This window comes from Salminus brasiliensis, chromosome 13, assembly GCF_030463535.1.
Source record: "Salminus brasiliensis chromosome 13, fSalBra1.hap2, whole genome shotgun sequence".
NCBI lineage: Eukaryota > Metazoa > Chordata > Actinopteri > Characiformes > Bryconidae > Salminus > Salminus brasiliensis.
Window position 1 is genome coordinate 34159091 of NC_132890.1, and position 72089 is coordinate 34231179.

Sequence of the window (72089 nt, forward strand, 5' to 3'; positions counted from 1 at the left end):
AAAGTATTGGATGGAGCACCATCCATCATTCTAGCTCAATACTGGGGCTAGAATGCTAGAATACTTTTGGAGGAGCATTGCTGTGAGGATTTGATTGCATTCAGTGACAAGAGTGTTGGTGATTTCAGGATGTTGGATGATCACCACCCCAACTCATCCCAAAAGTACTGGATGGAGCACCACCATCCATCATTCTAGCTCAATACTGGGGGGCCTTATACCCCTCTAGCCCATGCCTGGCATTAGACAGTACTATTCTATTGGCAGTACTTCTCTACAGGCACTAGACAAGCCATGTGTATGTAGCAATGTAGCAGTGGTAATTTGACTTTGTGACTAAACCTAATGTTAAAAAGATGATTTTTACACACACCAATCAGCCATAACATTAGAACCAGGTAAAGTAAAAAAACATTGCTGATCTTCATCAACAGTTGGTTCTGTCAAGGGGTGGATATACTAGATCTGAGCCAGTTGCGATGGCTATTTGAATGGGTCAGAGACTCTCCAACACATCAGGTCTTCAGGTCTTCTGGGGTCTTCCTGGTATGCACTGGTCAGTACCTACCAAAAGTGCCCCAAGAAAGGGTCATGGGCATTGAAGGCTCATTGATGCAATTTTCACAGAGATTTTTGTGTAGTGTACGTTTGGGTCCTGCCATGCCTCATGCACATGCTACCCAGGCTCCACCCATTGCCTGAAACACGCAGAACATTTCCTGTACTGTGATCACGTCTAATCCGCAGCTGTCATCCACATGTGTGTAAGGGAGTTCATATGTAAAAAAAGCTTATTTTAGATTATATGACGTAGTTTGAGCCTCCGATCATTTATGTAAACCGCTGATTTGTCCGCTCTCACTTATTGGCTTTGTTAGCCTCATTGCTCCAAGCTAAAGAAGCTAACACCAGATCAATCATGGTTGATCAAATACACTTGGGCTAAGGGGGAAATAATTTGGGGCTTAATTTGATTCCACTCACAATTTTAAAAAGGCACCAGCTTTCTGAATGAGCTCCGTTGTTTGGGATAGGATGCAGGTGATGAGGCCTATGTGCTAATCATGTTAAGCACAATGCATTGGTACACGTGAGTACGCATTTCTTTTTGTTTATAATTATATTATTTTACCACATATTCTACCTAAATACTACCCAATTTGAAAAGCCGATTACCCAGTCCCTCCTCCTATCACTAGGAGCATTAGGCATTGCCCCCAACACTAGGAGGGTGAAGACTAGCACCCTAGTCCCCTCCTCCGAAACATGTAAAGTCAGCCACTGCCTCTATTTCAGCTGTCGCCGATGCAGCATGCTCAGAGGAAAGTGTGGCTCCCCAGCTCTGATAGTGACTATCATTGCACTAGGAGTGATGTGGAGTGATGTGGAGTCAACTCCCTCCAGAGAGAGCAAGGCCAGTTGTGCTCACCCTGACTCCAGCTGCTGATGGCAGGCAGGATTCAAACCAGCAATCCTTGGATCATAGTGGCAGCGCCACTTGTGCCTTTGTCCTTAATTGTGTTTTCTTAACCATGACACTCTATCTGGATCATATACCCTTGGCATGGTCGTGCGAGCCATTTAGAATAAGCTCAGCCAGGCAGAGACGCCTTCTGTACGAGGGACGTCTGTTAATTGAAACCTCCGCTGTGGTTCCTCGAAGCTCATCACGCACTGGAAAGCCTATGAGCTCAATTCATTCATGTTAAAGTCAACAGTTTGACCTTGTATTAAGATCAGGGCAGGCATAGGAAAGTGCACTGTAGCGCCACAGTAAATCAATAAAGTAGAGTGCAGTTTTGCAGGCAGGTCGTGACACATAAATTAAATACAGTGAGGTTAATGAAGTCAATAAAGTCTTATTATGCTATCAGTCCACTTATATGAGCACTGTGCCTTAATTTCCACTGCGCGATGAGGTCATTCTAAGCGTAATTAGCTTTGCCTTTCAGGGCAGTTTTTGTCCAAGTAGTAACTAGTGTATTCGCCTGCATGACCAGCATGTCTGCCCTGTCCCATGAAACCACAGCTGAAGAGTCTGCAGAGTTAGAGGAGAGCTGGGAGAGCATCCTTTGTCCTTCTTTCCTTCCCTTTCTCTCCCTTCCTTTGTCTGTCTTACAGAATGCAGTGTAGCCTGATAGCACAGCACGCTGTGGACTGCCTTCAGCTTTGCTATGAGACACTATGAGACACAGATGGACTGTGCTGGGAACTGTTGAAGATCAACACTGCCATCTTCTGCCAGAGTATGTACGTAACAGGCAGCAATGGGCAAGGAGGAATTAGGGAATGGCTGAAGCCGATACGCAGAGCAGGCCCAAGCCTTTATGGGACCATACCACCACCTCAGCACCAGATGCTTCATCATCAATGTTATTAAAAGAGCTGAAAGTGTTAGTAAGGTCAGGATGTTGGATGATCACCACTCCAACTCCAACCTCCCAAAAGTATTGGGTGGAGCTCCATTCATCATTCCAGCTCAGTACTGGGGGGGCTTATACCCCTCTAGCCCATGCCTGGCATTAGGCAGCATGGTGCCAATAGGCTCATGTTTATCTGCCCCAGAGAGTCCTATTCTATTGGCAGTACTTCTCTACAGGCACTAGATAAGCCGTGTGAGTGCATTTGCACATCTGTATCAGCAATGGGTGTGGCTTAAAGTAGCTGAATGCATTTATTAGGTAAGGGTGTCCACAAACATTTGGACATATAGTGTATGTGGCAATGTAGTAATGTTAAATCCATAGGCTGTGTAATACTATTAGGTTTTATTATTCAATGGTGTTTAAAAATATATCTTTTTTATCATGATGGCTCTTGGGGCTCTTGGGGGGCCCCTGGGGTTCACCTGACCTGGGGACAACCACTGACCACACTGTGAAGTTTCAATTTTGTAAACTCACGATTTTCACTTTGTCAACCAATCATCACAGCTAGCTACACTATGTGTCCAAATGTTTGTGGACACCCCTTTTAATGAATGCATTCAGCTACTTTAAGTTGCACCTATTCCTACACAGATGTACAAATGCACACACACACCTTGTCTAGTCCCAGTAGAAAAGTACTGCCAATAGAATAGGACTGTCTGGAACAGATGAACATGAACCTATTGGTACCACCTGGTATAAACCCCCCCCCCCCCCCCCCCCAGCATTGTGGAGCAGTGGAACTGCCCTTTCTGGAATGATGGATGGTGGTGCTCTCTCCAATACTTTTGGGATGAGTTGGGGAGTTGGGCATGAGGTGGGGCGGTGATCATCATCCGACATCCTAACCTCACTATTGCTGTTATCGCTCCAGCCTTCTTCCCTGGACAGTAAAGACAGTTCCTCCAACAAAGCAGGATGAGCCTTTTTTTAATATTCTTGATTTCAAAAGAAACAATGAATGAGCAGGTGTCCCAATACTTTTGTCCTTATAGTTAGCTACATGCACCCTGCAGACTTTGTACATGGAACCCAAAGAGGTTCTTCTATGGTACTGCTCAATGACCCATGTTTTTGCCATCATCATGTACTTACCTGAGGGCAGGGATCTGACCTACACAGATCAAGGCCCGACTATAATAAGAAGCCTAACCGTGGTATCGCAGGGCCCAATGCAAAGCAAATGAGAGAATCCCACCATACAACGTATTACTTCCAGTGAAGGCAATGTAATTTCCTTGTTTACTCGCTATTGTTATGCCTCAAGCAAGTTGATGCTCTCGAGGCGTAGCGCTCCACCCACTAGCACCTAACCTAGATGTTTACGTTTGAGACGACCTGTTTGGAGTGTGATAATTATACGCTATACTGGGCTGTCTGACATGCCACGAGAGCCCTTGCTGTGCTGTGTACATTCTGGGATAAATGCATATTTAAAATCATTTGAATTGAATCATTCTGATCTTTTTAGACTCTGATATTTTCCTGCCATAAATAATAAATGTGTGATGTTACAAGCTGTGATCCGTTTGAAGATCCGCTTGAAAGCGGTTACCCTGGATGAGCTGCATTATGAATAAGAGGGAGATAAATAGGCATCAGGGCCGACTGCGTAGTGCTGCTGGAAGCTACCTTCTGAGGGATGTTGTGAACGCATGTATCTCTCTGCCATGAAAGGCAGAAACCCTTCGTCTCCAAACCATCCTAAAACAATGCCTCAGGCTTCAGGCAGCATATTTTGGAACAGGTCTCTGTATTGTAGCTTTTAGGGGTAGTAAAGTTATCAGATTGGGTCATATTGGCAGGGGTGGATTAGAACAGCTCTGACTAACAGGGGCCCTAAAAAACTTAAATTGAGTATTTTGACAGGATTGTCAGAGAGTTGTGGGACCCGGTGTAATATCGTTTCATGGGTCCAAAATTCTCTGGCATTGTCCATGCTGGTTCCCATCAGCCAATCATTGTAAACACCTCCAGGGTTTCTTCTGAATGGAGCATTTGATTCCAAACTTTGAGATTAGGTCTCCTGGACAGGGATTAGGCCTTGTATTATTAGATATTCCATGACTAGGCCTAATACCTTGTCTCTATATGGTTATTATAGACTATATAAGACATAGATAACTATACCCCTTAAAGATATTGATTCTTTCTATGAGTCAGGGGTGTCCAGATGTGCCAGTATCGATATTTAAAGCTCCAGTTCAAGACTTTGAGAAGGTCTACGCACCAAAAAAAGCCCCTTGTGCAAAGGAGGCTAAGTGCCCCCTGCTCCCAGTAGTTACACCACTGGACCACATGTTGAGACAGTAGAAACTCAAGGCACTGCTGGGACCGCCGAAGCAATATTGCATATACTGCTGTAAATATATCAGATTTTAATTTGGTAGAACATCAAAGGATCAATAATGGACGTGTCAAATTAAAAGCAAGTGTAGGAACCCTACACTTACTATATATTTATACATATTTATTACTAACGTTCCAAAAAAATTGCTTAGAATTTGTTACATTTATCCGCTTATACAACTTAGGACCCTGCAGCATTAATAATACGTTGACGATAATACAAATTATAGAAGGCCTTTTTAATCTGGATTTTAGTCTTAGTATTTTGACTAACATTTATATTTGTTTTAGTCACATTTTAGTAATGTAGTTATTGTAAGTTTTAGTCTAATTTTACTTATATTTTAAAAATAAAACATTTTAGTCAATTTAAAGCTCCAGTTCAAGACTTTAAGAAGGTCTATGCACCAAAAAAAGCCCCTTGTGCAAAGGAGGCCAAGTGCCCCCTGCTCCCAGTAGTTACACCACTGGACCACATGTTGAGACAGTAGAAACTCAAGGCACTGCTGGGACCGCTGAAGCGATATTGCAAATACTGCTGTAAATATATCAGATTTTAATTTGGTAGAACATCAAAGGATCAATAATGGACGTGTCAAATTAAAAGCAAGTGTATGGGAAATATCTGGAGATCCTCCATGGCAGTGTTCCAAACACACACTTTGCAGGAGAAGGGGAATATGAACACATCCTGGAGAAGGTCACCTTTTAGCACAAGGTGTAAATGTGTGAGAGGCGGGTGCCGGCCATGCATTCGCCGCCTCAAAGATACGGATATTTATGCGAGACGTCGAGAAGGCCTGACATTCAATCACGTTAAAACGGTGCTCCCCATAAACATGCAGGAGCCAGTTTTGCAGATTGCTTCTTTCCCCTCCACTTTCCACTTTGGCTCTGCTTTTAGAGAGTGAGGTCATCTGTTCTGAGGAACCCTAAAGGCTGCCTAAATGCTTTACAAAGCTGCCCAACGGCGCCATAAAGGAAACCTGTCAGAGGAAAGGACTGAAGGGAGTGACACAGTTTTTCTCATTTGGACAGTGTTAACTTTGGCAGGTGATTGGATTTGACTGGATTTTAGTCGTAGTATTTTGACTAAAACTTATATTAGTTTTAGTCACATTTTAGTAATGTATGTAGTTATTGTCTACTATATATAGCTATTGTCTATATAGTCTAATTTTACTTGTCGAAAACGTGACATTTTAGTCACATTTCTAAAACATTTTGTTTAATTTTAGTCATGCATTTTTATTACTATATATTTATACATATTTATAACTAACTTTCCAAAAAAATAGCTTAGAATTTGTTACATTTATCCGCTTATACAACAAGGACCCTGCAGCATTAATAATACGTTGACGATAATACAAATTATAGAAGGCCTTTTTAATCTGGATTTTAGTCTAAGTATTTTGACTAACATTTATATTAGTTTTAGCCACATTTTAGTAATGTAGTTATTGTAAGTTTTAGTCTAATTTTACTTATATTTTAAAAATAAAACATTTTAGTCAATTTTCTAAGACATATTCTGTTTAATTTTAGTCATGCATTTTTAGTACTATATATTTATACATATTTATTACTAACTTTCTGAAAAAATAGCTTCTTATTTGTTGCATTTATCCCCTTATACAACCTAGGGCCCGGCAGCATTAATAATACGATAACATCCAGAATTATAGAATTATAGAAGACATTTTTAATAGCAAATATATTTAGCATTTATTTAACTTTATCTAATACTTTACTGATATGGTTGTATATATACACTATGGTTTCACTGTGACTGGAAGGGGAGCATACCGTGCTGATAACTCATATGTATCCCCTTAGTTTTTTCTATTAATTCTTTATTGATTCTAGTGATTTTTACTGCACATTTTTTAAACTTGGTAAAGTTAGTCTGATATTAGATATTTAGTGGATATTGGGCGGATATTCGCTCTTCACTGTTTCTAGATGTCAAGACCAGACTCTGGCTGGTCAGTGTCTCTACTTTTAAGACGACCCCTTACCATCTGTGTGATTTCTGGCTATTTTGAGTAAATGTATTTTGTGAAAGCTGGAAATTCTAGTTGTAATACATTTTGTCATAGTTCTTAATTTCCATTAAATTACATTGAAGGCATTTATCAGACGGTCTTCTCCAGAGCGACATACAAAAGAGCTTCACTGTTCACTCAGTAAATACCCTCAGCTAGTTTGTACAGACTAGGATCCAGAAGATCCCTCTAAGCTTAGACTCTACTAAATACAGAGGTCAGTATGGAGACCACAGTACTCTACATACTCTTCACTGTTCACCCAAGTACTCTCAGATGAGGAGGGTCTTCAGTCTGGGTTTGAAGACAGCGAGTGTTGGACTCCCAGGTGGACTCACAGCTGTTCAGACACCCAGGGGAAGTTCATTCCACCACTTCGGTGCAGGACAGAAAAGGTCTGGACGCTCGTCTTCCGTGGATCTTGAGGGATGGCGGGTCGAGCCGAGCCGTACCTGAGGCTCTAAAAGAGTTTAGTTTGGTTCTCGTCTCGTTTTTATCATGTAAAATATGTCGTCAACGAGTCATTTTTTCTCATAGTTTTTGTTTATGAAATAAACACTGCCTTTGGCTTTAAAATGACAAATATGCATGAGCTCATTTTTTACAATGAGGGCTACACAGCTGCTGTTTTAGGCCTTTCAGGAGGGAGCTCATGTTGAACCGCCAATTGGAAATTCCAGAAACTCTCCAGAATGATCAAACTCAAACTGACCACAATATATCACTGGTCACATTGTGACTCGCTCCCAAAACAGTCGTAAAACCATGCCACCTGGTCTGGTCTGTAGGCTTCAGTTTCATCAGCTCTCAATGAGAGTCACTGATAGAAAGTAATGCACATGATCGATTCTCACAACATAAAGAAACAGAGGGGGTCAATTCTTTAGAATGTGAGGACCACCGACAGACATCCCTTTCCGACCATTATACTCGACTGCCAGTCAGCTGTGGTTGTCTTTACTTGGCATCAGAAACAGACTCAACACTCGAAAAAAAAGGGGGCCTAAAGGTTAGAGAAGCAGGCCTGAGACCAAGTCAGAAAGTAACTGGTTCAATCCCCAGGACTGGTAGGAAGTGGGGGAGCAGAAGAACAACAGCTCCTCCTCCCTCAACATTCACAACTGAGGTGCCCTTGAGCACAGCATCCAACCCCCAACTGCCCCCTCAGCATTGGGATGGCTGCCCACCGCTACAGGTGCATGCCCACTGCCACAGAGGGGGATAAATCCAGAGGCTGAATTACACTCTACTGCTGTGCCATGGCTAAAAGTATGTTAAAAAAACCCTCAGTGCCTCTAGTATTGATAGTCACTGTGTTTCCCCGGAGTGTGGCTGAAATATCATTAGGTTTTTTAATTAATCATATTAAAGCAGGAGCCAAGGCCCAAAAGGCAATCTGATTAGAACGGCAGTCACGTCCAGGATTCATCTCCAAGGCTGTTTGGGATTGCCTCGTAGTGAAAGATGCTGTAATCAGCAGTTTGATCTCACTGAGCACCAAAGATGATGACTCAAGTCAGACTCCCAAATTTCAGCCTGAGAGTTGGTTCAGTTAGAACCAACAACCCGTAAATGAATAAAACGGTGTGTGTGTGTGGGTGTGCTAATGTGAGTGACCTTACCTCTCAGACTTGCTGTGGTCAGTAATTACAGTAATGCCATTGTCTCGCAGCTCGTAGCAGCGGCAGGTTTTTATACTGCAGAATTCTGATAGATTTCTGTCTGATAGACAGCTCCAGTACACTAAACTTTTGAGACTCAAGAGTTGGCTTAGACTTGCAGAGACTGGATAATCGACTCAGACTCTTAATCAAGAGACTTGAGAATCAACTCGGAGAATCAACTTGAGAATCAACTTGGACTCACATTCTAGAGACTTGAGAATCGACTCAATCTAGAGACTTAAGAATCGACTCAATCTAGAGACTTGAGAATCGACTCAATCTAGAGACTTAAGAATCGACTCAATCTAGAGACTGGAGAATTGACTCAGACTTGCAATCTAGAGACTAGAGAATTGACTCAGACTCGCAAAGTAGAGACTCAAAAACTGACCTGGACTTTCAATCTAGAGACTTGAGTTGGTTTAGACTTGCAGAGCAGACTTGATAATTGATTCAGGCTCTTAATCAAGAGACTCGAGAATCGACTCTGACTCGCGATCTAGAAACTAAAGAATCGACTCTGATTCGCGATCGAGAGACTCGAGAATCGACTCAGACTCGAGAATCAACTAGGTCTCGCAATCTAGAGAATCAACTCAGACTCTCAAACTAGAGACTCAAGACTCATCTTGGACTCACAACCAAGACTGAAGAGTTGGCTTAGATTTGCAACCCTGCTGTTCGAGAACTGACTCAGGCTCCCACCCCAGAGACTAGGGAATTGACTCTGGCTTCCATTCTAAAGACTTGACTCGAACTTACACCACAGAGACTTAAAACTCTACTCAACTTTGCACCCCAGAGACTAGAGAATCAACTCAGACTTTTAATCCAAAGACTCAAGAATCGATTTAGACTCTTAATCTAGAGACTAGAGAATCGACTTAGACTTTTAATCTAGAGACTAGAGAATCGACTCAGACTCACAATCTAGAGACTAGAGAATCGACTCAGACTTTTAATCTAGAGACTCAAGAATCGAATCAGACTCTTAATCTAGAGACTCAAGAATCGACTCAGACTCTTAATCTAGAGACTCAAGAATCGACTCAGACTCTTAATCTAGAGACTAGAGAATCGACTCAGACTCTTAATCTAGAGACTCAAGAATCGACTCAGACTCTTAATCTAGAGACTCAAGAATCGACTCAGACTCTTAGTCTACAGACTTGAGAATCGACTCCGACTTGCAACCCAGAGACTCTGGCTCTGACCCATTTTATCAGACACTTAAGATTTAGTCTGGACCCCAGAGACTCAGGACACAACTCAGACAAATTCAAGAGGCTTTTAATGTCACGTCATCTGTGTACAAGATCTGGGTTGAAAAAGACAATAAAAGCCTCTTAACTTGACTTGACTTGAGACTCATGGGACAAAAAGCGACTTTTAAACATCTCTCCATATCCGTGGCCCAGGTGCTTCCCTAGAATCTGCCGTATGGCTGTACAAAATCCCCAACAGCATAATGGCACATAGGCAACGTGCAGGTGACCCATTTTCCCTTCTCCTCAGTATACATTTATAATGAGTGTCGGGTTGGATTGACCTAAAATGACCATGACATCTGATAAAACTGAAAATATGATATAGAATTTTAATACTACATATAAATGTGGCCCAAATCACAAGTGAAAATGTCAGATTCTGTGTGAAATCTGACGAATAAGATCGGATTCGGGCCCCTTTTTAATCTGCTGTGTGAACACAGACAGCCTCATAGCCCTGATCTGCTTAGGCCCGGGTCAACATGCGTTTTTGTCCATCGGATCGGTTTTGGATTTGCTCTTGGCCACATGTAAAGCCACCAAGGACTCATTGTGATCGGATTATGACTCTGATGATCACTCAGCGATGCCTTTAGACCGTGGCTTCTTGGCAAACACAACTTCCACATGCTGAATTAACAAATAATAAAAATGTGAGTCTACAAAAATGAATTCTGCAGTTCTAATCAGTCCTAAAAAAGACCTCATCATCCGTACAAAACAATATGTGGTGTGAAAGCGCCGCGGTGTGGCTAGTCTGAGAAGCACATGTGGATAATAGACACACTGCAGCAGCTGAGCACTACAGCAAGCATCGACACACGGCGTTTTACGGCATTGGGCTGCGTCCCAATATGCGTTCTCGCTTAGGCAGTGTGTAGTCCTTCTTCTAATCTTCTAATTTAAACACAAGCAGGCCTGATAGTACACTACCTTCACTTTAAAACTGCTCTAGCTAATTCTACTACGACTAGTTCTATTTCCTACACAAGTACGCACATTGCGCACTAGATAGGCGCCCTAACTAGGACACAAGTCCGCCTATTGGAACGCCCATATAAACATAGCTAACGCCGGGACGTGGATAGATAGACAGCTAGCTAGCTTGTGCTTTCGGCCTGAAACCTTGCCAAAATGGGAATAGCCGACGAAGCAGACCGGACCCTTTTTGTCGGCAACTTGGACCCTCAAGTTACAGAAGAGCTTCTGTTCGAGCTGTTTTTACAGGCAGGTTTCTGGATAATATTGATTTAGCTAGCTAAGTTAGCAAGCTAGCACTAGCTAATTAGCTATTAGCAAGCGTATACCAGTGCAGTGCATGTGTGGAGCTAGCTATAGCTAACTTTAGGCTTTAGTGTGTAAAATATTGAGCTTGTAAAGCTTAGTTTTTAGTATTTGGACACTGTTGTCCAGTGATTTTGATCGATTGTGTATAATTAGATAGCTAGAAAGCTAGCTAGCATAGCTAGCTAACATGCTATGCTAACACTAGTCCACCTCCAGTCAGAGGCAGGTTTGGTGTCGTGCAGGCGGCTCTCTGCTTCCTCCAGCTCGGATTTGGATCATATAAGAGGCATATTTAAACTATTGTAGATCATAACAGCGATTTAAGGCATTTATTATTGTTATTTCTATTATAAATAATGCTAAAATATACCTATAAATGAGGTGTATTGAACAGTTGCACTGGAAACACGACCACTCGACCAGTTCCAGCCCTGCAGTTTGATGGAGAGTCGAGGTGTTTTAATACTGTCAGCAGTTTATTATTTAATATTTAGTATGTGGGATAAAATCACAATCTCTACATGCATATATGTTTGTAATTTGGCTTTATCCAGCTTTTGCCAGCTGCTTTCTGAAGGGACAGAGCTGAAGGAGCCCTGGATCATTCACCACTGGTCCTCTGGCTGTATTAGAGGACCTGGGATTTAGTGGAGCAGACAACCTTTTAGACCTTAGTCTAATGTTGATAACTAAGAAATACTCATTTCCCCAACTCCTACAGCCATATACTAGCTAAATGTACAGCAGTAAAATTGGACACAGACTGACCACCTCCTTGTTTCTACACTCCCTGTCCAGTTGATCAACTCCATTTCCCATAAAGGAGCACTGTGTAGTCCTATAATTCCAGACTGTAGTCCTTCTGTGTCTCAGCCTGCTTTGCATGCCCTTGTTAGTAGCCCCAAACTTCCCTAGAAGAGGTACATTATATGGACAAAAGTATTGGGACACCTGCTCGTTCGTTGTGTCTTCTGAAATCAGGAGTTGATCCTGGTTCTGTTGGAGTAACTGTCTCTAATGTCCGGGGATGAAGGCTTCAGTGACCAGAGCGTTAGTGATGTCTGGATGTTGGAGGAGGATGATGATGATGATGATGGTGATGATGATAATGCTCACCAACCCACCTCATCATCCCCAACTCCTCCCAAAAGTATTGTATGGTTAGATACACAGAGCAATAAAAAGGGAAAACGGATTAATAAATCAAGCTACTGAATGTAGATGTGGATATATTAGAAAATAAATAAGAGATAGATATAAAGAGATAAACAGACAGACAGACAGACAGACAGCAAGCCACAGATGCAATGTGTATGTATATATATATATATATATATATATATATATATATATATATATATATATATATATAGACAAAAGTATTGGGACACCTGCTCATTTAATGTTGCCTCTGCTTCTCCTGACGTCGCAAAGCAGCTTTACAGGAGTCCAGTTCTATTGGCAGCACTTCTCTACAAGGACTAGATGAGCAGTGTGTTTGTCAGACAGGATCAGACACAGGATCAGACACAGCAGTGCTGCTGGAGTGTTTAAACACCGGGTCTGTCCACTCACTGTCCACTCCATTAGACACCCCTTCTACCTAGTTGGTCCGCCTTGTAGATGTAAAGTCAGAGACGGAAGCTCTGTATCTGTTGCTGCACAGTTTGTGTCGGCCGGCCTCGAGTCCTTCTTCATTAGTGGTCGTTGGATGCTTCGCACACTCGACACCGTCAGTGTCACAGCAGTGCTGAGAATGACCCGCCAGTCGAATACTACAGTCTGCTCTGTGGTGGTCAGTCCTGTGGGGTCCTGACCAGTAAAGAACAGGGTGGAAGGAGGCTAACTGACAAAGTGTGCAGAGAAACAGATGGATACAGTCTGGAATTACAGACTTACACAGTGCTCCTATATGGTCAGTGGAGCTGATGGACTGGATAGTGACCCAAACACAGGATTATCTCTTGATTTAGCATCTAAATAAACAACATGAATGGTAGTTAGTGTATTTGTCCTCTTCTGAAATGCTTCTCTTTCATTTTTGCTGTAGGCTGGACCGTTGGTCAAAGTCAAAATCCCGAAGGACGGTGATGGGAAGTCTAAACAGTTTGCCTTCGTGAACTTCAAGCATGAGGTCTCCGTGCCGTATAGCATGAACCTGCTCAACGGAGTCCGTCTTTATGGAAGGCAGCTCAACATACAGTACAGAGCAGGTTGGGTACCGTCCGTCTAGGTTGTGAATACACTGGAACTCTAACCTGGACACCCTAACAGTGTGTGTGTGGCTTGTGTGTGTGTGTGAGACAGGTAGCAGTCATATTAATCAAGAGGGTAAAAGTCCTGCAAACTCCCAGAACTCCAGTCCGACGAACACGCCCAATCCTCGTGGTGGCAGGTATCCCTCACAAATTCTCTAGATATAATGCCTGACCTTCTGCAGAGGCTTTTCACAGTTAGGGCACTAATGCTAGGTGCATGGGCCTTTTCTTCAATTTTCAGGTATGACAGGACGCCAGAACAGACAAGCTCTCCATCGTACTCCCCTCCTCAGAACCTCCAGAGGGGTTTCTCCTCACCTGACACTCTCCAGAGACAAGCAATGGTGAGCGCACCTTAAAGGCTTCTTCACAGCTATGTTGTTAAGTGCATGTGATCGCTCGAATATCCACCAGACTTGATATTTGCGGAAAACAGTTTGCTGATGATGGGCAATGCTAGGATTCTCATCCCGGATGCCAGTTGTTCAGTGATTGGGTATTTCCAGGATTAAATTAAATCCAGGAGCCGTACAGGGAGGGGGGGGGTAGGATGATGAAGTGACCATGACCTAAGCCTTGCAGACTTTTCCACAGTATTCAAATCTGTGTGTCTTTTCTGCAGATGAACAACATGTGGCAGGTCCAGATGCAGCAGTTGCAGCAGCTGAACGGAGCTTTCCAGCTTGGCATGAATCCGCAGCAGCAGCAGCAGCAGCAGCAGCAGCAGTTCAGGGGTGGGAGCAGTAGCCCCTGGCAGCAGGAGAGCCCGCCTTACAGGAGCCACCGCCAATCCCAGCAACAAGACGGCGGTGGTTATCACGGCCGGGACCACCGGCACGGCAACAGCTATCGGCATGACCGGCAGCGAGGTGAGTTCTACGAGCATGACGACCGCGGCGGAGGCCGAAGCAGAGATTACGCCCCAGAGAGACGCAGAGACTCTAGAGACGGGAGTGGGGATGGACGCTGGAAACGATACTGAAACGGCGCGGTTGTCGTTTTAAAACAAGTGAAACGAGAGACTCTGTTAAAGAAATTGTGTTTTTATATTGTTTTTTAAAAGAGAACTTTTTAAATGGAGGATTTTCCAGGTGTTTGCCCAATATGTGATGTTGTGAAACAGTTATGAAATTTGTTTGACTAAAGACCTGAAAATTTGAGAAAATCATCTTGTACAGTAATAGGAGGCATTTTAATGAATGATGTTTTAAACACTTGTCAATCTCAGGGATCAATTCCCAATACATCTGATGTCTTTAATTTTTTTTATTATAAATTTTGTATTTGTGGCCTTCTTTCTGATTCAGACACAATAATCGATCATGTTTCGATTGGCCAGACTTATCAAAGCATTCACCACATGCTACTTTACCATGGCACTGAATGACTAATGCCTCAGCCACAGGCTTCTTTACCAATTGACACCGTTTCTACATCTCTACACTTTTTGAGTGGTGAGTGTTTTAGTAAGTCATGGCCTTTACGTGCTTTGCCAGCAGTTCAGTTTTCACAGCAGGTGTATGTACTGAACCTTTAGTCAAACCGGATGTCAAGTTTTAGATTTCTCAGGAGTTTTTAGAACGGGAAGGGGTTGTCTCTGTTACTTTCTACTTTTCAAAAACTACAGTTTAGAGGTTTTCCAACATGTATTTGCTGAATATGTGTACAGTGTGATTTCTCTCTCTCCTGGCCATGAGAAATGCTGCAAAAAATAACTTTATTGTAAATACAGCCTCATTTTTTTAAGGAAACTATCACCCTGGTGTTGTCTTGTCTGTTTGCTGCACAAACATTATAATTGCCTGGTCTATGTCAAAGTCATGGGCTTCAAGTCTAGTTCTGAATTTTGCAAACTTCTCAAATGCATGTGATGACAGATTTGCAACAATATGATTTAAAAAAAAAAAAAAAAAAAAAAGAGCCCATGCATGCAAACCTATGTCATATCTGATACTGGAATTAAGAAAAAAGAAACGGTGATGTTAAATAACCAATACAAATTATGTTTATTCAGCATTTCACACTCTACTATGTCCAGTTCACCATTACTTTTGTTCTCCTTGTAGTGGAACTCCTGAGGATATCCACAGTCCATTCAGAAACATACACTGACTTCAGCTACTTTAAGTTGCACCTATTACTGACATAGATGTGCAAATACACATTAAGATCCTGTAGAGAAGTACTGCTTACTAGGAATCTAACAGAAAGCTAGCCCTGGACAGTTGAGACCATTACTCAGATAATATTATTTATGTGTTTAATTTATATATGTATATTTTATACACCCCTCACACACTGACAAAATGACACTTTGACACAATGAAAAGTAGTCTGTGTGCAGCTTATATAACAGTGTAAATTTATTCTTATCTCAAAATAACTCAATATACAGCCATTAATGTCTAAACCACCGGCAACAAAAGTGAGTACACCCCTAAGAGACTACACCCCTAATTGTCCAAAATGAGCCCTGCTTGTCATTTTCCCTCCAAAATGTCATGTGACTCGTTTTTGTTACTAGGTCTCAGGTGTAAGTTCAATTTTGTAGTACAGCTCTCACATTCTCTCATACTGGTCACTGAAAGTTCCAACATGGCGCCTCATGGCAAAGAACTCTGAGGATCTTAAAAGACAAATTGTTGTGCTACATGAAGATGGACAACACCCTGAAACTGAGCTGCAGCACAGTGGCCAAGATCATCCAGCGTTTTAAAAGAGCAGGGTCCACTCAGAAAAGACCTCGCGTTGGTCGTCCAAAGAAGCTGAGTGCACGTGCTCAGTGTCACATCCAAATGCTGTCTTTGAAAGACAGGCGCAGCACACAGACTACTTTTTTTATTGTGTCAAAGTGTCATTTTGTCAGTGTTGTCCCATGAAAAGATATACTTAAATATCTGCAGAAATGTGAGGGGTGTACTCACTTTTGTGATACACTGTGTGTGTATATATATATATATATATATATATATATATATATATATATATATATATGTATCTCTTAGGTTTTATCCATGTAATGTATATTGATATGTTTTATGATTTAATTTAATCACAATAATGCTAAATGTTGTTTTGCCCATTCCTACCTCTTATTATCTTAACACTGGTTTAGGAAGTCGGACTGGGCAGATGTATCCAATCCATCTTTAGTGTACAACAGGAGATGCTAGGCTAACATTGCTAACAAACACAGGGCGTAAATTGTCCTCAATCTCGTCTCTGTGAAAGCTCTTCTAAATCTTAATCCTAAATATCTAGTAAAAAGCAACAGAAATGAGTTTCTAATGGTTTATTTAAGCAAATTTAATTTAACCGTTTCTTTTATTCAAGCTACAAGTAATAAAACTGGAAACTGTATCCAGCTCTGAGAGGATGTTGTGGTGTTACCATGTGGTTGTATTTACAGAGATGAGATTGCTGACAGTCGTTAGCGTAGCGTCTCCTGTTCTGCCCTAAAGCAGCAAACGTCTGACGCCAAACATGCCTCGGCTGATCAACTCTATCTGTTATGAATTGGATTTTTCCAATAAACAATTTCCTTTAAAAATCCAGATCTCTGACTCCTACTCATTCAGATTAGCTAGAGAGGCCTGTACGCCAATCAGCCATAACATTAAAACCAACACTTAGACACCTAGTCAGTTGAAGGTGATGTGTTGAAGCAGGAAAAAAGCTTAAGCATAAGATCTAAGCGCTTTTGCCCAGACTAGTCAAACTAGAATGGCTACCCAACTGGGTCAGAACATCTCCAAAACATCAGGCAGGCATTGTGGGATGTTCCTGGTAGTGGTCAGCAAAAGTGGTCCAGGGGGGACAACTGGGGAACTAGTGAGCTGGTCATGGGTGTCCAAGGCTCACGTATTCGATCTGTTGAGGCCCCACCTTCCAACTTCCAGGACTTTAAGGATCTGCTGCTAACGTCCTGGTGGTCCCAGAAACATTATTATTATTATTTTGTTTTTTATTACTCTAATTTTTTGTTCTAATGTTATGGCTGATCAATGTGAGCACCCTACAAGACCTCGGGAGGTGTCCTGCGGTCTTTTAAGCCCTGTAAGCTGTGAGGCAGGACCTCCATGGGTCACATTAATGAGGCTTGGACATAGCAAAAGTGGTCCAGGGGGGGACAACTGGGGAACTAGTGAGCTGGTCATGGGTGTCCAAGGCTCACGTATGCGATCTGTTGAGGCCCCAGCTTCCAACTTCCAGGACTTTAAGGATCTGCTGCTAACGTCCTGGTGGTCCCAGAAACCACCATTATTATTATTATTATTATTTAGTTTTTTATTACTCTAATTTTTTGTTCTAATGTTATGGCTGATCAGTGTGAGCACCCTACAAGACCTCGGGAGGTGTCCTGCGGTCTTTTAAGCCCTGTAAGCTGTGAGGCGGGGCCTTCATGGGTCACATCAATGAGGCTTGGACACCCATGACCCCTGGTTCTAATGTTATGGCTGATCGGTGTGAGCATGTAATCCATTTCGTATGCAATATCCAAGAAGATTATTCAGAGGAAAAGTTCTCAGTTATCATTTCGACAGGTATAAACCAGTCGGTTGGAGTAATGTTCATGTGCTATTTGCCAAATCCGCAAATCTGATCAGGTAAAGAAGGAGCAGGATTTGAGCATTTGACAAGTTAATCGCATGACATCGGTTAAGAGTTTCTAAAGACGGGAACACAATGGAACGGCAGTGGAAATGAAGTTTAATACCTGTTAGTACGGGTCCGACAGCTGCCGTACAGCCCGACAAAGCACGCTAATGCGCGCAGCTTTGCATGGGCCTATTTTTTGCACTTTGTGGAAATCAGAAGGGCGGCTGGTTTTATTGCGACACCATTTAAAACTGGCGCATTCGGCTACTCGAACCGCAGCCTCCGCTAAGTTAATTTTCCCTAAGACTTCAAAGACACCTGGCTCCAAAGGGCCAAAGTCTGAATCGAGGGGCCCCACAGCTCACGTTACACTTAGCTGCCCTGAGTGATACGCCTGTCGCCCGCACTGGCCCCGCTTACAACAACGTGACAGCCGAAATCCTATAATGTCCAGGCTGAGGGTCGTAATCTACCCTTCCGAAAGTGCTTAGCCCTGCTAACAGTGGCTCCCGTTGCGCATCAATTCGTTCATCCCAGCACAGCTTTCGCACTCTAAAAGTGGAGGTGCATTTGCACCCCGCGTACTGAGCTCTTTGTCTTGCCACTAATCTGACAAGGATCGGATTGCGCCCTGAAAAGGCCTGGAAGCGCCTGGAAGCGACCCTCCACCCCACCCTTCCCCGGTACACGGCTGTACTGGGAAGTGCTTTGTCGGAGCGGAGTTGCACTAACTCTGGGCACAGTCGACTGCTTTAATTGATTGAGCTGCTTGGCGTCGATGGGCGCGGAGCGGGTGGAGAATGTACCCCTGGAGCACACCCCCCTACACCTCCTCCCTAAATAAACCCAATACCCAACAAGTGTGCTGTAATGTGCAGGCCTTAAAGCTGTGATCAAAAGCCTCCTCTTGGAGACCAACCTTCTTCGCTTTCCTTTGGAGTTTATTATTAGCATAAAGGGTTCTTCTGTTTGGAACCATCTACAAACCATCTAGCGCTACGGCCTGTTCCACCACTCCCAGGGTCGCGGGGTCAAGGGATATATTAGGCAGCAAGTGAACAGTCAGTTCTTGAGGGTGATGAAGGTGTTAAAAGCAGGAGAAACGGTCAAGCATAAGAATCTGAGACCAAACTGTGATGGCTAGACGACTGGGCCAGAACATCTCCAAAACATCAGGCAGGTCTTATATACATACAGTGGTCAATACCTTCCAAAAGTGGCCCAAGAAAGGACAACAGGTGAACCGGCAACTGGGTCTTGGGCACTGGGAGACCCATGGAGGCCTCATCCACCTCACAACTTACAGGAGTCAAAGCATCTGCTGCTAACGTTAGTCTTGGTGCCAGAAACCACAGCAGGGCACCTTCAGAGGTCTTGTGGAGTCCTCGCATGCCTCAAAACCCTTGTGTCCCTTTGAACCAGCCAAGTTCATCACCTGGCTTATACTGTGTACGTGCCACCAAGGAGGCATGGACCCTACAAGACCTCGGAAGGTGTCCTGCAGTCCTTTAGGCCCTGTAAGCTGTGAGGTGGGGCCTCCATGGGTCACATCAATGAGGCTTGGACACCCATCACCCTGACGCCGCTTCACCAGCACTTTTGGTAGGTACTGACCACTGCATACTGCATACGGACACCCTCCCAGAAGCCCTGCCAGATGTTTTGGAGATGTTCTGACCCAGTCGTCGTCTAGCCATCACAGTTCGAGTCTTGTCAAAGTGTCTGTTCACTTGCTGCCTAATATATCCATGCCTGGGAGCCACCAGGGCACCTTCAGAGGTCTTGTGGAGTCCATGCCTCAAAACCCTTGTATCCCTTTGAACCAGCCAAGGCACGGACCCTACAAGACCTCAGAAGGTGTCCTGCAGTCCTTTAAGCCCTGTAAGCTGTGAGGTGGGGCCTCCATGGGTCACATCAATGAGGCTTGGACACCCATGACCCTGACGCCGCTTCACCAGCACTTTTGGTAGGTACTGACCACTGCATACTGCATACAGAAACCCTCCCAGAAGCCCTGCCAGATGTTTTGGAGATGTTCTGACCCAGTCGTCGTCTAGCCATCACAGTTCGGGTCTTCAAGGTGTCAAAGCTAATATATCCACGCCTGGGAGCCACAGGAGCCACCATACCCACCAACAGGCCGCACATTTACCTGAGCCCTGACTTTGACCACCTGGGCCACCTCCAGCCTGATCTTGCAGGGTTTCATCCATGCAACATTCAACCAGCTCATTTCCACCCCCAGCTTTCCGGGTTCACTGGTGCCACTTCGCCTGCAGACCCCCAGACCCCTCCCCACCCACCCATACATCCCTAACACTCGCTCATATGTCTCCCTGCTCCTAATCCAGCGGCAGTCCCGCACAGTTGTTCCCATCTCCGTCCCTTTGATCAAGCACCGAATCCCCTGAAAGCAGCCAGAGCTTCTCCAGCGCAGATCTTCACATTTCCTGCATCCTAATCCCTCATAATCTCAGCTCTCCTGGCACTTCTATTTACTCTGCATGGGAAAATCATAATCATTTCGGCGGGCAGTGAGAACCGGACCCCTGACCCCCTCAGTCACAGGGCATCCAGTGTAGCTGCAACATCAAAGCCAGGGTCCATCTGAGAAAAGCATCATCCTCAGTGGCTGAATCCAACAGGACAGGCGCACTTTTCATAACCCACCCGTTTTGCGGCAAGCCCCGCCCTCTGAATAGTATTGGCTGGGTAGGGTCCCGCCTCTCGCGCTAGGATTGGCGGGCTGCTCGTGAGGACGAACTTCTAGTCGTTCCTAGCGCGGCTGGCAGGGCAGACCTGGCCAATCACATCGCGTGGGGGCGGGGCTTGTATGAATACGGGTGGGATTTGGGACTCCACATGTTTTGAGCGACAGAGCGGCAAACACGTAAAGCACCTGGAGCTCCGTCTGAGGCTCCGTCTGAGGCTCCGTCTGAGGCTCCGTCTGAGGCTCCGTCTGAGGCTCCTTCAGACACAACCTGCGTCTCGTTTTCATCACAGGCAGAACATGAAAGAGATTTCTAGACCAAAAATTAATACAAAACCAGACGAACTGCGGGTCCCCCAACCTCCCCCTCATTCAGGCAGAGAGGTGCTCCTCATTTCAGACTCGAACAGGAGCGACGGACCTGATCACTGCTGGTCCACTTTTCTGGGCTGAATTTTATTTTATTGATTAATCTGCTTTATTTGGTTTGGTTAAAGCAAATGTTGTGTAGGTGTCAATGTGTGAGCTGTAAGATATTTAATTTAATCAAATTATCTGACATATAGAAACGGAATCAGCCGGAATATCAATAAATAAATACATACAATTACTTATTTACTTATTATTATTATTATTATTATCCTTATTATTATTACTATTATTATTATTATTATTATTATTATTATTATTATTATTATTATCCTTATTATTATTACTATTATTATTATTATTATCATTATTATTATTATTATTATCATTATTATTATCATTATCCTTATTATTACTATTATCATTATTATTATTATTATTACTATTATTATTATCCTTATTATTATTATTATCCTTATTATTATTATTATTATCATTATTATTATTATCATTATCATTATTATTATTATTATTATTATTATTATTATTATCATTATTATTATTATCATTATCCTTATTATTACTATTATCATTATTATTATTATTACTGTTATTATCATCATTATTATTATTATTATTACTGTTATCATTATTATTATTATTATTATTATTATTATTATTATTGTTATTGTTACTGTTATTATCATTATCCTTATTATTATTATTATTATTATTATTATCCTTATTATTATTATTATTACTATTTTTATTATTATTATCATTATTATTATTATTGTTACTGTTATTATCATTATCCTTATTATTATTATTATTATTATTATTATTATTATAGTAACCCCGCATAAATGCACACGCACTATCAATTCGTTTCACACAGAATAAATTTCGATATTTAAATAATTACGCGATCGCGATATAATGCAGCTTTAACCAATAATAAAATAATAAAATGAGGATTTTGCTACAGTTTTTTCCTGTAATAACAGTAACAGTAACTCTACAACAGCTCTGCGAGACTCTCCCACAAATCTAAACCTTATTAACACCAAACGTCCTGTATTAATAAGAGTAAAAAGAATAATAATTATATTATTTTATAATATTTACATTATACAAACAATAATCTACTAAAATACACATAAATATTATTATTATTAATATACTACTAGTAGTACTACTAATAATATTAATCTCAGTAATATTAAGAACAATAATTATAATTATTATTATTATTTGCTTCTAAATTAATTCCACAGCAATACAATAGTTACGTAGTTAACTTCCTTTGAAAACAACAACAACAAATAAATAGAAATATATGCTGTAAATCGGTGTGTTAATACTTCTGTACCCTTACTTCATAAATAGGTTTAACCTTGAGCACATGTCTATTCTAATTGTTTCTTTGTAGTTAAAATGTATATATATATATATATATATATTTCTTTATTATTATTATTATTATTATTATTGAATCATCTAGCGAGATCGACAGAGAGAAAGCACGCGCGCGCGCCCGAGAGAGAGAGATCAAACATGAGAGATAAAGAGAGATGTGTGCGTGCGTGCGCCCGTGCGTGTGCGCGTGCATGTGTGGACTGGCATGCAGTGTGTGTTGTATTGGGGAGGTGCAGGTGGTGTATATAGCGGCACGCAGCTCGCGCTCACAGATAGAGAGAGCCTGCACTGCTGCAGAGTGAGGGGCCTCGCGCGAGACGCAGACGGAGGTGGTCAGTCGGTCGGTCAGTCAGTCAGTCAGGGTGTGGGACAGCCCAAAAAAAACTCTACAAGCGGGAGACTGTGAGGGACGTCCTGCAGTCCTGCACAGACAGCCCTGTAACCCCGGAGTGACCCGCAGAGGAGCCTGGAGTCAGCCAGCATGCCTCTGTGAAGCAGCTCCACCTCCCGCATTACACACAGAGCCAGCCTGCGGGAGAAGCCCGTCAGTAGCCCAGAGGAGCGGAGCGGAGCGGAGCGGGACACAGCGCAGGACCAGGACCACAGCAGGAACAGCGAGGCGACATGCAGTGCCAAGCCGAGCTACGAGGCTCGAACCCCGGGCATCTGGCCGCGGGCAGGCGTCGCTACAAAACCTTCATGATTGACGAGATCCTGTCCAAGGAGACCTGCGATTACTTCGAGAGGCTCTCGCTCTACTCCGTGTGTCCGTCCCTGGTGGTCAGACCCAAAGCCCTTCACTCCTGTTCCGGTAAGCAACTTTTTGGGCTCATCCAGGACCCCAACCCTGATATTCGGACAGAGCTCTCCCTGCAGTCTTCCTGCATAGCCTACCTCGCCCCTGTGTCTAGCCGGTGTTGTATGCATTAATAATGTATTATTATTATTATTATTATTATTATTATTATTAATAATAGATAATATTAATTACAGCTATAATCAAGTGTGAATAATCAAAGACAGTGGTCAGTTTTATGTTTTTTTGTATTCCAGAAAAAAAAAACAAAAAAACTCCAGAAAGGCATTTGGCTAATATATAATATTATATTAATATATTAATTAAAATATATTAATAATTACCATCGACACAAGTGCAGCTATCTATCTATACATCAGTACGAAATTGTACTCGTGCCTATTATTTCTTTTAATACGTTACCAATTTAAGAATGATAAAAAATAATAAATATGTATGTAAAAATATGTTAAAGTGCATAAAATATTAGTTATATATGATTGAATATGAATATTATATATTATTTGTGGGTGTTTATGTACAGTGTGTTTCTGTGCAAGAGAAAAGCGTCCGGTGAAAAACTCCTCGAATATTGAGTTCCATGTAGGTCCAAGCATCAGCATCCGTCTGAAGATTTTGGGGTCTTTTTGTAACTGGAAAATTACTAAATATAAAATGATAACATTAAAACTCTTAAAAATGAACCAGGTTTTGATTTAATTAAAGAGAGTGACTAGGAACACTAGGAGGTGTTGTGGGGGCTTAGCTACTGGAACTAGCTCTGTCTAGCTACTATCTAGATTATCTCTAAAGATAAATCTGACAATGTGAGGATTTTATTAATTTAAATAAACTAATTGAGCTTTTAACCTTATTAAAATAGCAATAACCTTTTTTTTTTTTTATAATTCCTGAACCGTCCGTTTGGGAAGACAACCGGGTGCTGTAAAGGCAGCTGGCTCTACTGATTTACTAAATAATATAGTTAGTTAAATGCATAAATTAATTTTAATCCTGGTTTTCCACACTAAATAACCTTCACCAGTCCTGAAGAAGTGCCTGGAGAACGGTTAAACCATCACCTGCCCTTCTTAAAGAGAGTGCCAATTAAGCTCAATTAACTCCAAGCCTCTGTGGATGTAAAGCTGTAGTGCATTAGCTACACATGATCCACACACAGCCTGGATTCACTGCATTTGCACTAATACTGCTCAGTTTCTTTCCAAATTCGGAATAAATCACCCCAAAGCAAACACATTTACCTCTACAGCAGCATATTTCTGTAAATGATCACGTCCTGATGCTGCTGGATGTGTTCTGTTTATGGGAGTGGTGCAGTTTGTGGTATACAATTATACAAGTATTACAGCATCTGCGTAATCAGTAAACACACATGACAATGGAAATCTGTGTAGAAATCATTAATATGACAATGTGAAGGACGCAAGCTTAATAAAACAATCTAGACAGTGCAGGGCGAGAGTGATTTACGGAGGGTGAGAGGAGGGTGGTGGACACAAGGCCCTTATTTAGGCTCTATGCGTCCAGTTGTCAATCCTATGGTGTGGACAAGGCAAGCTCCATCAGGTCTTCAGCCTTCAGAATAAATGTAATTATAAATGTTTTTAGTTGAAATGCCAACTTACATATTTATTTGTATTTTCTAAATTTGGGTTGTTCTTATCCCGTGAGCTTGCCCCCATATCTCCCTAAAAAAGGCTTAGCCGCCCCCCAACCAACCAATCTACAGATCTCAATGCCCCTGTTCAGGATTATGAAGGATTTGGGTGTAAAATGCATGCAAATGCCATTTTCATCTATTTGTCTATGGACTTTACAGCACCCACAAGATAGGCCAGTGCAATACCATGATTAATTTGTTCGTTATTTATTACATATCATGCATATTAATCAATAACTAAATTGTTGTAATTAATCAGACTGTGCAGGGTTTAGAATTAAACACTTAACGTATCCCTCAGTTCAGTTTTAATCACTCACATTTAGCCCCTGATTTGCTCCATTAGTTTAATTTCTGATTCTGATCTGCTGATTTAGCACCAAAAAAATCAACGTTTTCAGCCTAAGTGTTTTATTTTACACCATAATGATCCAAAAATGAGATGTTCCCATGCTGACAGATGCTGTACGATGTTGTTTACTCCTACTTGGGTTGTATTTGATTGCTCCTTTTACTTGAACTTAAGTCCTGGTTTTATAGAAGAGCAGATTTAGCTGTAGGCTGCTCTCCCCAGCTCGGGTTGCTTTACGCCGCACCTCTCAACATGTTTTTCTCACCCCAACTGGCTTTTGACTCACCACCGCAATCAGCCAGTAATGATTTACATTTGTATTTTGAAATAAGGCCTGCTAGCGCTTGCCCCGAGGCTTTAGCATTCAGAGAGGATGCTTATATTTTGTGTGTGTGTGGTGGCATCATACCTGCAATAGGTGCGTTTGACACACAGGATGCGGTTAAGCACATATTTTTCATTCTCAAAAGACTGGCTGGAAGTGAACAAATCACCCACAAACATTCACTCCTAGCCTTATTCATAGGCCCGGTCGTGCAACAAGCACTGTTCTCAGGCAGGAGGTCGGACGTTGCGTCACCCTGCGATGCAGCACTGGAACACTATGTAATTAGTTTATTGGGGATTCATTAAAAGCATTTCTAAATTCTTCGGCAGCTGCACTTCATCCACAGGTTTTAGCGTGGACTTAACCCGTGGGGGGTGGGGGGCTTCACATGTGTGCTCCCGGAGAGAGAATCAAGGCCGTGGTATATATATATATATATATATATATATATATATATATATATTTATGTATGACTATTTATGTATGTGTGTGTGCATGTGTATATATATATATATATATATATATATATATATATATATATATATATATATATATGTAGATGATTAATGTTCATTTAAATGTAAGGAACAAGAAAACACTATTATATATAAACAGTCCATATATAATTATGACAGACACATATTGCTACATACATACATACATATCTATTTTTGTTTTTCTCCGTGGTTTGAACCCTGTAGCTGTTTCTCTACACTGTGTAAATAATTATGGATGAATGGACCAATAGAAATGCTCCATATTTCTTCACATGACTTAAACTCACTTATTTTTCATTGACTTCCATTCAAATCTAAGACCATTTTCACCTTCTCCTGTTAAATCACCATTCTGTAGATACATGTTTTTCATTGGACAGCGACGATAAACATGTAGACATTAAACATGCTCATGGTATCGATTTGCCCCTCTGACTTTGTAAATCTCTCACTGATAGTTATCAGTTGTCCTTATTTCGTATTAAAGTGCCCATATCATGGACAGCTGAAGTTTCCTCACTTTTTTTAAAATAAAAAATCTGATGCAGCAGTTTGCACTGTTTCACATCACACAGTTCCCAACCCAGGCCATACAGCCTGTACATGGAAATCCTGTATATAATTATAATAAATACTTATTGAGTTTACAGCAGTTTAGCTCTGCTAATTCACACTGGTATAAGGTGTTTTCAGCTATGACCTATATTGTGGCACATTGCAGAAATATAGTGCCACTCAGAAAAGAAGTCATGTACATTAGAGTGTTAATGACTAAAACAGCCTGTTCAGTTCTAATGAATAAGAGGGTTAGAAACAGGTGGTGTATATATTAATTATGACTGCTTTTGGTGCATTAATCTACACAAATGTCACAATTGGACTTCAGGAAAAAAAAGCCTAGGATATGAGCTCTTTAATGATTGTAATCTGTCTATTCCTGATATTACAGTTGTTGCACTACCTGCAACAGCATCATTAAGATAAATACGTTGACTTGAAGTTGATGTTTTAGCCAATTAAAAAGAGTTCAGATGATCTGCAATGCGACACAATTCACTTGGTTGCTATTCTGGTAATCCAAACTTTAGCCAACTTTCTGTCCTGCGTAGCTCTGTCATTAAAATAAATGGTCGCCGTCATATCAAAACTCAAATCCAAACACCGGCTGCCCTTTACACAGCCTTTTATGATGAATAGATCAATAAAAAATATCTAAAATCACATAAAATCATATAATATAAGAATCTCATTACATTGAAGGGCTCAGATTCTACATTTTTATTTTCTCTTTGAATTTATTCCTTTAATTTAAGCCGATACTTATGTGGCTTTAAGTGCCATTAACAGTCCTAATAAATGTTTCCATGGCAACGATCTTCCTAACTCCTCTTTATCCTTGTTAAATGGGCTGTTTTTTGTTACTGTACCTTTAAGACACCTCTGGTACATTATTAGTGAGCTTTGCTCTGATTGGCTGCCCTGTTTATGCATGTGTTTACAAAGCAGCTCTGTATATGTCTGTTAACTTCGGTGTGAGTGGGCGGGGCTAAACTGCTGTTGGTTGAATAGGTGGATAAATGCGCTGTTTTTTATGACATCACAAAAACTATGAATATAAATTGGGCTGTTTTTCCATATGTTGAGTTTATAAACTATTTTTGGCTTGATTTGGGCCCTTAAAAAGAGCCCGTAGAGCAGCTATGGCTTTTTCCTGTCACAATTTTGGAAACCCCCAGTTTTATTCGGACAGCGACTAAATATATACGGCACTGATGTTAATGATTTAGCTGCTGGAGGGGAAAAAACGGAGGTGATCTTTGGATATGACACCGACCATTTCAAATTGATCTCAATCTTGACATGCCCCACTGAGAGCTGGGTACGGCTCTTTATACCTGCTGGGTAAATGGTGAAATCGGAGCTGGTGCATTTGAATAGGTGGAGGAGATGAAATAATAAAAATAGCCCTAGCGACTCACTCCTGCTCGCTTTCATGTCAGGCAAGAGGTTATTCACACAGACACACATACACACACTTCCTCTTCTCTGATGTGAAAGGCAAGCTATGAGCAAGAGGGTAGTGAGTATGTGTGTGTGAGTGTGTGTGTGTGTATGTATGTATGTGTGTGTGTTGGGGTTTTGGCAGCTCAGGGCGGAGGGATTGAGTATCCAGTCCAAATATCAGAACCCCTCGCCCACCGTCTCTTTTTAAGCAGGCCTGGTGTGAGATATTCTATATGCCAGTACTTCAATGGCTTGTAATGCTGAATATAGAATCTGGCTGGCACGGTGGCTGGCACTCACTGAGAGGACACTGGCTTCTGGACTCTCCCACTGGGACTGGGGCCGTGGCATCCTTCAGCTGCAGGTCCGTGCTGTTACCGCATCTCACCAGAGGGGGCCGCTGTAACATACGACAAACTTGAGAGCAAGCTTGTGTTCCAGTCAATGGTTAGACTTAGAGGTGGAGGTGTGTGTGTGTGTGTGTGTGGGGGGGGGGGTCTCTAGTTAAATCTATTCTTTATACACAGTGAAAAGATCTTGTAGATCATTTAAAATGGTTCTACATAGCACCAAAAGAAGGTTCCACTATTGTTATGTGTCATATGACCCCATTTCAGTACTATAGAGAACCCTTGTTAGGGCGCTCGGTGTGTACAGCCTAAACCCACACTTGATTAAACGTCTTTCGGTGAAACAGTGACTCCAGTCCAGTATCCACCAGCAGCGTACACCTGATCAAGAGTTCTTAAGAAAAGGTCATGAAATATGGACATTTCTATCTAGAACCATATGGATGCTTAAATAGTTACAATAGTTCTTGAAAGCTTTTGAGAAAGGTTAAATATAGAGCAGAGAAGGGTTCCACTATTGTTATGAGTCATAAAAAAGACATTTATTAGTCCTATATAGAACTAACTTTTGCTAAAAGTTTAGAAAATTACTCTTTTTTGGGGTCATTTGGTTTAAAAAAAAAAAATAAGCTAGAAAATCTACTGAAGCAGACAAAATTAAATAATTATGTTTATTTTTTTTTGTTTTTTTTTTTGTGGTTAAAAAGGTGAATTTACAGAAAATGACCAAATCATATTTCTTTATGGTTGTGGTGATATGAACCAGGCGTCATAATATATATAGTCATTTTTTTATTTTATTTATTAAATCAACAGTGAACCCACATGGGTTTTATGAGTTTATATGTAATGCTAATGATGTAAAAATATTAATAAATCCTAAAAAAGATTTATCTTTTTTATTTCTTTAGGGACTATTTCTATTACTTACTACACCCTGCATGTATCAAGATATATATATTAGCACCACCTGCCTAATACTGAGTAGGACCCCCTTATGCTACCACAACTGACCATTCAAGGCATGGACTCCCTAAGACCTCTGAAGGCGTCCTGCTGTGGAATCTGGCACTAAGACTAACGTTAGCAGCGTCCTGTAAAGTCCTATAAATTGTGAGGTGGGTGGGGCCTCCATGGATCACTTCATTGATTCAGCCTTTGGTGCCCATGACCCTGTCACCAGTTCATACGTGGTTCCTTAATTTTACCACTTTTGGTAGGTACTGATGTTTCCTGATGTTTTAGAGATCTGACCACCACAGTGTCTCTGATTCTCATACTTGACCATTTTTCATGATTTTATCACCTTCATCACCTTCAAGAACTGACTGTTCACTACATCTGTGTTCATCACCTCCCCTGGTACTAATGTTATGGCTGATTCTCAATATTCGGTGGAATTCCCATGAGGCTGCATGAGCTGGGTTTCGTTTATGGCTGTTGTTCTCGTTTAAGAACTTGGTGGGTGATTCACACCTCATCTTTAAACTCGAGCTAACGGTGTTGCATGACATTCTCCGATTCTAAATGAGCTGATAATGTTACTGTATTACGCATTGGACAGAAGAACGTCTGCATAGCCCTCTCTTAATCATCGCGCAGTCAGTCATATCACTTTCATTCCATTCACTGTAGCAGTGCAGACAGAGGAACAAGTCATCCTTACCGTCGCACAGGTAGGACTAGTTTGTGTAACCCAAGGTAAGATCTCGTTTCCCATGAACAATTATATATAGGTTCTGCTTGGCCTGAGAACTCAACTGACTGTGTTGGATTAGAAAAAACAGGTGTTAGTCTGCTGCCAGTGCAGAAGAGCCTGTTTAGAGAAGGTGCTGGCGTAATGGTAGGTTCTAATATTTCACTTAAAGACTCATCTCTCAGCAGAAACCGAGGGAAAATGTCTTTTTCGAGGCTTTTCTGGAAGGAGGTGACAGAGAAATCAGCAGTGGTGTAATCTCCCATGACAAGGTGGTGAAAAATTGCTACATATCAGGGCCTAGGAGGCTTTATCTCATACTAATGTTTTTTTTTTTTGTTTTTTTTTTTGTTTTTTTTGAGAGAGAGACCGGTAGAAGGCAAGGAAGACACTGGTTAATGGACCCATATCAACACAGTTCTATTCGCTTATGAGTTTGATGTAGTATATAAATAACACACTTTTTAATTCATAAATCAAAATGGATGTAAATGTATTTACAAATATATTTTTCCTCCTGTTAAGTCTACAACCACTTAGCATCACCAAATTCCTCACACTTTCAAAGCCTACCATTTACACCCCAATCCATACAGTGCACAACTGGTAGCTCAAATGCAAAAGCAGCCAATTTGAACCCTTTAATGGGCATCGTAACCGCACGGTAGACCTTCTTATTTGTATCCAAATTGCTGCAATGAGTAAAGTTTGTCTGTTTAACCTTATTCCCCTCGTTGAATTGATGAGTAATGCCAGTTACATCCATTTACGTTTTACATAATAATATATATAGAGCTAGTAAAACTCGAGCCATCACAGCTGAGCTTCCCTCAATAACACTGTGCATTGAACAGCTATAGCTACAGCTGTCTATATAGGTAGTTAGCTCTAAACACTACATTTTATTGAACATTTATGTGTATGAGGCTGTAATTAAAGAGATGGATGTATTTGTCAATGTCTTATTTCTCACAGTAAACCTGATTATATTCTAGTTCTATTGTATTACAGTGAATTTATGCCTAGAATTACCCTTACTGGGCGAGTCAACCGGCTGGTTAACTTGTGGATCCGCTTTCTGAATGGATTATCTGGAAAAAAAACCCATCTTAGTGTGACTTTTAAAGGGTTAAATTCATTGATTTTATGATGTCACACACATTGTTATACATTGTTATAAATAAATATTCACCTATTTACAGCTATACAGCAGTTTAGTTCCACCCACTCACACTGCTGTTATAAGAGGTGTTGTAAGCCAGACTGCTTTGTCAACCGTGGCCTAATACAAGGCAGCCAATCAGAACAGATCAGATTGCCATATTTCAGTCTTAAAGGTACAGTACCAAAACGATTGAATCTGTTTATCTCTAAAAGACGGGCAAGTGGGCGTGTACATATGAGTTACGACTGTTTTTGCTACATAAACCCATCACACCACATCATCGGTGTCTGAACTGAAGGAAATGGGTCTTTTAGTAAGCAAACAAACACTGTTTCTGTTCCTAGCTGACAGACACAACCCACAACACTGCCAATGCCTCTCTCTGATGCTGTCTTTGGGGTTGATTCTTACAGGAGATCCGTCTGAAGCCGAGCCTCGTGCCCGCCGGCATTTACGGGCGCTGGAGGAAATTTCACAGGCTTGCATTTCAAGTCGAAACACTTATACAACACTTACAAGTAATGCGATACTGACAAGCGTTTCACTAAATGTTTTCCAGCTCTCGTTGCATCTCGGGCGTTTTGCTTACAGTCAGGAGGGACGCTATTAAGGGCGAGATGGCCGGAGCACGGCTGGAGCACGCTTAGCCTGAAATAGCTCTTATCAGATCCGCCGCATTATCAGAAACGCATGGATGACACTGCCAAATGTTTGAGTCGCTGCCAAAGGATGTGCTGAACGCACACGGGCTCGTTCGATAAGGGTTCAGTCTTTATGGGGCTGAGATGAGGTCTGTTTGATAAGTTTTGAGTGAAGAAAGGAGTCCAAGCACCAAGCTGTCAACACCACGTCTAACCAAAACACTGCGCACTGTGTTACTCAGAGTTCAAGCACACGGCAGGTGCCAGGTGACATCACCCTCGCGGAATCCGATCGCTGGAGGAGGTGCGGCGGAATCGGACATGTACTAGAGTGAAAGCCATCAAGGCCTTAGTGACAAATCAACTTCAGGCAATTTTCCCCTCAGCCCAAAAGTAGTTGATCAGACAAGACACGTTTGGTGTCCGATCTAAATCTGGGTGATTTGTTGAAGGCGCATTCCGTCATCATCCATCGTGGCCTAGGTAGGTCCCAGGTGGGCATGGGCTCTGAGTGGGTCTGTCCATATGTTGTTGGGCTTTCTAAATGGGCCTCATCGTTACAGCCCACCCTAATCTCACATGGGTACCATCTAGGCCCCAGTGTACAGCCCATATGGGGACCCTTAATGGTCCCAGCAATGACCCTGGAGGGTCCCTGGTGGTCATCCATATATGTGGCCAACATGGAACTCTTTCTGGTTCCCAGTTGGGCTACCCATACAGGCCCTGCATGGGCATTTCTATCTGGGCTGTTACCCAGTATGTTGGTGCAATATCTTTTCATGAGGGCTCTTTTAGAGGCACTAAACATTTTACAGAGGTCCGATTGCGTTCACCACCACTGTGAACGATGCTGGCTCTGTAAGGGACGTTTACTTAAAGCCACTCTGAATACAATACAGTACATTAAGTAGTCTCAAATGCAATTGTTTATGCAGTGTGACTCTGTGTGACATGCTGTGATAATGTAGCACTGGTATGGAATCACCATTTTTGCACAATTTGATCAGAAATAAATAAATTAAATATTATAATAATATAAAATGCATATTAAATGCAGCTATGCAGCTTCACATGATTAAATAATAAATAAATGAACAGGAAACTACGAATCTATGTCCAATATGATAAAAAAAGAGCTGAGTACTCCATGTTTCAAAAGCAGTGATCAAATCTTCAGGCACAGAATTGGACAGAAAATTATTTTAAATATATAATGATAATATATTGCTTACCATTTCCCTTCCCATTTTGGGGACGCCCTTCCCAATATATCTGAAATGCTGAGTAAAGCATCTGAAAATGTGAAAAATCTGAAAAAAGTGTTTATTTATATATATATTTCCAAATAAATTTGGTCAAATATTGAAATCTATATTATCAATCAACATACAGTAGATTTACCATTGAATATCAAAGTAAATATTAATATAAATTCACAATAAATGACAAACTGTCTATTTTGAACAGTAGGGTCAAAAATCCAGGCTTCAGTTTGGTTGCTACCACTGTTTTTAGCTACATGTCCATTTTCATATTTTACAGTGTGTCATACAGTGTCAGACACCACATACGCACATATATTTGAGATTACCTAACCCCTTAAACAGCCTACAGCCTACAAAGAAGTCCCTAATAAGCCTAATAATGTAATAAGCCTTTCTGCATTAACTTTGCAACTTTGCTGGGGGGTAAAGAAGCAAACTTCAGACAACAAACATGTCTCGACCAATTGGCTTCATTTGAAGTTAAAAGAAAGCAAAAACATGAGAGGAAATGAAACATTTTAACGATGACTTTAATATCGCTCACTTTAACGGGTTCCGCTGCAGCCGCACCTCAGATATTTAGCAGGAGCTTTACCCTTCTCGTAAAAGATCACGTAAACTCTGCCACACAACGGATGACTGACAGGCAAGCTGGTGCTGAACGGAAAAACAATTCCGAACACATGGCATGTGTCGCAATGAGGAACTGCGAGGAAAATTTCCCCATGGCTAAGTTTAGCTCTCATCTGAGCTTGTAAACAAATGCACGGTATAACAAGCCGTTAAAGCATCTTCCAGCCTCAAAAGTTGTTAAAAATCAGGGAACGTTCATGGCATGTCATACGCAGCATGGAATTCTGAATTATTATGGACTCTTATGGACTTTATTATGAGCATATCAGGTTGTACATGCAGTATTTTATAATAGTTACTATAGTAGTAGTTAATTGTGTGTATTGAGGCCGCAGTTTAACCCCTTAAAACTCCAAGGCATATTACACACTCTCAGCTGTCGCCAGATCACAGGCCTTAATGCAGATTGGCTTATTACACACTAAGGTGTGTTACTCAGTAACTACGGGACGTCTGTACAAACTGGTGGGGCTGTCCTCTGGTAATAGCAGTTTGTAGTATCCCCTTTGCCTGTTTAGAGGGTTAGAAGGTATTGCCATCAATAGGCTGAGTGCAGTAGTGGCTGAGTTCGTTATCTCGCTGTTGAGAAAAGCGAGAGAGGCTCTGAGACCGGTGGTTGATGTGCATACGGGTGGAACAGCACACTGTCAGATGAGCAGATTGCGGTGCTCAATTAGACAGTACCTTAGGTGACAGCTCTGATGAGCCCTGATAACTGCAGGCTTTACAATGATGTTGCAGATTTCCAGCTCACTGTCAAAATCACAATAAAATCAACAGTATGCATGTGTTCATGTGCATTGGGGGAGTATAGGACTGGTATGTACACTGTATGTCCAAAGGTATGTTTGTGGACACCCCTTTTTAGGTCGCACCCATCGCTGATGTAGATGTGCAAATGCATGCGTACACACAGCTTGTCTAGTCCCTGTAGAGACATGTTGCCAATAGAATAGGACTCTCTGGAGCAGATCAACATCATGAACCTATTGGCACCATGCTGCTGCCTAATGCCAGGCGTGGGCTAGATGGGTATAAAGCCCCTCAGCATTGAGCTGTGGAGCAGTGGAGGAACTGTGTTCTCTGGAATAATGGATGGTATGCCCTCCAATACTTCTGGGATGGGTTGGGGAGTTGGGGATGAGGTGTGTGTGTGTGTGTGTGTGTGTGTGTGTGTGTGAGAAGGAGAAGTAAAGAAGTTTCATGCCTGGACAAGCAACAGAACATGTGGAACATTAGCGATGAGCTCATTTCACTGTTCAACACCCACCTCTACTGTTTAACACCCACACCTACTGTTCAACACCCACCTCTACTGTTTAACACCCACATCTACTGTTTAACACCCATCTCTACTGTTCAACACCCACCTCTACTGTTTAACACCCACACCTACTGTTCAACACCCACCTCTACTGTTCAACACCCACATCTACTGTTCAACACCCACCTCTACTGTTCAACACCCACATCTACTGTTTAACACCCATCTCTACTGTTCAACACCCACCTCTACTGTTCAACACCCACCTCCACTGTTCAACACCCACATCTACGGTTTAACACCCACCTCTACTGTTTAACACCCACATCTACGGTTTAACACCCACTTCTACTGTTCAACACCCACCTCCACTGTTCAACACCCACCTCTACTGTTCAACACCCACCTCTACTGTTTAACACCCACCTCTACTGTTCAACACCCACCTCTACTGTTTAATACCTACCCCTACTGTTCAACACCCACCTCTACTGTTCAACACCCACATCTACTGTTCAACACCCACCTCTACTGTTCAACACCCACATCTACTGTTTAACACCCATCTCTACTGTTCAACACCCACCTCTACTGTTCAACACCCACCTCCACTGTTCAACACCCACATCTACGGTTTAACACCCACCTCTACTGTTTAACACCCACATCTACGGTTTAACACCCACTTCTACTGTTCAACACCCACCTCCACTGTTCAACACCCACCTCTACTGTTCAACACCCACCTCTACTGTTTAACACCCACCTCTACTGTTCAACACCCACCTCTACTGTTTAATACCTACCCCTACTGTTCAACACCCACTTCTACTCTCCAACACCCACATCTACTGTTCAACACCCACCTCCACTGTTTAACACCCACCTCTACTGTCCAATTAGAGTAGGTGTGGTGTAATATGTGAAATGTTGAATAATGCTAATAGTATTTTTGTGGCACTATTTGTGGGATTTTTTTTGCCTGATCTAAACGAAATAATTCTTAAAAAAATCTTTTAAAAAAACAAAATATTAAACCTCAGAAAGGCAAAATTATATTATATATATATATATATATATATATATATATATATATATATATATATTTAAAAATCAAGACATAAATCCTGAAAACATCAGAAAATAAAACATCAAAACTCAAAAAAACAAAAGGCAAAATATACAAATCTTTAACAATCAAAACATCAGAAAATATAAAACTTCAGAAAAACTAAATATGAAACTTTAAAACATATTTTAAAATATTAAATCTCAGAAAAACAAAACATCAAACCTCAAAAAAATTAAATATCCAACCTCAGAAAACAAATGATCATGATAAGTACCAGCGTGTGAGCCTGAAGTTTTCCAAATTAACCACCAGCTGATTTCAGTGGTGCTTCAGGTAAAATCACCCTGCAGTATCATTTTTGACACAACATCCTTACCCTATTTATAGCTGATCTCTGCTTGATCAAAGTACGAATAACGCTGTGGATCAACCTGTGAGTCATGTGCATGTGACAGTGTGTCTCGTTCCTGCTATTTTTCTCTAAGTGCTAATAAATCCCAAGGATCTAAAGGATCAAAATGTTATTTTTATGCCCCTCTCAGCACAGCTGAGTCCCAGTCTGCATTTTATGGACCCTGGCGTCTTAATGCTGTCTGAGAGAGAGAAAGGGAAAGAGAGACAGCGGGGGAGAGATATGAAAAGATTTAAGTTTGGGATCACTCTTAGGGCCGAAAACCCAGCCTCCCCTCTCTCAATTTATTACCCAGAGTGCATTGTGAGTGTGAGCGCGAGCATCGCGGGAGAATCATTATCTTCCAGCGGTTCAGAGGTGGCGGTGTAAAACACCGGTTACGTCATTATAGCAGTCCTGCAGTTCAGGCACCTACATCAAGAAGGTCAGACCTGTTAGCCTTCCCGTCCACCGTAAAGGCGAGAGGGGACAAGCTATTAAGCAGGATTTAGTTCAGTTGGACATAATGGTTGGTGAAACTGGCCGGGGCGCAACGGCAAAAGTAGCAGAATGGGCCTCACGGCGCAATGTAGGGTCAGTATTCTGACTGTAGATTAAGCACACTGCGGGAACCGCTGTGCGGTGTCAGCATGGGGTCACCATAACATACTATTTTACTCATTATTGAGGTTCAAACCATATGTGCCCTGCAAAGAACAGCCAGGCCGAAAATCCAACGTCCATATTTTCTCTATTAAAGAGTTACTCTTTAAGAGATTGCTCCACTAAAGAGCCCACATCATGTAAAACTGAATAAAAATTAACATATAATTAACATAATTTTGATGTAAAACGTACAAATCAATACCCATATATGAAAACCAAACAGCAAAAAAATTAATGTATAGATTTTCTGATCCATCTCATTATACTGTATATATGCACCAATTCAGGCCTAAGGTTAAGGCCTGCCCATCATCAGCAGCCAGAATCAGAGAGAGCACAACTGGCCGTGCTCTCTCCGGGTGGGTAGATGGCGCTCTCTCCCCTCATCACTCTAAAAACGATGTTGGCCGGCACAGGCCTTGTGGAGCTGGGGACCCGGCGCTTTCCTCTGAGCGTGCCGGCTGCCTGGCGATGCTGCATCAGCGGCAGCTCGAATGCTGCATGTACCCTCGTAGTGTCGGAAGCATTGCTAATAATAGAGGGGGCTACAAATGGGTGGGTCAATTGGGAGGAAAAAGCAAAAACAATTACAATATTTACAGTATTTAGCCTGGACTGCCAATCAGAATAGAGTTTTTACATGTACCAGTTTCCTTCACCTGAGTGCAGTGTTTGACGCTCTGTCTTGTATATGCTAAATAACACTAACCCTTTTCTCATTTCTGATTGGCTATCCCAGGCCCCTCTTCACTTAGGGCGTACCCCCTTCTGTCTGTCATCACCCGCCAGCCTCCCAGCACCCTGCCCCACCTGCCCCAGCCCTCGCCCCCTGGCCGGGTCACCCACCTGCCACTACACTCAGGGCCTGGCGAGCCGCCGCCCAGCGAGACGCCGGTCAGCATCAGCAGTGAGTCGGAGACGGAGCACAGCATCCCCCGGCTGAAGAAGCCCCGCCGAAGCCGTACCATCTTCACCGAGCTGCAGCTGATGGGTCTGGAGAAGAAGTTCCAGAAGCAGAAGTACCTGTCCACTCCTGACAGGTCAGTACCAGGGCCGATCCAGAGCTGTATTTAACGGATCAGGTTTGGGCTATTTTAATCTCAGTCCAGTTCCGAGTCTTTGTTTTAACCACGGTGTTCAGAGCGCCATCTGGTGTCCTTAAGGCACCACTAACGGACATTACTCCCAGCCGGCTGCAGCAGCAGTGCGGACGTTCTCAGAAGGTAAATAAAACTGAAGAACCCATTCAGAACCGAGTGGAGGCTAACGCTAATGCTAACACACATACACACATGCTATAGAAACCCCAATCCCACACAGCACATTCACCCACTATAAACCAGTTATTACACACCAGTAGACCAACAACAACCACAGATACCAGTCCAGAGTGTGTACCACTACACACACACACACACACACACACACACACAGGAAGTGATTAGACTGCAGTGTTGTAAAGGAGCTGGGAGCTGATTGGTCAGGGAGGAGAGTCAGACTGGATTAGAAGATATTAAACACTATAAAACATCATTTTAAGAAAAGTCTTGACTGAACTAAATCAGTCAGTCGAGAAAGTCTGATTATAGAATCTGATCCTGAAAATAAAGAGATTTAAGAGATTGTCTGATCTAAACTGTGGCTGAATCATTTATGCAAACACAGAGATCGTAGGACAGATAAACATGAACCTATTGGCCCCATGCTGCTTCCTAATGCCAGGCGTGGGCTAGAGGGGTATAAAGCCCCCCAGCATTAAGCTGTGGAGCAGTGGAAGAGCTGTGTTCTCTGGAATGATGGATGGTGGTGCTCCATCCAGTACTATTGGGTGAGTTAGGGAGTTCTTGTCACTGAATGCAATCAAATCTAGTAGAAAGCCTTCTTCCCTGGACAGTAGAGACACTTACTCCAACAAAAGCAGTATCAACTCTGATTTCAGAGAAAACAATAAATATGCTGGTGTCCCAATACTTTTGTCCATATAGTGTATATGTAGGTTCACTGGGTGGCTATGTAAGATCCAGGAGATAAAGCCAGTGACTACATGTTTGTTGTAATTTGTCAATGGTGGACTAAACAGACGAGTGTAAAACAGGATTGCAGCTCCAATAAACATGTTACAAGTTTGTGCAAGGCCTGGCAGTGATGAAGCTCATTACGGACGATGACAGGCATCTGAAACGGATGCGACAAAAATGAACTGCGGGTGTGGTCGCGCTCGCAACAAATGCTTTGGGCTTGTTTTCATAGCATGAGTGATGCAACATGGAGAACTAGTACAATACTGAAATGATTCAGAACACACTACTGTACTGGCAGCACACACTGTTAAGATGACCTGCTCTCATTTGCGTAAAACGCTGGGGCCTTGCTCAGTCCTGCATATTCACACTCGCACAGTCCAATGGGATTACCCTGCGATACCGAGGAGAACGCTGAAGAATCTTCAATGACTTGTAAATGTAAGCATGAACTCCATTTTTTTTGACCCAGAGCGAACAGACTCATTATGACATTTTGATTTATGTTTTTGGGAACGTCTCAGGCCCAGTTAATCGGCGCGAGCCAACAGATGACGTACTGCCACATTCTAGTCAGGACAGGAGTAACATTTTAACCTCGTGCTTTTTCTTATTTTTTCTTTTCTTTTTGGAATAGCGAAAGAAAAAGAGCCTCTAAAAGAAACACTACCCCCATTCAAGAGGAGAAGGCCACACGCCAACAACAGCAAACAGAAATGTATTATACTGATTTAATGCCAATCATTTAATACACATGCAGGTGTATATAAAACGCTTTGGAGCTTCGTACAATGAGATGAGGTAATCGAAGTGTCTCGGGTCACCTCTCGCGGGTTCCACTTTCTCGGCCTTCGCGTATTTTCCATTCGTTCCGTTCTGGTTTGGCTGCGCTGGCCGTGCCTCCGTTACGGCCTCAAATCTGGACCAGGTTTGGATCCGTAGAAGCCACCTATGAGGATTCGGAATGTGTCAGATATGGAAAACAATTGGCTGAGGTTTCTCACTAGGGTCAGTTTGGCTGGCTGTTGCCTAAAATAATAATAAAAAAAGCATTAGGGCCGCCACGGATCATCTGCACTGAGGCGCAGATCTCCCAAGTTGAAGAGGCCGTATGTAACTTTATGGCACCAGCCCTCCTCCAAGAGACATACTTCCCTGCAGGCCCAATCAAGCCTACCACCTAATCAAGAACTCCTGAAGGCATACAGCTAGGTGGACCAGGTGGGCTTGATTAGGGTTGGATATGGTATGGATATGGTATGTGGTGTACCACAGCTTCAAGCACTGTGCTGAACACCGATCGGCCAAAACATTAATACCACCCGCCCAATATAGAGTAGGTCCCATATGTGCCGCCCCGAAAGATCTGAGCATGCGAGGCATGAACTCCACAAGAGCTCTGAGGGCGTCTTGTGGTATCTGGCACCAAGACGTTACCAGCAGATCCTTGAAGGCCTGTAAGTTGTGAGGTGGGTGAGGCCTCAATTGCATCAATGAGCCTTAGGAGTCCACGACCCTGTCCTTTGACCACTTTTGGGAACGTACTATCCACTGCATCATGTTTTGGAGGTGTTCTCACCCAGTCGCCATCTAGAACATCACAGTTGGTTCATATATATGTGTATATACATATATATATATATATATATATATATATATATATATATAGACACACTCATATCTGCTGCTCAGTCTTAGTAATGAAGTAATTAAAATCTCACTGGAATGAAAAACATGAACTGGGAGAATTCCCCCCTCTACAGTTAGGGCCAAGGAATGAGGGGGATCACCGTGCCGCAGGTCTGTTTGTGCTATTTCACTGTCTCTCTCTCTCACTCTCTCTCACTCTCTCTCTTTCGCTCGCTCACTCTCTGCTTTTTTTGGCCATAGTTAAGTATGCACAAGCAGCCAGACGATCAAAAGCCCATAAAAGCAGTGAAAAACATGCAGCGATATAGACTATAATGATGTATATAATTTAGTGATAATTGTTTTTACGAGGCAGAGATGATTATAATCATGGTCATTATCATCAATACTCAACTTCAAAAGGCCTCCATGAGACGGCTGGGTGTGTGTGCGTATGTGCATGCGTGTGTGTGTGTGTTTTCGTTACGCACACTGACAATCAAGAGATAAGACAGCAACAGGCGCAGGCTCTTGGCATGAGGATGCTATCAGTTGATGTGATACACTAACAAGACAGGCGGTGTTGCACGTTCACATCTTATCACATAACGAACAAAAGTATTGGGACACCTGCTCATTCATTAAAAGAGTAACTGTCTCTACTGCCCAGGGAAGAAGACGGCTTTCTACGAGATTTTGGAGCATGTCAGCCATAAGAGTGTTAGTGAGGTCTCCTCAACCCATCCCAGAAGTGTTGGATGGAGCTCCACCATCCATCATTCAGAGAACACAGTTCTTCCACTGTACCACAGCTCAATGCTGAGGGGCTTTTTAACCCATCTAGCCCACGCTTGGCATTAGGCAGCATGGTGCCAATAGGTTCATGATGTTGATCTGCTCCAGAGAGTCCTATTCTATTGGCAGTACTTCTCTACAGGGACTAGATAAGCTGTGTGTGTGCAATAGTAACTCCAGGTTAATGCCAATGCACAGCCTTACCTTGGTCTCCTTGCCAGGTAGGCAATCAAACCCCCTGTCTGCTGCTAGAAGGGCAGTGGTGTTACTACGCTGTACCAACCGCATGTACGTGCGTGTCTGTCTGGAATATGAGATTTCTCAGATCGTGCGATAATCTGCTCATTTCCAGCAGATCTTTGCGCCTCTCTTCAAATGGCCGAGCACTTCTCTGACCGACCGAGAGAGCCTGGCTAATCCTCTCAGGCTGTTGGGAGCCACTTTGAAGGCAGGCGTGGTGGGAGTCTCTGTCCGGTCGTTTGATACAGTCCCGCCGTTTGATACAGTCCCCCCTGCTACCCGCGGCCCTCATTCACACGGCCAGCCGTGGCTATCGCGTTACCATCAAACCAATCGCCGCATTAGTCACGGAAAGCTTGCCGAAGTGGCCAGAAGAACTACAGCCACCTCTAGAAGAGCAAGGAGCTGGCGTGATAGGATTACCTTTTTTCCTCTAGAGATAAACGCTCATATGATTCAATGGGAGGTCTGGAAAGACAGAGTCATGTAACCCCCTTTGATACATCAACCCGGCTTCACTGATTATGCCATGATTAGATGCACATCTGGACCATGGCGGGCCACCCACTGGCTTTTATGCCAAGGACAACAGGTGACCTCGGGATTGGCGTTAATGTCCTCTTCGCTGCCGGTTTAGCGAAATTCCTAGTTTTCAAACATACATGTAATTGATCTTGGTTCTGATTGGCTGTGGCTGTGGTACTGTGCCTCATTCAAACAGCAGCCCAGGCTGAAACACTGGGGTTAAACTGCTGTAGGCTGAATAGGCAGGTATAGACTGTTGTGTTGTGTATTGGCACCCCTGTTCAAATGTCAGGTGTTGGTGATTTTTAAAAATGTAAATTATGTGTTCACATCCTTCACAGGATACACACTTCTAAGGTCTGATTGTTGTTGATGTGCTTAAATTAACATATTGGAAAAAATAATACAGCGTAAAATGTGGCATGTACAAAGGTTATGGTACATTAGGCATGTTAAATCCAACAAAAACATAAACACTGTGCTCTAAAATGTGCAGAACAATGTCATTTTAATGTAATTTAAATGTAAATAATTGCTGCTGCTACTTCAGACGTTTATGAAATGTCATGAAATTGCTATTTCAAAACTCTCCAGAGGGCTTTCAGTGCAGCGTACAGCATTTTGACAGTACTACATTAAAATAAAGCCATATGGAGACACAGGAAGCCACAATAGATGGCCTGAAATTCACACAGAGAATGCCAGTCTTTTGGTAAATAAACAGATGCTGAGTCCAGCTTACCTCAGCTAGTGTCACTATGCTAGCCCTGTACAGCTCGTATCTTTCAGCTGGAAAACAGCCAGTTCACAGTAGGGGAAAGATGGCATATGTATATCTTTTATATCATATTTCTTAATTTTTGTGTCTTTTCACATTTATTCTTGGGGGGGGGGGGGGTGAAACGCAGATATGGGCCCTTTAATGAAGCCTTTTATATATATTTATAACTTTTAATAACTCTTTCAAAGTTTCTTAAGTGCTAACACAGGTTATTTTGGGCTATATTGATTGATGCTTTATGGTCATTGATTTATGTGTGTGTCTGTGTGTTTTTTGTTTTTTTAGGTTGGACCTGGCTCAGTCTCTGGGACTCACCCAGCTGCAAGTTAAGACCTGGTACCAGAACAGACGGATGAAGTGGAAGAAAATGGTAAGTCTATCCATGAACCACTCATTAAGCCCAGTCCTGGACAATGTAGTGTTTCCATATCGCAGACAGACATACCTCAGACTAGTGAGATACTGAGTGAGGAAATTCTTCCTGGCGGCTACGTCCATATATAACCATTTGGAGGTCTATATCCATATTTCCTAACATCGTGTACCTCGAGGTTCGCAGTAAAACCAAGACCACCAAGCTACGCTAGCTATTTGGCAGCTGAAGATTCTGGACCATATCATTAAAAATCCATTAAACAGCTTTTAACCTGCTCTCCCCAGATTGCTCCCCATACATCATATATATTGTCAAAGAGGCTGTAGCCTGAGGGTGCTTCGCTTAGGTGTGTGTATGCATTTTGAGGGAGAGAGACTTAGATAAGTAATGATTTAGAAGACAGCGCGGGTCTGCGTCAGTGCGGTCAACTCCTCAGCCGAGAACAAAAGCTTGGTAGCGCATTCTTCTCAGAGATTAATGACCACACTAGCCCAGCCCCTCTGGCCCACACATCTTCCCTTAATCACTGTAATAACCACACTCTCCTTTGACCTGGGCTTACATTTATCACAGCTGTGGTTAACCTCTTCAACTTTAAGGACCTGCCAGTGGGTCCAGACTTCCGTTCCTCTCTCTTTCTGAACTGCGCAGTAGGAGAACTGTAGATAACGGCTGCTTCTAGGCCTGATTTATCTATTGACTGTTATTCTGGATAATCTGGATCATCTCTGACATGAAAAATACTAGTAAATACTTAGTATTTTTACTTATTTCTTTTGAATAAAGACAACATTAATAAATAATCATCATCCAACATCCTGACCTCACTAATGCTCTTGTTGCTGAATGCAATACAATTCTCACAGCTTTCAAGAAGTAGAAAGCCTTCTTCTTCCCTGGCCAGTAGAGACAGTTACTCCAACAAAAGCAGGATAAACTCATTGTAATCCCCTAGAATTCAGAAGAAACCGTGAAGGAGCAGGTGTCCCAATACTTTTGTCCAAATAATATTATATGCTATTAGGGTTTGGGTTTGGGTAAATACCATCTTTACCTTGTTTACGTGTCCATGACATGTCTCACGACCCTCCACCACCCCGTCACTTCCCTTTAACTCTGTCAGATCTCTAATTTCTGGCTCTACTGATCAGAGAGGGGGGACTGGCTTCTTACCACGAGCAGAAGGACCCTGAACTCCAGCCCAAAGTCCCCCCCCCCTTTTCAGTCTGCTCCTAAAGCATCATTTGCTGGGGCTTTCTACTAGCTGAGGGCATGCTCTAGACTAGTAAAAGAGTGTTCTAAATGACGAATAACCAATAACCAATACTGAGTTAACCGGTGTCCTCCGGATATGTCTGTTCATGTAGGTGCTGAAAGGAGGACACGAAGCCCCAACCAAGCCCAAAGGCAGACCCAAGAAAAACTCCATCCCAACCACAGAGGAGATTGAAGCCGAAGAGCGGCGGCTGGCTCAAATGGCAGAGGAAGACCGTCTGCAGGCCCAAGCCCAAGCCCAGGCCCAGGCCCAGGCAAAAGCACAGGCACAAGCCCAGTCCCAGCTCCAAGCCCAGGGGGAAGCTTTTCAGTCGCAGCCACAAGACCTGAGCACGAGCAGCGGGTCAGGCGAATCCCTCCGCCCCCTGCCTGCGGAGGCTTCATGCCGGGACGAGGTGCCCCAGCTGACGTCAGAGACTATGGCAACAAGCTAAGCAAGCGGTTAGCATTCACGGACATGCTAACACATAGCCAAAGACTGAGAGCAGAGCGTACCGTCAGCACTTAGTGCCTCTGAACACCGTAGCTCCAAAGACCTGAATGGAGGCAAGGCCAGCTTTGAGCTGAATGGACCAAGGTGCAGAAAGGCACTCTGTTACATTGTTTTTACGTGCTTCTGTGCTTCAGCTGCCATTCTGAGACTGAGTTCAGTGTTTTACGATCAGCTGTGCGCAGCCAAATGCGTTTCGACAGAAATTGCATCACAGAGGCAAGTCGCACATTATTCTAACTCTAGTACCTTACGTTCCAAATGGACAAACAGCGAGTGTTTTTTTTTTCTTTCTTTCTTTCTTTTTCCTGAGCGATTTCCTCTCTTACATCATAATTGCTGCCTGGTTTATTGCCTCTGTTGAAAATGGTTCGTCTGCACACTGCGGCGTCTCGCCCCCTGCCAAAGAACATATATCTGAAATGCTGAAATGCCCTCAGAGGTAATAGTGCCTTTTTGTCTCATGTTTAAAAGCCTTTCCCATTAAATGCCAAAAAAACAAGCCGAGTGCTGAACACAGGTGTACACTTGTACAGTGTTTTATTTTTCTACATGAGAAAATATGGCTTTTTAAAGCATGCTTGGCAAAGGATGGGGAGGAAAATAAGACGTGCTATTTCTATAGCAATTAGGTCTTATTAATTGCTATGAAAAGTGCTATTTTTAAACTTTCCAAAGAATGTTTTCTCTATGGTTAAGCTAAGATGCCTGTTCTGTTTTCATATGGTTGAGTTTGATTTCGTTATTTTTGCGTGCATGACAACCCTCCCAATCGATTATATCTGAATATTTGAAACTGCATATTTATTACTTGTGTAAAGTCAGGCTTCATGTAAATATATGAACCCTAACGCGACAGCTTAATATTCCATGAGGCAAGTGTACATCATACCATACCTAATCACCCCATAATGTGTTCTGAGAACTCCCTCAGCCTGTGATTGGCCATAACCACCAAATAATTTGTTCTGAGACTTCTCTCTCTGACTGTGATTGGTCCTAACCATCAAATAATTTGTTCTGAGACCTCCCCCAGTCTGTGATTGGCTCTAAATACCACATAATTTGTTTTAAGACTTCCCCCAGTCTGTGATTGGCCCTAACCACCATATAACTTGTTCTGAGACCTCCCTCTGACTGTGATTGGTCATAATCACCACAGTAATTTGTTTTGGAACCTTCCCCAGTCTGTGATTGGTCCTAATCACCCCATAATGTGTTCTGAGACCCCCCCCCAGCCTGGGACTGGTCCTGTTCTAGAACCTTCCCCAGCCAGTGATTGGTCATAATCACCACATCATTTGTTTTGAGACCTCCCCCAGCCTGTGATTGGCCTTAACCACCACGGTAATTTGTTCTGCGACCTGCCCCTGACTATGACGGGCTCTAGCCACCTGTGATTGGTCTTTAGCCCCACAGTAATTTGTTCTGGAACCTTCCCAAGTCTGTGATTGGTCCTAATCACCCCATAATGTGTTCTGAGACCTCCCCAAGTCTGTGGTTGGTCCTGATCACCACACAATTTGTTCCCATGATTAGAATTGGGCCTAATCACTGTGTTATTTGCTCTGAGACATCCCATGAGTATGATTGGTCCTAATCACTGGATGTATTTGTGCTGAAACCCCGCCCCCTCTGACTGTGTTTGGTTCTAATCACCAGGTAATTTGTTCTTAGACCTCCTCCTTTCTGCGATTGGTTCTTATCACCCTGTGTTTTGTTCGGACACCATTTAATTTGTTAAAAGACGTCCCCATACTGTGATTGGTCCTAATCTCCATGTTGTGTGTTTGAGGCCCTCTCTCTGCCTGTGACTGTTCTGTCTACTGCGCTGTTCGTTCTAAGAACTCCCCTTGACTGGGAATAGTCCTAATCGCCACCTCGATTGTTCTGAGACCTCTGAGACCTCCCAAGTTCACTGACTCTTTTGTCATTGAAAGCACACTGCTGGCTTTAGATACCAGGCCAAAGTGACCAGCCTTCAGAGGCAGCAAATCTGGGCTCAAAAACTAAAACTAAAACCCTCCCCATGATTGTGTTCCAACTGTCTGCTTGCTTGAGCTAACTAGAGCTGCCCAGGCTGTTTGAACAAAATCCTAGGGAGGATTTTTTTTGCTTTATGGATCTGAATTTGCCACGTCTGCCACCCACGGGTTTCCATGGGGCATTGAACTGCATCCAGTTTCAAAATAGTCTTGCAAAACCGCAAGCATAAAACGCATCACTGCCCACAGCATTCAGCGTGGAGCTGTAAAATACTCCAAGGCGATTACATTCATTCTGTTGTGTATCGGGTCTTACCAAGACTGAAATTATAGCACAACTGTTGGAGATTATGGGGAGCTACATTAGCAGTGTATTGCTGTGCTGTCTGTTCACTTGCCCCAAGGAAGCCTAATGAAGGTTGTTTTTTTTCACTACACATGAATCATTGAAATATTGTTGCTGCTGGGACAAAATCTAATACAATGAATTAAATACAAGCATATATTAGTGAATTTATTAAGAAATGTACACACAATTCTGTAAAAATATTCAAAAATAACTATTTAAAATATTTGGAAGTAAAATAATGGAAGATTTTGTCAGGACAGTAGTGATATGAATCAGAATATTTTTTTTAAAGGCTTAAAGGAAGCCTCTTAGCCTGTTAGGGAAATGAAGAGCTGTGTAAATCACAGTGGGCTGTCAGCAGAACTAGGAAACTGCCAAACTGCAAAAATCTGTGTGCGCTGCTGGAGCCCGAGGCAGAGCAGCACACCCCTCCGTCCTGCTGATTGACGTTCTACAAACCGAACACCATCTCAACCCGTTCCAGTCTGTTTCCATCCCTCTGCCTTCTGTTTGTAAAGCTTGTTTTTTATTTTTAACAAATTGTTTGGAAAAAGAAAGATGTACATAAAAGAAATGCATATTACTATGAGCTGATTGATATATTGAAATATTGATCCATACAAAGCATTCTACACATGCTGAGTATTTCTAGGAGAGCAACTGATGTATTTTATTATTTTGTTGTTGTTGTTGTTTTGGAAAAGTGGACTGTATTGCTTTTATTTCCCCCTGCCACCAATCCTTTTGTCACTTCCACTTTCGAGCGTGTGTTTTTGCATATTTAATGCCATTTAATAAAGATGACATTCATTTAACGTGGGCCAGGGGTCATTCTGAGGTAGCTGTCACCTCTGATGGTATTCACCTTCCGTCTTCAGCTTGAGGTGACAAGACGAATGTGGAGTCGAGACGATGGAAGCTGTCTCGCTGGAGACATGGAGCTTTAGGCAAAACTTCCAGTGTCAAAAAATCTCACGCTAGCTCACTCCTTGCGCTGTGTGTGACAAGTGGCTTCCATTTCACTTGCCGTCAGTTGGTTCGTGCCAAGAATGCCAAATTGTGCATTTTCTCGTAGAATCTCTGAATAGAGACTATTAGTGGTTTTGGGGCCTAAAATACAACAAATGTGAGAGAAACGAGCTGCTAATCCCTCCTAATCGCATATTCGCATGTCAGCGCTAAGCTAATGCTGTTCCAACGTGACGGTTTTTGGCTGTTCTACATTAAAACAAACATTTAAAGTTCGAAAAAGAGCTTCCATATGTTATATTCGAAGCCTGTAAAAGCTTTAACACATATTTTATACAACTTGTATGTAACAGTTTTCCAGCGAATTCTTCTGTAAACAGTCCTGGAACAATGTGGCTGCCACTGTTTTCCATTTCTAACAATTGACTGAATCTCGGTTATCCTACGGCTTGTATTTACAGCCAGTGACGTATAAAGGACGTCTAATTACCATAGTAGATTGTTCTGAGACCTCTGCAGCCTGTGATTGGCTCTTATACCACAGTAATTTGTTCGATATCACAGTAATTCGTTCAACGACAAACGTGACAGAAATGCCTAAAAAGCTATAATAATGCTAATAGCATGGTAGCGCTAAGCTAGCGTTGTTCCAACAGAATCTTTGCCAGTGTCTTGACACTTCCTATCCCCCCAGACACATCCTATCCCCTCTGACCATTTATGACCCGATACAGTGAGCAATGACCCAAAGCAACTGTTTACAACGCTGTCAAGAAAAGAACACAATAATAAAATATATATATATATTTCCATTTATTTCAGTCGTGAATGGGTAATTAATCACTTGGACAATTTATAATTGAAATAGGATGTAGATATCCTTTGCTGTTATATTTGTTAGCAAGCTAACCAAATAGCAAGCATGCAATAGCTAGCTTTACCTGTTGGTATCAGCTTTATATGCCATTTATATGCAACATTATATTGGTGAACTTGCTAATATGTGATTCAAAATTAATAAATACGGTTAAATTGCAAAACTTTATCTAGATAAAAACTTCAGTAGTGATCAGTAAATATCTTAAGATCTATTTTAATTTGGAAAGTATGAAGCCATGTGAAGATGGGCAATTAATCCTGTGAGCGATTATAACCAGTGCAACAGTCAGGGGGGTAGGATGTGTCTGGAGGATAAGATGTATCACGGCACTGGATCTACTGTAAAATACGTTTTACCTTCAGTAAAGATTCCCAGAACAATGTGGCTGCCATTGTTTTCCATTTCTAACAATTGACTGAATCCTGGTTATCCCACAACTGTATTAACAGCCAGTGACGTATGTCCATCCAAAGGATGTCCAGAATGCCTAGCAAACAAAGAGCACCAGTTCCATTTTTCTCCCTATTCCACTTTCATGAACTCTTTCATGTGGCTAGATCAGATTTTGGAGGATTTTGAGCTCCCGGATATCAAACAGCAGCAATGATTTAACATAAAGAGCTTGGTTTTCAATTCAGATGCTGAATGGAAGCTAGAGAGCAGGTGTTGTGCCCCTTTCTGTCACATGCGAGGCAGCAAAAACCAGTGAAATAAGCTATGAAATACAGGGCAAATGTAAACAGAAAGCAATTATAAATGGTCAGATTTACATTTACAGCATTTAGCAGACACTCTTATCCAGAGCGACTTACAAGGTTACTGGTATTACAGAGGTGGGCCAATGTAGCGTTAGGAGTCTTGCCCAAGGACTCTTATTGGTGTAGCGCAGCATAGTCACCCAGACCGGGAATCGAACCCCAGTCTCCCACATGGTGTTGTAACTCACAGGCAGGTAGTGGTGTTATCTGTTGCGCCACACCAACCCTCATCAGATCATGCTAATTATACAACTAATGGCCATAACTATAAGTTAAACAAATGGATCATTTGGTAATGCTATGTGCAATGTCATGCCACACATGCCATGTTTGGGTATAGGTCTGCAGGCTTGAAGCAATTATCCAATGTGGCGCAACAAATAACAACACTACCAGTCAGTAAGCTCCCACAGCATTTCAGAGACTGGGGTTTGATTCCCGGTCTGGGTGACTATGCTGCGCTACACCAATAAGACTCCTAACACTACAGTGACCCTCCACTGCAATACGAGTAACCTTGTAAGTGGCTCTAGATAAGAGTGTCAGCTTAATACCGTAGATGTAATGATTTGACTATAGCTACATATGTAACAGGTATGTTCAGCCTAGCGAAAGATATTTGCTTTTGATTCCATGTCAGTCTAGGGGCACATTTTAACCCCTTAAACAGCCTAGGTCCAGCCAGCAGGCCATACGTGTTATTACTTACCAAAGAACAGGTAAGTGTTCAAGCATCATATAATAAGCTATGGCATTGCCATTTTATTAAGCATTTCTTTGTGGAGCTACTCATCCACGCTGAGCCTCACTCAGCACTGGGTGTGCAACCCCCTGGAATGTCCCATGTTCATCGGCTTTAAGGCCTTTAGTCCAGATCCTAAAGGCCTAACCAATGAAAAAGCTTGCTTGGCTGACCACAGAGAAAACAGTCCTGATTGGACAGATTTCTGTTGTCTGTTTCAATATTTGACCCCTTTTGTTCAAGCAAATATGAGTATTGCTTCATTGCACAGTATAAATCCAACGAACTGCCAGAAACTGGGTATGTATGTTTTTATGCATCTTCTTGACTGGTCAGGGTTGTGGTGGGTCTGGAGCCTATCTGGAAAAATGGTCGCGAGGCAGGAATTCCCCCTGGACAGGGCAGCAGTATATCACAGATCATATAAAATAATAATGCATGAATGTACAGACATACAATTCAATATAATGTTTATTTATAAAGCGAGATCCAGAGATCCAGGTCCACACCTCTTATGAGCCATCTGCCTTAGGTCGACCCGCACCGCACAAACTGACAAGCTAATAACATTACACAAAGAACTAGACAGAGAAGTAATGAAGAGCTATAGCTAATGTAGGAACAGGTTATGAAGTATGGACATATGCTCAGTGTTGTTAATGTTAATGTTAAGTTCATACTGATTAAGTATGTGTATGTATAGCGATGGAGTGTGGTAGGAGTGGATCATTGCAGAATAGTCAAGTCAGATTTGTTTGTATAGCTTTTTACAACTGGTGTCGTCACAAAGCAGCTTTACATCATTAGTAATAAATAAAAGACAGAGACAAAGAAGAAAGAAGAAATAACACACGTAACGTAAGACATGAAGGATCCAAGACCCCCAGTGAGCAGCCAACGGCGACAGTGGCAAGGAAAACCTCCCCCAGAGCTGGAGGAAGAAACCTTTGGAGGAACCAAGACTCACAAGGGGGACCCGACCCATCTACCCTCCTCTGATCAGAACTATTTATTAATTATTGATAAAAATGACCAAACCAGATGCAACAGATAGTTAACAGTGGTGATATTAATAGTGGCAGATAGTTACGAGTCCATCTAGGTCTCAACATGGTCACTAAACAGGCAGCAGCGGTAGGAGGGTGTTTGTCTGTCATGGGTGGTGGTGGGTGGGAATACAGTTGATGAATTCCTGGAAACCATTAAATGGCCTGTAGAAGTTACATTTCATTCATAAATCAAGAAGCCCATTCTGTTGTAAGCAGAAACTCAAGGCCTATGAATAAAGCTTTGTGCTCTGACGAATGCAGCGAAACCAGTTCAATTAACAAATAAACAGAAAACGGTGTTAAGCTGCTTTCATCTTGCCTTGCTCTTCCTCCATGCTGCCCTATTTTCGACCTGAAAGCCCTGCAGCCAGCCCATCCAACAGGTTCGGAGTGTGAGATGCGTTTGTGTGAACTGATGGCAACTCATGGATGATTGCTAGAGTAAACACTGCGAGCTAACAGTGGGGCAGCTACAGTGTGCTTCTACACCCTCTGTAAACACACTGGACATACTTTCAGCCAGCAACTACAATTAATAGTACTCTGGCCCTCATATGTGTGTGCATGCTAATGTGCATGTATCTATGCATATTTGTGTAAATGTTGAATGTCTGTGTGTCATTTTCTACGTGTGTGCATGCATGTGTGTGTGTGTGTAAGGGTGAAAGGTAAAAGGTTCAGGGTAAAAGCATGCCTGAGGCAAGAACAAGCAGGTAAAAGGTCACTTAAAGTTACAGAAACAGGAAACTTAAAAAAAAAATGCAATTTATAAATGACATAAAACAGAATCCAAGGACAAAGGACCTCACTGACTTTGTCCACAGGTGAGCAGCATTTTAAAAAGGTGCTAAACCGTCACAGCAGGTATAAACAGAGTTGGGCTAAAAACCATACCATGTGTATTCAGTACCGTATTCCCTTACAACATATAGAAGCATAACATATATAAAACACATTCAGAGCAATAGGGACCCCCCAGGACCTTATAGGCCCTAAATAGAGAAATAAGACAGAAAATAAAGCAATTATTTGTTTATTTATTTATTTATTTTTTTTACAATCATTGCATTACTTATTTTACATCAACTCATCAAGTATTAAGCAGTAATCCTTAAGTTCCATTAGGACCCCCCCCCCCCCCCCCCCCACCTCACATAGTACCAAGGTACATACAGCAGACATATATAAAGTACTAGAGACCCAGACGTGAGTAAAAGTACAGGTGCTCTATCAAAAAAGTGACTTAGTAGAAGTAGAAGTGTCTTTAAGCTCCAGACTTAAGTAGAAGTACTAAAGTACTTAACATTTATTGTACTTAAGTATTGGAAGTAGTTTAGTATTCAAAAATTAACTACTTAAGTACTGAAAGTAAAAGTACAGTACTGTGTTCTGTAGTTCTTACAGAAAGCAGTCAAAAGTTTGGGTATCAGTGTTTCTATTAGTTCAGATGCTCAGACTTAAGCACTGTCTCAGTTCCTCTGGCTGTAGTAGAAGGACAGGACTGTAGAAGACAGAGTTCATGAACATGAGTCTTCAGTTACTCTCTAAACTAACTCGCCCAAAAGAGAGAGAGAGCTGAGCAGACCTGACTCGACCCGCCACATACAAGAGCTTCATCTGTAAAACCAGTGAGGAGAGCAGCTCAAACCCCTGAGCTTCACTCTCTGTAAACTCAACAACAGCTGAAAGATCTCAGCCCATTCCGACACATACGAGTATTTGCAGGAGGTGAAGATGGAGGTGGTTCTTCTGGTGGTTCTTCTTCTTCCATCTGGAGATAAACTAGCAGAGCTCTAGCGTTGGTGTCCTCACTGCAGCAGCGGAGTGAGAGGAAGAACGACAGCATGCAGCTCACAGCTCGATCGCCTGTTCTGCTCAATGTTGAGGCGGCTTCATCGAACCCAGTGACAGCGCCATCTAGCGCTCTGGTGCAGTTATAGTGTGGGTTTTAAATGATTCGTACTGTTTTTATAATTGCAGCGAGTAACGATGCAGCACATAAACAAACAATGTAACGAAGTAAAAGTATTAAACTCATCCAGAATATGCAGTGAAGTAAAAGTGGAAGAAGGGAAAAACAATAATGATACTCCAGTAGATACAGATACAGTATTTTAGTACTTAAGTACAGTAGTGAAGAAGTTCTGCTTTGCTACCACGCATCTCTGACATACAGCCAAGTAAGCTCTTCTATTGGTTAGGCCTTCAGGAACTGGACTGAAAACCCTAAGACCAGGACATTCTATATGCAAGCTCCTCCTCCTTCGATCTCAAGTTCAAGATGGTTTGTGCTTATCATAAAAAAATCTGTCATCTCCTCATCCATCAAGGTTTCTTATAAAAAATTAAGAGATCTGAATGGTCCAAGTGGTTTAGCGGTCTGTTGCGCTGCCACCATGGCGAGGAGGTCACAAGTTCAATTCCCATGCCTTGCTGCTTTGCCATCAGCGGCTGGAGCACAATTGCCCCCCCCCCCCCCCCCAATCACTCCTGAAGCAATATTGGCTTGCAGAGGCCATTGTAAGCTGCTGCGGTGGAGCCTGGGACCCAGCACTTTCCTCCAAGCATGTTGGCTGTCTGGTGGTGCTGCATTTTCATGGTTATCTAAAACAGTCTCTAAACATCATTTTATGACACATACATGTACATCTGAGCCAATTTTTATGACTGCCAGTTTACACCAATCAGAAATTAATGCAGAAATTAATTTTCAACCTTCTTGAAATGTTATATTGTTGTTGTTTTTTTAAAGAAAACAGCAAATTCTGACTTTCTGACTTTCCAGCACAAAAAGGAGTCATAGTCCTGTCACTCCACCACACTACAATGCAAACAGCTATAAAACCAAGCTCGCATCTCTATGCATGGGCTGAGAGACAGAGAAAGAAAGAGAGAAGGGGGGGACAGCGAGTTGACATGGTGACAACTGCCAAACCTAACAAGCCATCGGCAGCTCAGCCTGTGTTGGTCTTGGCTGCGTTTCGATGCCTGAGGCTCAGAGACTGAGCTGCAAATAAACTACTGCTGACTTCACCTCAGGGCCGTGTCCTGAGCAATGGTTTCATCCTCACGACCACAGAGAGGCTGGAACTCAATGCATTTGGTACGGAAAGAGGAGCAGACGATTCTCACCATGCTTGCTCATATTAGCCTGCGTTCTGCGCTTGTGAGTGCAGCATTGCTATCAGTAAGTAGGGTGTACTGAGGCCATTCCTGGGTCAGCCTCTGAATTGCTTCAGTTTAAGATGAGATTAGGGAACAAAGCCAGAAACTCTGTAGCTGAGGGACTAGCCTAAGGGTTCACCTTCGTTTAGCATCATTAGCAAATATTTTTAGTCTTTCTTACATACACTGATCAGCCATAACATTAAACCCACCTCCCGCCTTATGCTGACAAAACAGTTCTGACCTGTTGACCTCTTGCATGGACTCTATAAGACCTCTGAAGGTGTCCTGTGGTGTCCGGCACCGAGACGATAGCAGCAGATGCTAAACGTCCTGTAAGTTGTAAGGTGGGGCCTCCATAGATTGCATAAGTGACTCCTGTGAACACCCCACAAGACCTGCCCAATATTTTGGAGATGTTCTGACCCAGTAGTCTAGGCATCATAATTTGGTCCTTGTCAAAGTGTCTCAGATTCCCATGCTTGTCCATTTTTCCTGCTCTTAACAACACAGTCAAGAAGTTGGTCCTCACTCACGGCCTTAATTTATATATCTCATCTCATGACAGGTGCTTATGTAATATGATATTATGTAATATGTGTTGTTCACTTCACCTGTGATGTTATGGCTGTTTGGTGTACAGTCCTTTAATGGTATTATGACGCATTCCATTTATCTCGGAAGTTGAAGCAAGGAATGATGCCAAACCTGAGACGACCACGTTCCAAATAAAGGTTAGCTAAAACAGTTAGCTAAAGACTTTAGCTAAAGAGTTTACCGCAACAGGTTACAGGTGTTTTCTGGCTAATCTTACCAAAGGACGCCCCACTTTTAGTCTCAGGTTAGCATTGTTATTGTCCGAGGTTGGTGGAAATGTGCCAAGAAACATGGGTATTACTTCAGAGACCACAGAGACCTCTTCATTATTTACATTTACATTTAAGGCGTTTAGCAGACGCTCTTATCCAGAGCGACTTACAAAAGTGCTTTGCTATTTACCCAAGAAAAACCCAACTCCCCAACTCATTCCAAAAGTACTGGATGAAGCACCACCACCATCACTCCAGAGAACACAGTTCTTCCACTGCTCCACAGCTCAATGCTGGGGGGCTTTATACCCCTATATAGCCCATGCCTGGCATTAGGCAGCTTGGTGCCAATAGCTTCACGTTTATCTGCTACAGAGAGTCCTATTCTATTGGCAGTACTTCTCTACATTGACTAGACAAGCTGTGTGTGTGTGCATTTGCACATCTGTGTCAGCAATGGGTGCAACTTAAGGTAGCCGAATTCATTTATTAGAAGGGGTGTCCACAAATATTTGGACATATTGTGTATCTGCTATATTTGGTATCTAGGACCATATATGAGATATGAGCCTCTATGAACAGATACTCAGATACCGAGTACCGGGTCGAGCCGAGCCGTACTTGAAGCTGGAAGGGCTCTTGGTGCAGATCGGCTTTTGATAATCGCCATCAAGTACGGAGGGGCTGGCTGGTCCAGTCTGGGCTTTGTAGGCCAGCGTCAGGGTTTAGAGAGAACGCAGCAGTGGAGAGGCATTCTGCATTCTGGATAAGTTGACCTGGTCAGACCCCTGCAAGACCTGGTCATGGTCAGCCAATATCGGGACAATGCAAAAATTCTCTACTAAAGACTAGAGACATGACTTAGATTTGCACCTCAGAAACCTGACTCAGACTTGCAGCCCAGACTCGACTCTCAACTCAGACTCTTGCAGTAGACTTGGTACTTAGACTCTCCCCCCAGAGGCTCTGAACTCGACTCAGACTCGCACCCTGAGACTCAATTCGACTAGCTTCAACTCGAACTCGCAACCATGACACATTATTGTTTATAGACTCACACCCTAATGACTCTAGATTAGAAGTTGGACGATTTGACTGATTTAATGAGACACAGAAAGATAGAAGTGCTGGTAAATGGTACAATACTACTGCTTTTATCACTGCTGATGTGTGGCGTAGCCAACTTGGACTTGAAACTTAGGGTTGGTGAGACTCTCCTAACCTTCCGAGTAAGAAATCCAACTTGTGGAGGCGTTCCAGTTGATATTTTCTACTTGGAACTCAGAAATATTGACCAGGATATCGTTATACCAGGATGCACACGTTTATACTTGCCGTAAAAGTCCCAGTATACACGACGCGACGCCCTCAGCTTGAAAGACCAACCGTTCCCTTATTGCTGACTCACTTAAGAAATACTCTCCTGTAAGCCCCTATCATAACAACAAAAGCATCGCAGAACATTCCAGGGTAATCTCGATATCACTGTATTTCACAGTCGTGTATCAGAATCTGTTCACACGAGTCCTCCCAGTAATTTACTGAGAACTGTGTTTACTGTGTCTCATGCAAGTAAATTGCCGCATCAGCTTAAGTGGGATTTCTACTCCACGCTTAACCTCATCTCATTTAATTACCATTAAACTCCCAAGCAAACATGCCTGAGTGAAAGGGGCTCAAGATTATAAAGCATGCATGGCTGTTTTGCATTTTTCTGCAAATGCTGCTCTTGTTTGTTTCTTCCAAAGCCATGAAAATGACAGTCCTCATTCAGACCAGTAGGAAGATCTGCTGGCGTTCTGTTTAGGTTACCTGGCAGGTCTGTACTTCTGTCTGAATTGGTTTGGTTTGGGTCATTATACAGCCCTGAAGCCAATGAGCCAGGTTTCAGAGTGTGGTTGAACGCCAGAGAGTGACGCCATTGGACTGAACCACAGCCATCCTTCCCAGAAGAGTGTATGTAGTGGACCACGTTAACATTTTCATTAATGCCGTTTGGCAGACGCTGTTATCCAGAGTAACTCTTGTAACGGAGGTAGGCAAACTCAGTATTATAGGTCTTGTTCAGGGACTCTTATGTTATAGGTTGGGGTTTTCTTGCCTGGGCAGGAAATCAAACCTCAGACTCTCCGGGCAAACCTCGGGGCAGGACTGTAGTGTGTATTCTCAGACAAGGACTCACCCCCCATAGTGAGCATATTTTCTTCTCAGTATCTGGATGATGAAAAAAACGAAGAGTGGAGGGTTACACTGTTTGCACTTATTGCCCATTAGAGGGCACGCTCTTGACCCGAGGGAGTTTTTACTTGCCACTGGTGCCACTAGTTTGGATCCGGATCTCTGTAAAGCTGTTTTGTGACAACATTTGTTGTAAAAATCGATATATAAATAAAACTGAATTGAATTGAATTGAATTAAACTTCAACTATTTTAATTGCAATAATACACTAATTAGTGGTGGTTAATCATAAAGAAGCTTTTTGAAGCTTTCTTAAATATTTAAAACAATACCGGCCTCCCAATATGAATCCAGGCAGTATATGGTGGAGTACAGAGTGTGTAGAGTATGTGTGTGTGTTAGAGGAAGAGAAAAATAGAGAGAGAGAGAGAGAGAGTGAGAGAGAGAAAGGCCTTGTGATTGTGTTTTGGCTCGGCAGGTCATGGCAGGCCTATGGCATTCTGGGTAATTGTTGTGTGGTGTGGTAAGGGCTGGGTTATGGAAACAGCCCGCAGGTAGAGCAGCCCTAATTGGAGAGGCTGTAATTTTCTCTCCCGGCCCCCTGAGTTCAGGCCAGGGTCAGCCAAGGCGCTGCAACATCAATCCCTCTCCACACCCCCCTCTCCGGACCCTCCACCCGTCGCACACCTTCACCTGTCAGCTTAACTCACACTCGAGCGGCTAGGGAAGAAAAAACTCACCACCTCATCCTCCTCTACATCCTTTACCGCTGTTATGACAAGGGAAGTGCTTTCTGCATACCACAAGCTGAAACCACAGCCCATCCAGAGAGGAGGATCTGACCTAAACCACAGGAACAATGACCCCCTTGTCTTCCACCGCAGAGGATGAAAACCTGTCATTACCATAAACACGAGCATAAACTATGTCTGAGCGCACTGAGCTGCAGCCGGATCGCAGCTCGGAGCAATGTGGGCCTGAAGGAAGAAAACGTGCCGGTGATTATGCGTTTCAGAGCCAGAGCTGATTTTCATGTGTAGTAATAGTTTACAGTTATATATAGTCGCTGTCATGCCAAAAAGTCGCATCTCCAAAACTAAAAATTTACAGGAAAAATCAGCTTTTAATTCAGCTTTTAATTCAGTTTTATTCATATAGGCTTTTTACAACAGATGTTGTCTCAAAGCAGCTTTACAGAGACCCGGGTCTGAGCCTCTTTTGAGCAAGCCTGTGGCAACAGGGGCAAGGAAAAACTTTGAGAGGAACTAAGACTCTAAAGGGGAACCTGTGCTCCTCAGTCAATGTAATTTGACACTTTGGAGAATTTCTATTGGTCATTCATAATAACAACAACAACAAAAACAAACAAAAAACAAAGAAACAAACAAAAAACATCTAGAATAAAATTATGTCAAAATATTTTAAAAAACAATTGTTGAATTTTTTAGGGGAATATTTGAGTTTTGTAATTATGGTCATTTTTTTCCTAGTTTGAGATAATACATATACCACCAAGAGCTTTTTTTATACTGTTAAAAAGTAATTTTAAACTTTTGAAAGGTAATGTATGTAAATGTTATTTACGTAGCTGTAAAGCACAAATAAACTAATGATTCATTAAGTTCACAAACTGTGAAAAATAAAACTTATTTTAAAGTATTAAATTATGTTCTGTTGATATATTGCAATTCATGCTAAAAGATAAAAAGAGTCCTAGAAGCAAATGTATCTAAACTTAGATTTCATGTATTAATATTTATTGCCATAGAATTTCTCCTGTCTTTCCAAACTTTGGGATTTTGCCATTTAATTTTTTTTTATTATACTGTTTTTATGCAGTGTGGATTTAGATATAACAGAAAACAAACAAAAATGTATGTTTAGATGTTAGATTTAATATTTCACTAATTTTGTTAAGTTACTAAATAATGAATACAATATTCATTTTTACTGTAGTTATGCAGGGCATACGTGTTTTTAAAGTTGGAAATGTTGTTATTGTTCATAAAAAAAATAGTTTTATGCCAAAGCTGTTATTTGAGCTGAATAAAGCTGATTAATTTGTGTGTTAAGACACAATGTGTTGAACCAACAAATATTTATATATATATATATATATATATATATATATATATATATATATATATATTTTTTTTTTTTTTTTTATGTAATTCTGACTTAATTCTTGACGTTCTATTTCTACTTTCCCAGTAATTTTTTTTTAATACAGGGAAGTAATTACTTTCCCAGTCATTTGATTGTAGAATCAAATACAGCTTTTTCTTTTCTTTTACATTTTATATTATATAAATCTGATATTATATCTTCTCCCTCTGGTTTCCTAGTTATCTGAAACATGTCAATCTGCACAGGCAGCATATTAACTTCCTTTTATACATTTATCTGCAACCAAACTGGCCTTTTTTCCCTTTGAATGGCAGATTTATTGGTATGAAGAGGAATGGTGTGCAGTGAAGTCGTGTCTGGCTATTTCACGAAATGAAATCATTATCAGTGTCAGTGTTTTTCCTCCTCGTAAAGATCTAATTACTGAGCTCGCCAACAGGCCAGATTTCCTCTCGGCTTTGAAGCTGCGGCACTGAAATAAATTCTCCTTGACATCATCCGTGGGGGAGGCCCAATCAATTTGATTGTCTTTGAATCCCTTCCTATCATTAACCAATCAGCAGGTCGGACTGCAATTGATCTCCTTCCACCAACACCTCGGTAATGGCAGCTATTGCCGCTCTGCTTCAGCAGCTGCTGCCTTTTATTTGGGAGCTTGAGCTAATGTATTTAAAGCAGCAATTAGCCTCCCACCGGCCGCCCCCGCTTGCCTCCGCTAGTGCTGACGCTCAGGTCAACATGCTGCCAGGCTTTTACATGTGCACACACACACACACACACACACAGGGGCTCCCTTGCGTCATAAATCAGTTTTCTGTTGTTGTTCAGAGGGTTTCAAAGGAAGTCAGCGATAACGTCTTCCAAGATTTAAGAGGAAGGACAAAATTAGCCTGTTTGTCCAGCCAGGGGGATTCTGCTGCAGGGTGGATTCTGCTGCCACCATCAAAAGTTTGAACACACCTACACACCCCTACCTATGCCACATTTTAAAGTAACAATGATCAGCCATAACATTAGTACCACCGACCTAGTCATTATTAGGCCGGTGCTACTAATAATGAGCAGGCCTAATAATGAGTATCCGGTGGTACTAATGTTATGGCTGATCATTGTTACTCTAAAATGTTACTAAACTTTAAATTGTTACTAATAATAAGCAGACCCCCCCTCACAACAGATCTGCGCATGCACGGCATGCAATCCACAAGATCTCTGAAGGTGTCCTGCTGCGGTACAAGACATCTGGCACCAAGACTAATGTTAGCAGCACTAAGTCCTGTAAATTGTGAGGTGGGTAAGGCCTCCATGCATCGCATCAGTGGGCCTTAGGTGCCCTTGACCCTGTTGGGGTAGTCCTCCATTGTTGTTCCATCCACTTTGTGCAATGTCCCTGTTCCACAGCCCCAGAGCATGATGCTCCCACCACCATGCTTAACAGTTTAGACAGTGTCTAACCTCTTAGGGTTAAATGTACTACTTCAAATACACCTCGGCTGTTTATTGTAGTTTATCTGACCACGCATATTTCCTCCAGAAGGCTAATCAAGCTTGAAGGTGTCAGTTTGGAGCAGTGAGGTGGGCTCAGGCCCCGTCCCCCAAAAAGCTCAGTTTTCAGTGACCAAAAATGGCGCTTTCTTGTGGACGGGAGGCCTAAACACAGACAAAAGTGTGAACAGGGCCTCACACAGGGTATAAATTAGTGCATTTAACGAGTGAAGACTATATTATCACCTTAACTTCCCCGTCTTCACTGTTTGTGGTAGGTGAGTCAGCCAGCTTCCTAACTGCTGTTTTAGCTCATTTGCTAATTGCCCTACACACGCAATTCACTCCACTGTTGCCAAGCAAGGTCGTTTCTTACACTTCCCTTGCTACAAATCCGTGTGCAGCTTTATATAGTCATGAGTTTGTAATTATATGATATAACTGGGTTCGTTTTTGTGGTTTTACCGTGTCTGGTAGGTGAGCTAGCCAGCAGGCTAACGACTCAGCTAATCGCAGCTGCACCAGTCGCCCCACTCCTGTCAAACATGGCAGTTGACTACAGCTTTTTTTTGTGTTGTGTGAAGCACAAGCACTTAATAATTATCTGGTGTGTTTATTTTCATGTCTTTACTGTTTACGGTTGGCGAGTGAGCCAGCTTTTGTACGTGTATCAAAATGAGGGATTTATTGCTCCTACACTACAGAGACAAAAGTATTGGGACACCTGCTCTTTTCTTTTCTCTTTTGAGAAATCAAGTATATTAAAAAAAGAGCAACTGCCAGTTGGAGAAACTTTCTCTACTGATGATCCCCACCCCATCTCCTCCCGGAAGTATTAGACGGAGAACCAGCCATCATTCCAGAGGACACAGGTCCTGGAAAGAGATTGCTGGGGCCTTATACCCCTCTAGCACACACCTGGAATTAGGCAGCATGGTGCCCATAGGTTCATATTTATCTGCTCCAGATAGTCTGGTGGGATTAGACACGCTGTGTGTGTGTGTGTTTGTGTGTGTTTGCACATTCAAGTCAGCAATGGGTGTAACTTAAAGTAGCTAAATGCATTCGTTAGAAAGGGTGTCCACAAATATTCGGACGCATGTTATACTGTTACAGTACCGTTCTCCGCAAAACTGCAAAAGTCTAGTGCATCCACAGCTTTAGAAGAAGGACTTTAGAGGTTGGAGTCTGGCACCCTCAGGTCAGTAGCATAGGAATATAGCACGCAGTGCCCAAACCGAATCTCCTTGTCGGGCCGCACGACTAATCCATCAGGTCCCTCTTAATGGAGACGGATGGGCAGAGAAGAGCGCAAGCCGGAGAGGTTACTGTCACACAAGTGCAAGAGCTATAAGTCATCAGGCTGCACAGCTGCACCCAGCCTTTCGTCTCTCTCTCTCTCTCTCTCTCTCTCTCTCTCTCTCTCTCTCTCTCGCGCTCTCTCTCTCTCTTTCTGTGTTTACGGCCTGCTCCGTCTCAGGCCTACGGAGCCACCATTAGCCAGGCTACACCGCCCATTAGTTCAGGGCTTTCTTCACCTAGTGCTGAATCTCCGCCCAGTACTGGGCCAAAATTGTAGTCGAAATTCTTCTGTTTGGTCAACTGGGCCGTACATACCCATGCAACCACATCACCATAGGCCTCCCCCCAGCATTACTCCCCCCCACCCAACCCCCCGGCCCCTCCCCCATCCAGTGATTAAGGAACTCTTAATGCACTTCATCTAAGCGAAATGAAACACGCTCGCCTCATTTCACGCAGGGAAGCAGTGGCCCATGCCAAGAAAAAAAAAGAACCCCAGCGAGAAAAATACAGAGAGAGAGAGAGAGAGAGAGAGAGAGATACACTGTGTAACGTAGGATCAGCCGCCTTTGGAAATGACTGTGCAATTACGTATTTGTTGACAGGCTGTTTCAATGGACAAAACGCCTTCTGGAAGCAATGGGCTCCCACTGTAAGTGAGCAAATCCAGCCTGGAAGACGTTCCAGTCCCTGCCGCAGAACGACTTTGCCTCTTTTCTTTTTTCTTCCTAAGTGCGCTTCGCCTCGGTAGTAAATAGACTTAATCTCAGCGCTCACAGCTTTCTAAAATATTCGACTCTCCCAATAGAGCTTAATCTCTGCTGATTGGATCTGTTCTGTCCCGTCGGTCTGGGAGTGCTAAGAAAACTTCCCGTCACATTATTTTCTGCTTGTGCAAACAGCACACGCTGCCATCAACGTTCCCCCGACACTAATCCTCCGGCTCACACGTTCCCCCGTGTCAGCGGAGCGAATCCGAGGGCGCTGGGCCCGAAGTGAACGGAGAGAATTAGCAGCGTTGATGTCAAGCTGCCTGGTGCCTTTTCTTCCTTCGTTTTTTTTTTTTTTTTTACTTCTGATATTTCCATTGTTGACAATTCCTATAGACCCACGTGTCTTTGCCTGATCTTTTCCACTAGTGGAGGGGGGAGAGGAGAGGCAGGTTGAGTGGCAGGTGTTGAGGAGCTTCTCTTTTTTCTCTTTTTCTGAGAACGTTTACCCTCGCCCTTCTGTCGACCGCCCTGACAGAGACGGATGTTGGAGCGAACCCCACTCTTCGAACTCCACTGATGTCAGAGGTTGCTGCGGGGTTGTGGGATAGCTGGTGGGCAGGATTACTGTGTTTGACTGGCAGGCCCTAAAGCCAGTAGAACAGGGTCCTCCTGGTAGGCTGAAGGTTACAGTTCATGCAGATCAGTGGTGAGCACTGCTTGAAACCTACCCCACGCAGGTACAAACACACCAATTCAAAGCAATAATGGAGTATTTGTGAGCAGATGACCTCATCCGATGAACAGATGTCTTGTAAATGACAGTGTGTTGTTTGGAGAGCCCTTAAACTACATCACGCAGACATTTGTTCAACCACTAGATGATTCGGTGGCGAGGCACCTATTTAATGTAATAGAGATTTTGCTGGTGAGGCCTACCTAAAAACATCATCATCATCAGTTCTGTAGAAGATGCCCAAAGTAATTTAAAGGAAAGTTCCTCTTGAGGTTCTTCCTTTTAAAACTGAGGAGGAACCTTCAAGGAACCTTTTTCTTGAAGGTTCCTTAAAGCACTTTAACACAGTTTCAAATTGAAGAACCTCCAAATGTTCCTGAAGGGAACATGCTGTCTGGGGTTATCAGAATGGTCCTCACAAGTGATATTTAGTGATATATGGTGTTCTCTACTAGAGATCTTTCTTTTAAAGACCCTTTCTTAAAGGTTCCTCAAAGCACCTTAAGAGGTTCCTCCACCTCCAAACTTTACTTATAACAGTATACTTTTAACAGTATATACATGCATAAATGCTACCTGGTCTGAATGAGAGACCTGAATCAAGAATCAAGACCTAGACCTAGTCTGGGTAATTGTGAGACCTAGTCTAAAGAGGGTAGAGTTCAAGTCAAGACCAAGTCCAAATGAGATTGAGTCTAAGTCAAGACACAGTTTAAAGCTAAGACAGATTACAAATGAAAGTGAGTCTGAATTAAGACCTAGTCTGAATGAATGTGAGACCTGGTCAAGACCTAGTCTAAAGTGGTGAGAGCCCAAGCCAAGACCAATGCCAAATGAGAGTCTAAGTCTAAGTCTAAGTCAAGACACAGTTTAAAGGAGATAAAGTCCAGGCTAAGACAAATGAAAGCTGAGTCTGAATCAAGACCTAGTCTAAAGGGGATAGAATCTAAGTCAAGATGTAGTCCAATGAATGTGAGACCTTGTCAAGACTTAGTCTAAAGGGGGTAGAGTCTAAGTCAAGGCTGAGTCGAAATCAAAACCAGTCTTAGTCAAGACCAAGTCCAAACGAGATTGAGTCTAAGTCAAGACACAGTTTAAACGAGATGAAGTCCAGGCTAAGACTAATTCCAAATGAAGGCTGAATCTGAATCAAGACCTAGTCTCGATGAATGTGAGACCTAGTCTAAAGAGGGTAGATTCCAAGTCAAGACCAAGTCCAAATGAGATTGAGTCTAAGTCAAGACACAGTTTAAGGCTAAGACATCTTACAAATTGAAGCAAGTCTGAATTAAGACCTGGTCTGAATTATTGTGAGACCTGGTCAAGACCTAGTCTAAAGTGATGAGAGCCTAAGCCAAGACCAAGTCCAAATGAGATTGAGTCTAAATCAAGACACAGTTTAAGGCTAAGACAGCTTACAAATGAAAGCCAGTCTGAGTCAAGACCTAGTCTAAAGTGGTGAGAGTCCAAGTCAAGACCAAGTCCGAATGAGATTGAGTCTAAGTAAAGACACAGTTTAAAGGAGATGAAGTCCAGGCTAAGACAAATTCCAGATGAAAGCTGAGTCTGAATCAAGACCTAGTCTAAAGAGGATAGAATCTAAGTTAAGACGTAGTCCAATGAATGTGAGACCTAGTCAAGACTTAGTCTAAAGGGGTAAAGTCTAAGTCAATGCTGAGTCTAAATCAAAGCCAGTCTGAGTCAAGACCAAGTCCAAATGAGATTGAGTCTAAGTCAATACACAGTTTAAAGGAGATGGAGTCCAGGCTAAGACAAATTCCAGATGAAAGCTGAGTCTGAATCAAGACCTAGTCTAAAGGGGATAGAATTTAAGTCAAGACGTAGTCCAATGAATGTGAGACCTGGTCAAGACTTAGTCTAAAGGGGGGTAGAGTCTAATGGCTGGAGATGGAGTCCAGACTTCCAAATGAAAGCTGAATCTGAATCAAGACTTAGTCTGGATGAATGTGAGACCTAGTCTAAAGTGTTGAGAGTCCAAGCCAAGACCAAGTCCAAATAAGATTGTGTCTAGTTTAAGGCTAAGACAGATTACAAATGAAGCTGAATCTGAATCAAGACCTGATCTGAATGAATGTGAGACCTGGTCAAGACCTAGTCTAAAGTGGTGAGAGTCCAAGCCAAGACCAAGTCCAAATGAGATTGTGTCTAGTTTAAGGCTAAGACAGATTACATGTATGTTTCAGAAAGCCTGTAACTTAAATGAGTCACACTTTCATTGGACTGGAACCCAAGCAGTCTGGCTTGGGTTATCCCTTACTTTTAAATTGCTAAGGAATGGGTTAAAAACAGTTGGTCAAGTACTAAATAATCATGGACATGATGCTTATCAGAGCTTCCATCTGCTAAATAATGCTGTGCAGCAAGGTGCTTCTTCTCTGTACTACTTAGCGCCCCCTTGTGGAGATCAGACTTCCAAAACACAGCCTAGTTCTTTAGTAAAGGTGATTATCATTAGGTCATTAAACCAGGAATCCTAAAGAACTACTTAAATGTATAAATGGTTCACTGCCTGGTCACATGGTTACTCTCTAACTGTACCTCAGGGCCCCCACATGGTCTACAATTTTGGGCTATCTCTAGATAATGGCTTGGTGCAAAAGGGGGGTCTCTGATGGCCAGTTTGAGAACCACTGCTTTAAGGAACCCTTTAAGAATAAATGGTTCAGGACTACTTGGAACCCAGAAAGGTAGAAGGACGAAGGTTTTAGAGAAGGTTAGAGATTTACCAAAACTCTTAATCTTCCATTTAAATCTTAATTTAAATGGAAGATTAACGGCTATCAGAAAACGTCCAAAAATCTTCTGACTCGTACTTATTAAAAACACGTGCAAATACACACTAACACACACACATGCAGGTGTGCCAGAGTCCAAGTTGATGCATTCAGCCACCCTCATTACATATACACCCACATTTTTATGTTCTCCCACTTTTTCTAAGATTTAAAGAGACCTTCAAAAGTAATGGACTCTAAAACGGCACGACCTTAAACGACGCTTGGATTAGTGGCCGCAGAAGTCTGTATAAAAAATATGGTCCGAAAAGAAAAACACAGATTGTTTTTTACTATGTAACAGTCTGCGCAGGACCGTCCTCGTGATCAGCACGATTAACCGCCTCATATATTTTTAGGACGCCCGCGGCTCCAGCAACAGGCAGGAAAACGGAGGGCCGTAATCATGTTCATGAGCCTACAGGTAGAAGTTACTTGGTCTGATGTTTCTTGCCAGTACGATGGGGCTTGAAGTGAACTGAGAGTAGTGTGTGTGGGGGGATTGGGGGGATTTTGGGGGGGGGGCATTAAAATGCTATTTGGTTTTACAAGCACCAGCTTCGATTGGAAAGTTATTGCGAGCTTTATTAAAACGCAGCTGTTCTGAGCGAGGAGAAAAGGGAGGGAGGGTTTCGCCAACTTTTATGTTGGGTTTTTTCTTTATTCTTTTTTTTCCACCCTAAAATTGAGAGGAAAAGAAATTGTTTTGAGCCCTAAGTGACCGGATTAGTGAATTGGTGCAGGAAAAGTCACAAACCACAAGACAAATAGCCCATTATGTGTTAAGAGTGCAGAGAAAAACAATGTGCAAGTACTTGTGGATGCGTCTCTGCGAGCCTAGTAAAATTCACATCCACGTCGACCACAAGACAAAAAGCCCATTATGTGTCACTCACACACACACACTTACGCACACACACAGCTACATAGATGTGTGTGTGCAAAGACAGAGATAAATCGAGAAAAAGAAAGAGAGAGAGAGAGAGAGAGAGAGAGAGCTCAGTTGACTTAGGTGAGTCACATTCAGTTGAGTGGCTGTCAAAACCATCAGAAACCACAGTCCCATGAGGAACGGAGCCAGCACCCTCCCGCCCCCCTCTCCACCTCCACCCCGCCCCGCGGCCTCGTGTTGCTGCCGGTTGCTATAAACATTCGGGGCAATTTGCATCGACTATGCAATACTGTAATATTTCCTTCGAGATCTTATCTGCCGGGCCTTTGGCAGCGTGCCGCGCATTCACAGATCTCATGTGGCCGTGCCCTCGAAAAGGTGAGTGCTTAAAAAACCCGCAGGCAGGAGCTCCTGCCAAACACCAACAAGCGTGATTTCATAAGCACTTAACTGTGATGAAACCTAAAGGCATGAGGACGAACAGGAGAGGTGCATGTGTGTGTGTGTGTGTGCAGAATATTTTTTTAAACTTCCCCTGAGTGATGAGTGTGAAGAAAAGTGAGAAATTAAATCGTTAATCAAGCGCTGAATGCAGAGGAGCTGGTCATTTATAAATGAGCTGAGGCTTCAAGACAGCTCTGCCCTTAATGCTACATAAATCTCAATAAGAAAAATAAACTCAACTAGACACTGATCAGTGCGGGGGAGTAGAGCAACGCTAAAAACGAATGGCATTCCCTTGCCTGTAAAGGGGGTGGGGCCTTCTAAATATTCAGAATTCAAATGGACGGCCTGTACCGTGTAATAATCAATATCAAAATGAACTCATCAGTAAGTGTGTCTGTCGATCTATCTTTTTCACGCCAGATGCGGTCAGTCGTGCCGTGAGCCATATGCTCCTATATTAATCCATGTAGCATTTTACGCTAGCCATGCAGGTCATGTGGAACCCCAGCGGTAACACACACGGCAAACCCAGACAGCATAAACAGTACTTATAAATATTGATCATCTCAATTTCACAACATTGAGCTATTTGAGACCTGATAGCGTTAGTAAAACAGCTAGCTAGCTAACAAAACCAAAACATGCTAGCATTAGCTTTTGGCCATCAGTATCAATAATGTAATTTTTCATTTTGCTTTGTTGGGACAGGTCCTTTGCTAGTGGGTCGGCTGTATGTCAGTTTGGGGGGTGTATATAAAATGAGTGAAGTTAGGAATATTGAAATTTACCAAGTTTTGGAACTTGATCGTTTTCCAGCCCCGTATTAGTTATGTTAGTTAATTCTTGTTAGTGTTTGAGCACAATGCTGAAAAATTCACCTTCAACTGGTTTTAGCTGGTTATTTATGGTCTAAGCTGGTCTATTATGATCGAGATGGTTGAAAAACTGGTCATCCGGGTGACAATATACCCTATGCTGGTAAACCAACTGGTTAACCAACTATGGGCCAGCAAAATACATGTTGCACCTCAGCAAAAACACATAAACAGTATAAACAGCCTAACAACAAAGAGCAGAAACAGTACTTATTTAAATATTGATTATCTCAATTTCACAACACTAATAAATTTAAGACCTGATAGTGTTAGTAAAACAGAACCAAAACATGCTAGCGTTAGCTTTTAGCCATCAGAATGAAAGCTGCTCTCCAGTGTCTACAACGTGATATTGTACCGAAGTTTTGGGGGCATATATATATATATATATATATATATATATATATATATATAATGAGTGAAGTTTGGGAATATGGCAATTTACCAAGTTTTGGAATTGGATCGTTTTCCAGCCCCGTATTAGTTATGTTAGTTAATTCTTTTTAGTGTTTGAGCACAGTGCTGAATAATTCACCCTTAACTGGTTTTAGCTGGTAGTGGATGGTCTAAGCTGATCTATTATGGTCAAGGTGGTTGAAAAACTGGTCATCCAGATCCAAACGGCAGAAACAGTACTTTTATTTAAAATTTAAATATTAATTATCTCAATTTCATTTTTTTTTTATCTCATTCGGATACTGTAACCAAACTAGCTAGCTAACAAAACCAAAACATGCAGGTAGCATCCAGCAGGCACAAACGTCAATTTGACATTAGCAAGACGTTGGAATATTCCTTGAAAATGAAAACCGACGTTAAAACTCATCACAGTTCAGATGTTGAACATATCTCTTAAAAAGCAACACTGGGTTCACATCAAGCTCCAACGCTGTCCTCTCTGTGCCCTCTCAGTGCACTGTGCTGTTAGCAAGCTGAAGAGATTGTAGCCAGGTTAGCTTTTAGCCATGTCTTGACCCTGCTCACTTTGTACCGAAGTCACTGTCGCAATTTTTCATTTCGCTTGGTTGGGACAGGGCTTTCGCTAGTGGGCCGGCTGTATGTCAGTTTTTGGGGTTTACTTATAATGAGTCAAGTGTTGCAAAAGTAGGTGACAATATACCCTGTACTGGGAAACTAGCTGGTTAACCAGCTCTTGACCAGTACGGTGTATGTTGTGTTTGATTTTGGTGATGCTGGTCAACCAGCTTGGTGATGCTAGCTATATAGCCTGGTCAGGTTGGTCACGCTTGTAGGCCCCTATTCTGGCCAAGAGCTAAGCTGGTCAACCAGCTTGAGCATGCCCATGTCTCAAACGCTCAGAATTCAACAATATCAATGAAAATACAGTTTAAAATCCCCCTGGTGTGTCTTTATAAAGAATGTGAAAGACCATAAACAAGCCACAGTTTTAAGTCACTCAAATAAGCTGATGCAACATGCTAATAGTTAGCCAAATTATTTTTAATATGTTACCCTTCTGGCTCACCTCAGCAAAGGACAAAAAGGTGGAAGTGTTAAAATTGTTCTTTAGTGGAATACACTTCCAGGAAAAATAAAGGGGAACTCAAGACACGACAACACACTTTCATTTTTACGTTTTTTTTTTACGTTACCCTGCAGGGCTTCCGAACAAAGCATTTCATTAGCTGTGAGATCATCAGTGGAATAAAGCACATTAAATCCAGAGCACCACAGAATAAAAGCCCCAGACTCCATCTCCTAAACGCATTAGTGCATGGCCAAATTTATCTTTCCTACAGAGTGGGTGGTAATGATTTGATTTCCCCAATATTGTCAGACAACATGCTTCCTGATTAGGCTTTGATGAAAAGAGAAGTCGGCCTGTTATGACCAAGTCTGCATGCAGGGACATTTGCACTTAATCCATCTATTTATCTGTCTGTCTGTCTGTCTGTTTATACTTCTATATATCCTATCTATCTACCCTTGCATCTCACAGTATTAGGTCCAGGTTTTGTTGTTTGTTTGTTTCTTTTATTTTTTCATTTTTGTTTCAATCTCTGCTCATATCTAGTGGTCTGTTAGGCTGTCTCTGTCTACCTGTCTCTGGCTATCTATCCATCCATCCACCCACCCACCCATCCATGAATCTCACAGTATTAGATCCAAAATGTGTTTTTTCTGTCTCTTTTATTTCAGTTTCAATATGTACTTATTTCTGTCTATTTACATTTACATTTACAGCATTTAGCAGACGCTCTGCTCCAGAGCGACTTACAAAAGTGCTTCACTGTTTACCCGAGAAAAACCTCAGCTAGTTTAAATAGACTAAAAATTCAAAGCTCCTCTAACCTCAGACTCTACTAAACACAAGTCAGTAAGGTGATCACTTAGGTATTCAGCCAAGTACTCTCAGAAGAGGAGGGTCTTCAGTCTGGGTTTGAAGACAGCGAGCGTTGGACTCTGCTGTTCGGACACCCAGGGGAAGTTCGTTCCACCACTTTGGTGCCAGGAAAGAAAAAAGTCTGGACGCTTGGA

The 72089-nt window shown here is 42.4% G+C and overlaps 2 protein-coding genes across 2 annotated transcripts; both read left to right on the forward strand.

Annotated features, from left to right (window-relative positions):
* Positions 1 to 10839: 10839 nt before the first annotated feature.
* Positions 10840 to 15054, forward strand: rbm7 (RNA binding motif protein 7). Its single transcript, XM_072695003.1, has 5 exons — positions 10840 to 10985; positions 13096 to 13258; positions 13353 to 13440; positions 13545 to 13647; positions 13926 to 15054. Exons 1-5 carry the CDS (start codon positions 10893 to 10895, stop codon positions 14283 to 14285), a joined length of 807 nt encoding a protein of 268 aa, XP_072551104.1. The 5' UTR covers positions 10840 to 10892; the 3' UTR covers positions 14286 to 15054.
* Positions 15055 to 23024: 7970 nt separating this feature from the next.
* Positions 23025 to 45280, forward strand: barx2 (BARX homeobox 2). The gene is made up of 4 exons (XM_072695610.1): positions 23025 to 23211; positions 37944 to 38244; positions 43481 to 43565; positions 44939 to 45280. The coding sequence occupies exons 1-4, from the start codon at positions 23025 to 23027 to the stop codon at positions 45278 to 45280; spliced, it is 915 nt and encodes a 304-aa protein (XP_072551711.1).
* The last annotated feature ends 26809 nt before the right edge of the window (positions 45281 to 72089 follow it).

Coding starts and splice junctions, on each gene's coding strand:
- rbm7 (XM_072695003.1), top strand. CDS start 10,893: ATGGGAATAGCCGACGAAGCAGACCGGACCCTTTTTGTCGGCAACTTG. Junction 10,986..13,095: donor TGTTCGAGCTGTTTTTACAG/GCAGGTTTCTGG, acceptor TTTTTGCTGTAG/GCTGGACCGTTGGTCAAAGT. Junction 13,259..13,352: donor CAACATACAGTACAGAGCAG/GTTGGGTACCGT, acceptor TGTGTGAGACAG/GTAGCAGTCATATTAATCAA.
- barx2 (XM_072695610.1), top strand. CDS start 23,025: ATGCAGTGCCAAGCCGAGCTACGAGGCTCGAACCCCGGGCATCTGGCC. Junction 23,212..37,943: donor AGCCCTTCACTCCTGTTCCG/GTAAGCAACTTT, acceptor TGGCTATCCCAG/GCCCCTCTTCACTTAGGGCG. Junction 38,245..43,480: donor TACCTGTCCACTCCTGACAG/GTCAGTACCAGG, acceptor TTGTTTTTTTAG/GTTGGACCTGGCTCAGTCTC.